We start from the raw sequence: 69,492 nt of genomic DNA, 5'->3' as shown, positions 1-69,492 counted from the left end.
AGACTCCCCTCTAGCTGCCTAGCATGCTCGCCCTCTGGACAGCCCCGGGGTCCTCTCCTTTAGTCCCGCCCCCCACGGCCGGGGAGGCCAGAAGACACCCCACAGCGACACTAGCACAGCGAGGACTCGCAGGCAGCCCCCGGCTGTGCAGCCTCAGGCTAGTTCCTTAACTTTGCACGGCCCGGGTCACCTCATCTTTAAAACAGAGAACAGAGAGTAGGTACGTGGACGCTCTTCCCACTTAAGATGAGGAAAGTGAGAAAGGACCGGGCACAGGGCCCTTCCCAGGAGGCAGCCCCAGGCAGGGAGGGGTTCTGCCTCCCTCTGGACTCCAGCTGCTTTCCAGAGTGGCTTCGGGGGCGGGCAAGCCAGGCAAGCCGGCCCCTAGAAGGCACACACGTGGCGTGAGGCAGGGCATCAGTGGCCCCAGGTCCCCCATCTTTCTTTCGCAGAAAACGCACCGTTTCATTTACTACTCTGACACTGGCTGGGCCGTGGGGGCCGAGGAGTCTGACTTTGAAGGCTGGGCCTTCCCCTTCCCTGGCGTGACGCTGATAGAGGATTTTGTGACCCGGGAGGAGGAAGCCGAGATGGTGCAGCTGATGGACCGGGAGCCTTGGAAGCTCTCCCAGTCTGGACGGAGGAAGCAGGTAGGTCCAGCCCGCAGCTGGGAGGAGGGGAGGGCCGGGCTGGCTGGTCAGAGAGGAGTCACCCTACCAGGCCCCTCCAGACTCCTTGCCCCGCGCCCCTTTGCTCACGTCCCTCCCAGCGCCTCTCTCGGCAGCCACAGCCCCCCAGGGCCGTTAGGGGGGCGAGCTCCCCTGACCCTGGGACTTGGGCAGCCAGGGGAGTGGTGCGTGGTGTGTGGTGGAGGCCGGCCTGTGCCCTGGGCCTGCGCCACTTCCCCACCAGACACCAGACGCGGTGAGGCGGGGCCGTATGACAGACTAATGCTCAGCTCCGAGGGTTTCTAGAAGGCTGCCAGTCGCCTTCCCACTGAAGTCCTCTCCCCATCAGTTTTGAGACACTCGGGCCCCCAAGTCCTGGACCTCCCCTTTGTCGGGGATTGCATCCCCTTCCCTGCAGCACTGTCCGCCATCGGCCACCTTCTGTCCTTCCCTCCCCCTCAGTGACTTCAGTGCTTCGCTGGTGCCCCTCACTGCCCTGCTCCTTCCGCTAAACCCCAGCCCCGGTCAGTCCGGCTCCTCACGGGCTCCTCACGCTTTTCCGAGAAAGCTGTGGCCTTCTCTCCAAGCCCCCCCCACCCCCCCCCGTCCCCGAGGTCCGTTTTACCTCCACTGGAGCTTTCCCCCCAGACTGTCCGTAAGCCCCCTCTCTCACCTCTGCAGCCGGCTCCTCCGAAGAGTCGTTCGTTCTGTCTCCAGTGCCTTTCCTCCCGCTCCTGCTTCGCGCATTCACGCACTGGCCGCGTCCATCCTGGCGTCTGCGCCCCCACCCAGCGGCCAGCCCTCGGGCCTCTCCGTTTCCAGATGCTCCCTTGCTGGTCTCCATGAGTCCCGGCTCTGACGCTGTGCGTGCGTTTGCGACTCCCATGTTCATGGTTCCAGTTGGCTTCCCAGATCTGTCAGACCCTCACTGAGTCTTGGCCCACCCCGGCACCCCTGCGGTGTCCCCGTCTCGGCAAATTCCATCTTCCATCTGCTGGGCCGGAAACCATGCAGCTCTCCAGACTTCTCTCTCTCTCATTGGTCATCCCTGCCCGCTTTCTTCCTTCAAAACATGCCCGGAATCTGAGAACACAGCACCCTGCACCCCCACTGCCCCCACCTAGGTCCCAGTCCCTGGTTCTGCCGCTGGGATTCCTTCTGGAGCTTCCTGTGGCCCCCACCCCTGTTCTGTCAGTTGGCCCTGGAGAGGATCCCTCCTCAGATGGACTCGCTGCTCTGCTAGGCCTCCCGTCTGAACCTTCGCTTTCCCTGCTGCTCTTCGGTGGCCCTGTGAGCCCTCTATGCTCCCGAGACACTGCAGGTCCCACTTCCCTCTGTGCGCTGCACCCCCAGCCTCCTCCCTCGCCTGCTGCTGCCGGGGCTGGTGGAGGGGTGGGGTGCAGCTACGCTGAGACCTGCCGAAGCTGGAAGGAGAAAGACGTTTGCACCAGATAGTGCCACCCTCAACTGGGGGGGTGGGGAGGGGCCGAGGGGGCAGGAGTTGCTGGATAAATGCTCACCCCTTGGGCCACAAGTCTGAGGGCTATTCTGGGAGTCTCCTCTGTAACGATTGTTTTTTTAGATAGAATCCACATACCGTAAAATTCACTCATTTAACATGTACAGTTTTGCTATATTCAGAATGTGCGATCCTCTCCACTGCCTGCTTCTAGAACAGACCCATCACCCCAAAGGGGACCTGTCCCAGGAGCAGTCGCTCCCCATTCTCCCGTCCCCTGGCAACCACTAATCCCCCTTCCATCTCTGGATTTGCCTGTTCCGGACATTTCACGTAAATGGGATTATAGAACATGTGGCCCTTCGTGTGGGCTTGTTCCCCTGACAGCATTGTCAGTGCCGCGTGGCGTTTGTGGCCGGATGGTACTCCGTTGTACGGACCTGCCACCACCGCTTCATCCATCTGTCCCATCGCGACACTGGCCTGTTCCTGCTTTTCGGCTGTCGTGCCCCGGTGCTGCTGTGAACACCCGTGGGCACGTGTCTGCGTGGCCGTGTTTCCAGTCCTGGGCATGTAGCCGGGAGCGGAACTTCGTCGCGGTTCTGAACCCCAGGGATCCCCAGCACTGACCACGTGAGGAGGCTGCCTTGGGCTGGCCCTCCCTCCCTCCTGGCTCCTTCTTCCCGCATCCTGACCCTTTGTCTCCCTCTCTCTCTGCGTTCGGGGGAACACGAGTGAAGACATCCCCCCCTCCCCGGCACATTGTACCCCCTTCCCTGCTTTATTTCTTCCCTCGGCGTTTCCCAGCATCTGAGCATTTGCTGTTTGTCGTTAGGGCCGGCCTCCTCCTGCTGGAGAGCCAGATCCTGATCCAGAGTCAGGCGTTTTTGCTTGTCTTGGTCGTTGCGATCAGATTCTTCACACCTGGCCTGTGATAGCCATTCCTATCAACTCAGACCCTTCTCCACTTCCCCTTTGTCCTCACCCTTCAGGACTACGGCCCCAAAGTCAACTTTCGGAAACAGAAGCTCAAGACCACCGGCTTCAGAGGCCTCCCCAGCTTCAGCCGGGAGGTGGTGCGGAGAATGGGGCTGTACCCCATCCTGGAGGACTTCCGGCCCGTGGAGCAGTGTAACCTGGACTACTGCCCTGAGCGGGGCTCGGCCATCGACCCCCACCTGGACGACGCCTGGCTGTGGGGGGAGCGGCTGGTGAGCCTCAACCTCCTGTCCCCGACTGTGCTGTCCATGTCCCGGGAGGCGCCCGGCAGCCTGCTGCTCTGTCTGGCCCCTTCCGGCTTCCCGGAGGCCTTGGTGGAAGGGGTGATGGCCCCCAGCAGGTCCGTCCTGTGCCAGGAGGTGGAGGTGGCCGTCCCCCTGCCCCGCCGCTCACTGCTCGTGCTCACGGGAGCCGCGCGGCACCAATGGAAGCATGCTGTCCACCGCAGACACATCGAGGCTCGCCGCATCTGCGCCACCTTCAGGGAGCTGTCGGCCGAGTTCTGTCCCGGCGGGAGGCAGCAAGAACTGGGGCAGGAACTCCTGCAGATCTCTCTCTCCTTCCAAGGGAGACCTATGTGAGCCACCTCCCCGGGGACAGGCGCTGGTGCCGGCCCTGGCCAGGGAGCCGGCTCCAGGCTTGACTGTTGCCAGCACTTGAGGCCGGGAGGCCCGGCACAGGGGGCTCTCTCCCCAGCTTGTTAGCTTTTAAGAGAAGACTGCTTGGCATCCTGACACGACGACAGTGTGGGCCCCGCCTGGGGGCCGGTTGTGATGGGAACGTGCCTCAGGTCGGTCCTGTCTGACCTGCCCCGTGGCCACCCGTGTGGCTGGCTTATCACAGCTGGAGGGCAGTGGGATCATTTGAGCTTAAACATGTTGGTACCACCTAAAATCGTTTTCTCCTTTATCTCTTTCTCTTAATGAAGTTCCCTGAAAGCCCATTCTCCATTCCTTTCATTTGGGAGGCGAGTTGGAGAGCAGAATTGACAGAAGATACGAAGTTATTATTTCAGCCTTCAGAGCTGGTGACCGTCTCTGTGTCAGGCTCTGCCTGGGTCAGGCTTGACCCCCGGGGGCTGTGGGGGGCAGTGAGGACAGGGGAATCTCCGGAGAGTCTGGTCCCACCTCCCTCCCTGCCCCATGCTGTGAGAAAGTAGGGGGACTTCTGACACGTGCTGTATGGGGTGCTCACCTGGATGGCGGCCAACCCTCTTCCACGCCTAAGACCAAATATGCTCACCAGCCACATGCTCAGAGCCAAGCCTTGGGACCAGGGCCCCATCAGAGCCCAGAAACGTTCATTGTCCGCACTGGTCTTCAATCATTTTAGAGCCTTCTGTGAGCTGTCAGGTTGGGAGGGGGGCAGTCACTGACCACCACGCACGGTCTCTGAAGTGGCATCACTCTGGAGACCCATGGAGAGGCCGCTGGGTTTCTAGTGGCTGAACTGAGCCCAGCTGCACAGCGGGTGGCTCCGAGTCAGCTCACTTGGAGCAGGAGGCTGGAGGATGGCTTCCTTCCACAGTCGTGACCCTCGCGGACCCTGCTCTCAGTCCCTCCCTGGGCGTTCGGATGTAAGCCTGGCTGGAGCTCCAGCCATCCTGTTGCATGTGAACAGCTCAGTGGGCTCGCAAGCCTGGTGGTCTGCTTCCCAGCGGCCTGTGGGAGCCTCTGCCCTGACAGGCTGGGCCTTAGAGCACCCCGTGTGTAGGGCCCGCGGGATGCTCTGCTGACACGCCCATGTGGGAAATGCTGCACCCCCAGACCTGTGGGGGGAGAGCCACTCAGCAAAGAAGCCCGTTGCCCCCAGAATCACCCAGTGCTCGCCAGACATTTGACAGTGGGCCCTTCCTACAGCCCCGCAGAGGGCCCCTCAGGACACGCTCCATGCCATGGTCCATACGGTCCGTGGAGGACACCTCGGGGCATGCGGCATCATCACGGCCAAGTCGGTGACCCTAAGTTGGGTTTGTCCTTGCAGCTACAACATGAAGACTCAGGTTCAGTGTGCCCACCTCTGCATCCGCTGCTCCTGTCACCAACCAGCGTGGGGCTGGGAGAGGGCCAGGCTGGGGGGCTCAGCCACCGGCTGAAGGGTACGATGGCTGCTCAACCCTGTATTTGAGGTGCTGTTACTGCGCTCGCACGCTCTGCATCAACACCAGACGTACGCTGTGCGGACCGTTCTGTCCCGATGCTCTGGCGGCCTCCGACTACAAGGAGCGATGGGCCTTACGGGAACGTACTAACACGGAAGCCTCCACCCTGAGCTGGCTTCCTGCGCCATCCTCTTCCAGTCAGTCAGGGAGAGCGCAGCCGATAGCCTGTCCTGCTTTGAAAGATGTTAAGGAAACTCAGGCCCATTTATTTTTTGGACCTGGAGGCAGGGAGGCCCAGGCTGGTCCCAACGGGCAGGAGGATGTGGAGCTCAGTCTGAGAAGCATCCTCTGGGTTATTCCTGTTGAGATGCATGTGGAACCTGTCTACACTGTCCCCAGTAACTGTGAGGGCGGGGCGCAGACATCAGGGGTGGAAAGAGGGGTCAGCAGGTTCTAAATGGGCCTAGCGAGGAATCTCGGCTCAGTCCTGTGCCCCTCACCCTATGGCCCCCACCCAGGCTTCTGTGGACCCTACCTCTCCACCTTCTGGGGGCATGTGAGTCAAGACTGAGCCTTCTGTGAGTTGGCTGCACTCACTGGGGAGTGGTCTGTGCAGTGGGCTTGCTGGACCCGAGCTTTGTGCAGAACTCAGCCCTCCTTTAGACCCGGGGGCCTGGGAAGTCCTCCTCCCCAGCTGCAGAGGCAAGTGGGCCCCCGCTGGCTTGGCAGAACTTGTCCATGTTTGCACACCTGACTCCTAGGAGCCTCTAGGTTGAAGTGCCTGCAAGTTAAAAATAATAGAAGGCAGACAATCCTTTCCTAGACGGGCCTCAGTGGGTAACAGTTACAAAACAGAACGTCTGGGAGCTTCTCGTGAGTGTCACTAGGATGTGGGAGGGATTCCCTGTCCCAACACCAGAGCCACAGGTACCTGGGATGGAGAAGGCGCCACCAAAGGACCAGAGCTTCAGTGGCTCCTCACCTGGAGGGTATGGATGGGGACCTTCAAGCTAGCCCTGGTCAGGTGGGCTCTGTTGGCGCTCAGCCCCCCGCGGGGCTGTCCTTTGCTGTGTTTCTGGAAAGGGGGAGCCCCGCTGGGGAAGGGAAGGGAGGCAGCAGGCAGGGACGCCCAGTTCTCTTGGGGCCGCACCTGGAGGGAGCCTCCCAGCACATCTGGGTCCGAGCACCCTGCCTGCCCATTCCAGAAGAGTCACCCCCTCGCCTGGGAAGCCTGTTAAGACACGAGGCCCGTGACTAGCAATTCAGAAGAGGCAGGAGGGACTTCAGGAGAAGTGGTCTGCCCTCCGGGAGTCAGCAAACACCGGGGAAGCGCCAGGGGCTCCCGCCCGTCACCTCCGGCCACTGCGCTCCGCCAAGAGCAGAGAGGGCACGTCACGGATTTACTTGTTTATTCAGTTCAATCCCGGGCAACTGTTTGAAAAACCCACACACAGGACAGGGGTTGCGTTCACCATCTGTGATCTCCGGTGTCATGCACGAGTTAATCAGTGCGCGACAGCCCTGGTGCACTCAGACTCACGCCTCACCAGACTTCCCTAGAAGACACCAGAATACACTCTGGCCTCGCAGTTTCTAAAATAGAATCACTTGAGTTTTGCAACTTCTGGCCAGGTACTAAATGGAGACCGTGCTCCACTTTGGAAAGCGCCTCGGCGTGTCTGCGGACACTCGGGTCGTGAGCACCGGTAAGGCCCCGCTTAGAGGAAACTAGGGCGAGCCCTCGCTGGCTCTGGGCGGCGGGCACGGGGGCTCACCCAGAGCGGCCGCGGCGCCTGGAACACTTCACAGCCGGGTTAAACCTCCAGAAACTGCCTTTCCAGCTCGGCAGCTGTCCTCCCCCTCCCCCACCTGCCCCCTGAGTTGTGTCTGCAGCTCCAAAGAGCAGCCACTCCTCCTTCTCCCCCAAAGCCCTGGGGCTGCCCTGAGACACCCCCCTGGCCACCCATCCCCACACCCATGGTCCTCTCTGTTCCGCAGAAATCCCGCTTGTCCCATGCCTCTGGGAGCCGGGAGAAGACTCTAGATGAAAGAGACCAAGAATTCTTCAATCAGCCACATGGCACTGTCACGAGTCACCCAGCGGCCAGTCCAAGGCGGAGCGGACATTAACAACTGGCCCCCCGCCAGCACTGGGGGGTGCTTTCCAGTCTGGGGGGCTCGGCATGTCTGGCGCACTTGGGGCAGGGCACCAGATGGCCCGGGGAAGTGAGGCCAGCACAGCCCTCCCCGAAGCCTCAGGCTCGAGGAAGGGCCTGCTGTCCGCTCCCAGCTGTGGGGAGGAGCCAGCCCGTCCCGCTCCCGCCAGGACACGGAGTGGCCGTCTTTCAGTGACGCTGACACAAAGCAAACACATACGAAGCCAGACAAGCCTTCTCGACAAAGCTCCAGGAGAGAAGCGACACACACTGGAGAGCAAGCAAGCAATGACAGCTCTGCAGAATGCCAGGACCGCGCCCCATGGAAGGCCCTCGTCTGGCTCCACGGAACCCGATGTCCAGGCTCCCATAATGTCCCGACTTACAACGGCGACTCCTGGTGCGCCTCCCAGACAGCCCCGCAGCATCTTGGCTATGTGTTAAGGTTTCTGTCCTCAACAGCGCGTCCCATCCCCAGCAGCCACCGCTAGGCCAGCCAGGATTTCTTGGCATAGGCACCCCAGACCCCAGACAGAGAGTAAGCTGGCCACAGAGATGCCATCAGAGCATGACGTCCGAGGACAGAAACGAGAAAGGCTCCCTCTCTAGGCTGCCGCTGGCCGATGTGGTAAACATGGGTTTTAAAAGCAGCTTGGGATGCGGCATGCTTGCCCCTAAGCTGAGCCGTAGGATGTATGTGCGTGGCTGTGGAACTGTGTGAGCTGGGCCCCTGCGTGTGGCCGAGAGGATTGGGGGTCTCGCCCTCCCTGCAGCTGCTACTCCACAGGACTTGCATTTGGCCAGGTCAGGCCAACGGGCCTTGTCTGGACAGAAAGTCCCCAGGCCGCGCCCTCCCGCCTCCTGGGGTCACAGGCAGCAGGGAGACAAGAGGCACGCTCTGCTTTCTGGGCAAGTACCTTTGGCAGCCATAGCCTGGAGGGGCAGCCAATGTGGGCTCAGATGCCATTCTGTAGCCCAAAGATTGAGGCCTCTGGACTGTAGGCCCTTTCCCCAAACTGGTGGCTTTGCTGTGTCAACGTGACCAGGGCTCCAGGCTGGCTAGAAATAGAGAACTTGAGCCCAGTGTGCCCCAGAGTACACCCTCGCCCCCTCCATCCCACACGGGATGCCCACAGACGTGCCTCCCTAGCCCTGCCAGGCCTCCATCCTTGGAAGTCTTCCCCAGGGCCAGACCAGTCCGATGCCTGGCTGAGCACCCACCACGCCTGCTAAGCAGACCTGGGACCCCGGCCCCTGCCTCTCCCCTGTCAGCCTGGCCACCTAATCCCCCCAGGGCAGGGGAGGGAAGCACCAGGCCAAGCTGTGGGCCTGCACCCCATCTAGTCACAGAGGATGGCACGTTGAGACCCACTTCAGGTGTCATGGGGCCATCCCTCCTCTGAAACCCTCAGCCCTCCCCCGCCGGCCGCCGGCTCCCCGTCGCTGAGATTGCCCGGGACGCCTGGGGGCTGCTCGGAGCCCCCTCTCCTGCCGCAGGAAATCCCCAGGCCCTAGGACTCAGGCTTTTTTTTTGGTCTCAGCTCTTTGAGCAACAGAGTCTCTCTTTTTACTACAGATTTCCAATTTCTGCGGGAGGACCACCCAGCCAGGTTTTCCAGCGTGAAGACAGGGGTAAGACTTTGGTCTCGAACCACACGGCAGTGTCAGGGCGGCCTCGCCGGCAGCCCACCTCCATGCTGTGCCCCTGGGGCGCTGCGCCCTCACACCACCTGCAGGCTGCGCTCGTGCCCGTCCAGCTGCACCTTGAGCTTGTGCAGCTCCTCGATCTCGCGGTTGTGCCGCTCGGTTTTGTGGCGCACCAGGGAGCGGTAGAAGTGGATGGTGAAGACCACGAAGATGAGGCCCACGGGCACCATGATGATGGTGGACACGAGGGCGGCCTGCCAGCCTGTGTGACCGCCGGGGCCGGGCGGGGGTCCAGGCTGGTGGCGCGCATCCACGGGCAGGAACTTGATCCAGCAAAGCAGCACCACCTCGGCCAGGAAGAGCAGGATGCCCAGCACGGTGGAGAAGCCCCAGGCTAGCTCGATGTAGGGGTGCATGCGCTCGTGCGGCGACTCGCTGATGGAGTTGAGGTTGTGGATGTTGCTCACGGCCTCCACGTTGGGCAGGATGCACGTGCTGATGAGCAGGGCGAAGAGGTGCACGGCCACCAGCACCGTGGTGCAGGCGCTGAAGGCGATGAGCAGCGGCCGGGGGTACTGGTACTGCGTCTCCAGCTGCACCTCCACCATGGCCACCTGTGGGGCAGAGCGGGCAGGGCTGGGTCGGGGCGCCCCCTGTCCTGGGCCCGCAAAGGGCAGGGGGCGCCCGCCTCGCCATTCCCACACTTCAGCACTCCCTGTTTTCTGAGCAGCTAAGGAACATCTCACTGAGGAAGGATCTCGAAGGATTAAAGCACAGGGAGGGGAATGGAGGGCCTCATCCCCACACCCACCCGGGGGGCCTTCCCGGTGCCAACACAGGGGGCTCCTGGGGTGCCAGGCTTTGAGCCAGGGCAGAGGCCACACTTCCCGGGAACCTGTGGGCTTGGCTTAGCCACCAAACAACTGCTGTTTTTCAAAAAAATAAAAAAATGGGGCGCCTGGGTGGCTCAGTTCGTTAAGCAGCTGCCTTCGGCTCAGGTCATGATCCCGGGGTCCTGGGATCGAACCCCACATCGGGCTCCCTGCTCAGCGGGGGGCCTGCTTCTCCCTCTCCTGCTGCTCCCCCTGCTTGTGCTCTCTTGCTGTCAAATAAATAAACAAAATCTACAAAATACTTAAAAAAAATTAAAAACTAACCTTTCAAAGGGTAACAAGAGAAAAGTAGTAACCGGGGGCTCCTGGCGGCCCCCAGACTCAGAGCCGCCCACCTGGACAGCCTCACGCGGACCGCAGGGTGCATCTGGCAGAGGAGTCCAGACGAGACGCCCCAGGGAGAAGCCCGCATGGAACGGTGACAGGAATGAGGGCAGAGGTGAGGGGGGGCTGGGGGGGGTGCTGGGCTGCACAGGGAGCTGAGTCATCACCCACAGTCACACGGAGACAAGGCCAATAGGTAAGGCCTGAAATGGATAAATCTAGAAACCGTAGTCTGGAGAAAGTTACTCAGAGAGGAGGGGCCTGCAGGCGCTGCCGCTGGGCGGAGGCCAGGGCTGCTAACCAGCCTCCAGGCGCTCCTTCCTTTGTAAGCTGCGAGCATGTACTAACCTTGACAAAAACTGTTTTTATTATTATTATTTTATTTATTTATTTTTTTAGATTTTATTTATTTATTTGACACAGAGAGAGAGAGAGCACAAGCAGGGGGAGCAGCAGGCAGAGGGAGAAGCAGGCCTCCCGAGGAGCAGGGAGCCCGATGCGGGGCTCGATCCCAGGACCCTGGGATCATGACCTGAGCTAAAGGCAGATGCTTAACGACTGAGCCACCCAGGCGCCACCGTTTTTATTATTTTTTAACTGAAAAAAATTTTTAACTCACGCCACCGAGATCAAGAGTCACATGCTCTACTGACTGAACCAGCCAGGCGCCCCCCAAACTAGTTTTAAATAAAAGAAAAAGGGGCGCCTGGGTGGCACAGTCGGTTAAGCATCCGACTCTTGGTTTCGGCTCAGGTGGTGATCTCAGGGTCCCGAGATCGAGCCGCGCATCCAGGCTCCACACTCAGGGGAGTCTGCTTGAGATTCTCCCTCTCCCTCCGCTCTTCCCCCCAACGCATGTGAGCCCATGTGTTCTCTCACAAATAAATACATAAATCTTCAAAAATAAATAAATAAGGGGTGCCTGTGTGGCTCAGTCATTAAGCATCTGCCTTCGGCTCGGGTCATGATACCAGGGTCCTGGGATCGAGCCCCGCATCGGGCTCCCTGCTCGGCGGGAAGCCTGCTTCTCCCTCTCCCACTCCCCCTGCTTGTGTTCCCTCTCTCACTGTGTCTCTCTCTGTCAAATAAATAAATAAAATCTTAAAATAAATAAATAAATATCGATAGATCAATGGATGGATCCACAGTGGGAACCAGAAGCCCCAGCCTATCTCTGTGGTAGCGAAGGTCTATAGCCAGCAAGGCAGGACCTGCTTAGCCAAGGCCTAAAGGTAGCATTCAAACTACAGACTAGGAAACGTTCTCCTGCCTTACTTTCCCCAGGGCGGAACACAGTCCAGGCAGAATGGCTCGAATGGCTCCCTCCTGTGGCCCGGCTCCCATCCCTTCCCCCAGGGGATGGTTTAGTCCAGGCCCGGCAAGGACTCCGGGACTCACCACCTTCTTCCAGGTACCCAGAGGTAAGAAAGCAGACCAGTCAAGGAAAGGGGAGGGAAAGCAGAAAGAAGCCAGAGGAAGACTTTTCTACCCACTGTGTTTGCTTCCTAGATCTAAGCCATCCCATTTTTAAAATTTTACAAGAAAGATTTCACAACTTGTAGCAACTTCCACCTCCTAGAGTGAGAGACTCATCCTCTCAGCAGAGATGGAACATTCGGTAGGTAAAAAGAAGATACGGCAGTCCTGGTGGACCACAGCTGAACAGAAACTCGGCAGTGATCACTGCTTCATACAGTTGCCATACCATACGAGTTGAAGGATGGTCTTTTCTCAGTGCTCCCGTGGCCTGGGCAGGCTCTTGTTACCACAAAGGACATGGTTCAACAAAAGGAGGTTGTAAACCACAGAGGGCGCTGAGGTGAGAAACAAAGATAAGTAAAAGGCCTACAGTAAGAAAGTTTTGTTCAGCCTCCAGGAGAGAAAGGGCCAAAAGGCCATTTTTCAATGTGTTTATGCAAAGGTTTTATGAGGGGGCCTCGGATCACTGGTTCTGTGTGTTTGCAGAAGGATAAACATAAAGAAACAGGCTCCAGGCTGGGCCTAAGTGCTTGTTGTTGGACAAAAGAACAGCTTTGCAATTCTAATTAGGGGATACATAACATGAAGGGAGAGACTCCACCTAGCAAACTGTCTGTCTTCATTTGCGCTTATCCCTGCCCCTCAGTCGGCCACGGTGTCTGCGTGCATCTACCTCCTCCCGCACTGAGCCACCGTCTGATGAATCATGACCTGGTCTACCAGCAGCATGTTACGCTGGTCAAGTGGGCACGCTGCTGCTCTCCCTACCCCTGCTCTCTGCGCCACGCTCTTTCTACTGCTTTACAGTCCCCCCCCCCCCCCCCCCCCCCGCCCACTTACGGCGGAATCTCTGGTGCGTATTAGGCTGTGGCAGCCTCCCTGAGAGGAACCTTCTAGAAGGCAAGGCGAGGGCACTGTACGGCTGCTGAAATGTATCCCAGACTGTGTAAGGGAGCACGTGCAGGTAGAGGAGACACTGCGTAAATGCTGAAGAAAGGAATTCTTACTGGCAAGGGTGACCGCCATCGCCAAGCTAGGGATGGACGGCACCCTGTGGGGCACATCCGGGCCCTCCCATGCCTGTCTCTCTGTGGTCACTATTTTCATCTAAGACCACTTCAGGCCCCTGCAGGCTGCCACTCGATCTCACACTAGTCCTCCAGAAACCACTCTTTGTTTTATAACCTGATGAACAGGGCCGGTTTTCCAATTTTAAATGAGTAGTTTTGGAGGCTTCAGTGTGGGTGAGCCCTTTTGTGGGCTGCGGAAAGAGTGAAGCTTCTCTAAGTCTGCAGATCCTAGTGTTTGGAAGGCCAGGGTCTAAACAGACACTGCAGACAGGAACTGAATTCTGAGACCTGGGCCCCCCACACAAAGGAAACCGGCATACTGCACCAGGTCACGCAATACTCCTCACGGTTTTTCCAGAGTCACAAAAATAATAATAAGAGCAGGCCAGACAAACCTAATGCAATCCTATAATTCCGTGGTGGAGAGAAAACAAGCTCTCATTTTCATAGTGATGTTTATACTTCTCACACATACCCTTCAAATTAAGCTTGAGAAAGGATTCTGTCTTTTGTGTGTGACGGAAACCACAAGAAGAAAATCACTATAAGCCCAAGTTGTGCCCCATATGATTGTACCCTTTTGAAGTTATGTTAAAAATAAGTAAATCAATACCACGTGACACTGAACTTAAAGCCTTTGCTTTAAACTACAGATCCAAACCCAAACTTACTGCCTGTAAGCTTGGTGACCTCTGTCACACCCAGACTACGCAGGCTCTCGGTTTTCCAAGGGTGGACTGTACCAATGAGTGAGCAAGCCCCTGCCACAGGACTGGCCATAGTGGCTCACTCTGACAACTTATTTTCTGTACTGCCGACCTGACAACGGAGGCTCTGGGCTTTGGAAAAATAACAACTGTTTTTTACATTAAAGGAAAAAATTGGGGCGCCTGGGTGGCTCAGTCGGTTGGGCATCTGCCTTAGGCTCAGGTCACGATCCTGGGGTCCTGGGATTGAGCCCTACGTTGGGCTCCCTGCTCATTGGGGAGCCTGCTTCTCCCTCTCCCTCTGCTTGTGCTGTCTCTCTCTCAAATAAATAAATAAAATCTTAAAAAAAAAAAGAAAAAAATTATTTCCACTCAAGAGGACCTCTGAGCATACAACAGAGAAAGAGGGGTGGTCACTCGAATCCTGGCATCTTCACCCTCTGGGGCAATTCCCTGAAGGGATGTGGGTCAGGGGCCTTGGAGTCAACAGGTGACACGGCCCTTCTCAGGGCACGTGGTTCTGCCCAAGACCAACTCTTGTCCTGGGGAAGGACTCAGAGGAAAGCTGCAGCCTGCCTGGCAGCCAGGAGTCAGGCTAGAGGCTCTGCTCCGTCACCAAGAGGCCACATCTGGGGGCGGGGGGGGCAATCTGCGTCCCAAGCTGGGTTAACCTGAGCAAAAACCCCCATCAATCCCAGTCCCGCTCAAATCCTTCAGATTTCCACTCTTGGGTGGTACTCGGGATGAGGCAGACATGGTACTCTCCCCCCTGTACATTGAAGCTCTTTCAATTGCTCTTGACTTCCCTGCCAAGTAACTGCTTTGTGGGAATGTCAGAAGGGGGCTTTCTGGGACACCTGGGTGGCTCAGTCGTTAGGTGTCTACCCTCAGCTCGGGTCATGGTCCCAGGGTCCTGGGATCGAGTCCCACATCGGGCTCCTTGCTCAGCGGGGAGTCTGCTTCTCCCTCTGCCTCTCCCCCCTGCTCATTCTCTCTCTCTCAAATAAATAAATAAAATCTTAAAAAAGAAGGGGGCTTTCTGTGGCCTCTGGGGCCTCTGCATCCCCCAGACAACCCCTCCAGTTGACGGAGCAGGCCCCTCAGAGGAGCTGAGACATGGGGAGACTTCCTAAGGGTCTGTCCTGACCGCCAGTAGGGCCCAGAGGGAGCGCTTTGCTCCCTGAAGCGTCACAGGATCTCGACAGCAGAAGCCTGCTTTGCAGGCCGAGGGCCCCGCCATGTGTCTGCACTCACCATGGCGAAGCCCGAGAGGAGGGCAGAGGTCCGGCTGGAGGCCTTCAGCTTGGCTCTGCTCAGGTAGAGTTTCCTCCAGGACAGGGCCTGCACGGAGTGGTGGTTGGAGGTGACCAGCTCCAGGTAGCTGCGGCGGACCCAGTCTCGGTAATCCATGCCCTTGTGGCCCGGTTCAGAGCAGGCAGGAGTGGAGGGGTCCACAGGCACGTTGAGCTCGGCACTCATGGTGGGAGCCAGGCTGGGGGCAGGAGAGAGACACTCTCAGGCATCCCAGAGGGTTCCCGAGACCTGGAAAAGCCAGAAGCCGGGCAAGTTAACCTCCTCTGGGACCTGTTGTACACCAGGTGTTGTGCTGAGTGTGGGTCCCTGATCCCTACACAGGATTGTGGGGACCCTCTGTTGGGGAGGAGGGTCAGGAGTGCATTTCCAGGAACCCCCCCACCCCCGCCCCCTCCAGCATCCATTGTGCCTCCACAAAGCTAATGATCCGGCCTTCCATCCCTACATCAAAAAGGCTCCAAGCACCTGTGGCTTGTGGGTGAATGGAACTCTACGGTTAGCCAAAAGCCCTAAGAAATCCTCCAATTTGTTTCCATCTTCAAGGAGTAGGGAGCTACAGCATGTATAAAGATCCTAGGACCTAGTCACTAAGCCTGGGTTTGCTCCCAGAGTGTGATCCTGAACATGACATCTGAACTTTCTGACCCTGTGCATCTTCCAATGGGGACATCCTTACCCTTACCCTTACAGGGCTTGGAAACAAAATAACCAAAGACTCAAAACCGCTTTTCAATGCCCAGGCGCCAACCACGAAAAACACATTTCCAAGCTGGGGCTCATTTCTCAAATCCAACTTGAATTTTAATCGGCGCAGTTCACCTCCAGAAATGCTTGGTTTCTGGAACTAAAGGAAAGCCACATCCAGGCTCTGATGGAAACCGTGAGCAAAAGGAAGAACTGAATCCACCGACACGAGCACCTTCCACAGAGCAATGGAGGCCAGAGGTGTCTGTAGTCCTCCCAGGTAGGTATCTGGTTTGACAATAACACGGCATGAAGATCAGAAGGGCCAACCTGTCAAGATTTGTGAATTTAAACCCAAATCTCCACTAATCCAAATAGGGGATTGGCGGTCTCGTGCAGCCCAAGGGGCCGGCCCATGCAGCAGCATGCCGGGCTCGGCTCTAATTAATCTGTAGGGCAGACTTCAAGGGCACAGACACCTCACAGCTCCCTTGGCATCAGATATTAACTTGTACGTTCAGGCCCGCATAGGCCCCACCAAAAGCCTACTTAAGGCTATTAAGAACAGATCAGTGTTCCTAGGTCCCAGGGAGCACGGCCGGGGGGTGGGGGTGGGGGCTGTTTACCAGGGTCAGTGGCTGTGGGAACGTGCCAAATTGGATCTATCCACGTCAATCTCTAAAAGGGTTCTATGGGAAGGTCCTGGAGGTGGGGAGGAGCTCTCTCTTTTGGGGTGCTTTCCTCCCTGTTCTCTGCCAGGCTGCAGAAGTGTAGCTTTTACTGGCCAACAGGACCCTGGGGAACAGTTCTGTGCACTTCTATTTCTGCCAGGGGATACCAATTACTAGGTCATTTCTAGGAACGTCGATGTGAGAGCCATGGTCACTCTGCCCCTCGCCCACGTCTGCAGCCAGCGGCGCTGCTTTCGAGCACTTCCATCACCGGAACGTCCCTTCCCGCGGGGAGAATCCAGAGAAACACCGCTAACTAATCCATCAGTTAGCTCCAAATAATTGAGAATGGCATCATTTGAAAATGCACTTTTCCTCTTTTCTTCTTCCATGCGTCACAGAAGTGAGCCGACAGGTATGAGGAGGACAGCATATGGCCGTGTGGATGGGTGAAAGGCACAACCTTTGCCGCCTCAGGGTATCCATCCTCTAAACTCCATCCAATGGATGCTTACTGGGCTCTAAGGTCAGGCTGCATTTGATACTTAGGCATCAAAGATGGAAGTGGTGAGGATCCTGTGAGTTCCTTCTACCTAGTGGGGAAGCAGCATTAGGGGGTGATTCTCACCCAGAGAGCTAACTGCTGCTTTAGTGGAGGGGGTGTGAGGGCCAAGGGAGCAGAGGAGGGGCTAGGCTGCATCGGCCTTGGGGAGAAGGTCCCTACTGGGGAGCAAGAACGTAAGTAGTGAAGGCAGCACTGGCAAAGAGGGGCCCTCCCTCAAAGACGAGATGCTGCCCGCATGGGAGGGTTCTGAGAGGCAAGGGGACATGGCAGGAAGGCTGGCTGCGAAGGGGGTCAGGGAAATGTGGGGGGAAGGCTGGATACGGGGGGGGTGTGGAACCGGAGCCAGCCCAGGCAGTAGGACCGGAGGCGCAGGGCTGCAGGCACTCTGAAGGAACTAGTAAGGGGAGCAGCTTGGGGTCGGTCTGGTCTGGGTGCCCACTGAAACGGCTGGCTGACCGGGAGGGGCAGGAGGGCCTGGGGGCCTCCAAAGGGGTACAGGCATGTGTGGGCTGAAGAAGGGGGAAGCCCAGGGCCATCCATGGGCATGGGCTGGGCTCGAGTTGGAAAGTGGAGATGGAGGGCTTTGTGGGCAGTGAGGGCGGACAGTGGCCTCTGGGTAGTGCCCAGGCAGCCTCAGCCCTGCACATGTCCTCAGGGTGGCAGGGAGTGGAAGGAAGGGTGGGGTGTGCATCTGCTTTGAGCCAGGTCTTGAGGCAGGCCTGTGGGTCCTGGAGATGGAGAGGCCACTTCCTGCTCAGGGAGCAGCCCGGACCGGATTCATATCCATCCTAATCGTCCCAACCCCAATGTCCTACCTTGTGCCAGGCTTCCTCCCCCTACCCGGGGGGGGGGGAGAGGCAGAGTCTGGTCCTCACACTCCCGGATGGGGCAGGGGGTGGGGTGGGGCAAGATGGAACCAGACATTTGTCAGGTGGCAGAGGCTCCAAAAGGTCCTCTCCTGGCTGAACTTTGCAGGCGATTTTTGTTGTTGTTGTTTTTAAATATATAAGGTTAATCAGAGAAAAAAAGCTCTTGTAGAATAACGATGACTCTCTGAAGATGAGCTATTCTCCTTGGCAGGCCTGTCTGATCCAGGGGGCGGGTCTGGGGTTTGGCTGTTTTAATTTCCTTTAAACATCTGGGGCATGAGCAACGGCGAGTCTGTTTCTGACTCAGTCTCTGTCACACCCGCGGGGGGCGGGGGGGCGCAGCCCCCATAGGGCTTTCCCAGAGTCATCCACCTGCATCTCGGTCCCTTCCCCTAGGGAAGCCTCAGGAGCCGCAGGACCCGCATTCGGCCCCCGTCCCCGACCTCCCTCCGAGCCTTCTCAGCGCCGCACCCCGCCCGAGGATCTCATGGGGTTGGGGCCACCTGGCCGCCCTCCAACCCCGAAGCCACCCCATCCCAAGCCTGCCCAGGAGAAAGCCCATCCCCTCCCCCCGTCGGGTCTCCCGGTGCAATTCCGGTCGGTCCCCCAGCAGGGCGGGGTACCCCCCCCCACACCCCGCCAACCCCCCACGGCGAGCACTCACCGAGCTGCTCTGCCTGCCCGCCCGGCTCCGCTCCGGCTAGGGCTTGCGGCAGGCGGCGTGGCCGTGTTGCCCTGTGGCCCCGTGGCCCGGCCGGGGCGCTGAGCACGGCCCCCTCCCTCCTTCCGTGCGTCCTGCAGGGTACCCCCCCAGCCCCGCCCCCGCCGGCTGCCCCGCCCCCGCGGGCTACCGCAGCCGCTGCCGAGGCAACGGCGCGCCGCCGTCACGTGGTTGGCCCATGGGGGGCGCCACGGGCCACGTGACTTGGCAGGCCGGGAGCGGAGGGAAAGGCGGGGACTCGCTGCCCCTCCTGGGGGACCCCCGCGGCGTGGACCCACCAGTCAGGACCACCCGGGCCGGAAGCCGGGGAGCGGAAACCGGCAAAAGGTGCGCATCTCTCCCGTTCCCCGGGCGCGCCGTGGGCTACAGTGAACACGGGTCGGCTCGGCGGCGAAGGGGGCCGGAAGCCTGGGCATCCCTCGCTCTCACCACCCCCTTCCTTCTCCCTCAGCAGCGCTGGCGAACGATGCGGCTGCACTTTCTCTGGTCCCTGGGTCTGGACAACAGGTCCAGGGCAGGGTGAGCCCTGCTCGACCCGTGTGTGGGTCTGACTACCCGAAGAGAGCACGGAGTCCCCAGGGTGAGCCCCAAAGGATGCCCAGGCTTGGCCATGGGCCGTGTGGAAGGGTGGGGAGAGGCCAGGAGGGCACGCCCTGCGGGGAGAGGGAACAGGTATCCCATTGTCAGCCGACAGGGCCGGCGGGGTGAGGTGGCTAGAGTGGGGAAAGGGGCACCGTTTGGGAAGGGTTCCGGCAGCCACACCCGTTTGCCAGGGTGGACCGTGGCACTGCGCACAGCGCGCAGGAACTGGTCAGGTGGTGGCCCGGACTGTAGCCGACCACCGCCCCACCCCCCGCCCCCAGGCCCAGCCAGACACACGGGGTTCTAACCCGGGTGCAGCTCGCTTGGCCCCTGATGGGCGTCCGCTGAGCTGTTCTACTAAGCTATTCAAACAGAACATTCTTTTCAGGAAGTGCATACGAATAATTAACCAAGAGGCGAGATGGGTTCATATCAAGCCCCCGTGCCAAACGGCCCCTCACAGTCCTTCCTGCGTGCCCTACATAGGATTTTTCCATCTGTCACAACACTATCCAACAGTGACACATTTATCCAAATGAAAGAAAAATTCCACTCATGTCAACCAGTCCAAGTTTTCTGACAACTGTAAGAAGAGAAGTGAACGGATGTCAGGTCAAATCCATTTCTCTCTCAAGACGTATTCTAGAGGCCAATGCTGAGAGCCGGAATGACACCTTTTAAATTCAGGAAGACACTTAAAAACAAACCACAGCCTAGGAAAATCCCAGGGTCTGATTACTGACCCTCCGCCCAACACACATGCACACACATTACAGATGACTATAGGAAAGGGGATCATTTGAATTTTAGGGGGCGGAACCCTCAAAAACCAACAGCTCTTTGTAAAATGATCTGGAAAACAGGAAGAAGAAACGCTTTGTAAACTAGAGTCATTGCATCATAGATGACCATTCTTTCCACAACAGAGTCACTTGCTTAAATTTTCACCCTTGGTGTCTGACTGCACATCCTTTAGAAAGCTTCCGGTACCAGTGATGGCGCTCCCACCCCCTAGCACACCTACCCAGCGTGCCCAGACAGAAGCAAAACCTAAGTCATCACCACCAGTGCTTTTCCGAGCCAGTTTCCTAACCAAACACAGAAAATGGCTTTCTCCCCAGCCCCTAGAAGATTAAGGAAGGTGCCAGCACCATGCTGAACGGAGAGGAACAGTTAGAATACTAATAGTTGGAAGGCCCCTTAGGTGCACCACTACCCAGAGGAGGAGGGTCAGGGCAAGGCCCATGGGTGCCAGCCACGCAGCTGGCACACCCAGGGGAGAGTCTGGGCTGTGATTTCCCGAGTAGTTTGGCCACAGCAAGTTGCTCCTTCTCCTCGGGTCTCAGCTTGAAAAAGACCAAGTCCCTTGGGCGCCTGGGTGGCTCAGTTGGTTAAGCGACTGCCTTCGGCTCAGGTCATGATCCTGGAGTCCCGGGATCGAGTCCTGCATCGGGCTCTCTGCTCGGCAGGGAGTCTGCTTCTCCCTCTGACCCTCCTCCCTCTCATGCTCTCTGTCTCTCATTCTGTCTCAAATAAATAAATAAAATCTTTAAAAAAAAAAAAAGAAAAGAAAAAGACCAAGTCTCTGAGGCACATCCCAGGAGCTGATCACGTTCTGGTCTTCCCCATCAATGCACACCCTCATTCCATGAGGACCGCGGCCCCTGCTTTCCTCTTCCCTGGGTCTTCTCATCTGGATGGCCGCTCAGCTGCTCTGGACAATGTATCCAGTCCCTTGACAGTTCTGTCCCCTTGGCCATTGACTCCCATGGTTAGGCCTTGTCACTACCCTTTAGATCTTAAGTTCACACCTCCCACTTCCTGACCCTTTCTCACCCAGTTCTCAGCCTGTACCGCCTTGCTTCCTAGCCTGTGTTGATACCAGCTCCCCGCCCCCCTCCCTTCCCACTCAGCCTGACCCCTTCTGACCTCTCCTGCCACCACCTTCCCCCACTTCTCGCCACACTTCTCAAGAGAGCTGTCATTACCACTTCCTTCCCAGCCCTCTGCAGCCCACTGCCACTGTGACGTGAACTCCAGGACAGATTGCAGCCGTGCCTTCCTCCCTTCTAGAAACAACTCTCTCCTTCTTCTGGTGCCCTCACCTCTTTTTTTTTTTTTAAGATTTTTTTATTTATTTGACAGAGAGAGACACAGCAAGAGAGGGAACACAAGCAGGGCAAGTGGGGGAGGGAGAAGCAGGCTTCCCGCTGAGCAAGGAGCCCGATGCGGGGCTTGATCCCAGGACCCTGGGACCATGACCCGGGCTGAAGGCAGACGCTTAATGACTGAGCCACCCAGGCGCCCCATTCTCACCTCTTTTTTTAACCTGTGCAGGCTCCCCCTCTGCTGTCCCCTAGATGTGGGTGTTTCCCCACTTCCCTCCCGACAGGTCCCACCCACTCCCGTTTTGAGGAGCCTGTTGACTCCAAATGGTCACTTCCAGCCCAGATCACCCCCAGCCTGGCAGGGCGTGACCCAAGCCCCCCACCCCCACCCCCACCCCCGCCACGCTTACAGCTGAATACCTCCTCTTTCCTCACCTGCCTGCCCTACCTCCTGGGTCACCTGTCTCAAGAATTCCACCAGCCACCCAGCTGGTGACATTACAGATCTGCTGTCATTCCTGATTCCTCCATCCCCATCCAGTCCTGGGAACTCTCCCGTTTCTCCCTGGTCCCGCTGGTCTCACACTAATTCAGGCCCTCATCACCTCTGCTCTGCATTTCTGCAAGAGCCTTCCACCTGTTCCCTTCCCATCTACTCGCCACACTGTGAAGTGGAAAAATTCCTGTCTCTCCAGCCCCCTCCAACCCTTCAGTTTTCCCTGTGGCCTTAGATCAACTCCAGTCCCCTTAACCTAGTGACTCAGGCCATAACAGGGCATCTACTACTAATCTCTACTCGGCTTTCTTTCTTTTTTTTTAAAGATTTTATTTATTTATTTGAGACAGAGAGAATGAGAGAGAGAGAGCACATGAGAGGGGGGGAGGGTCAGAGGGAGAAGCAGGCTCCCTGCCGAGCAGAGAGCCCGATGCGGGACTCGATCCAGGGACTCCAGGATCATGACCTGAGCTGAAGGCAGTCGCTTAACCAACTGAGCCACCCAGGCGCCCTACTCGGCTTGCTTTCTTAAAACTGCTGTGAGCTACCTAGGAGCTCAGTTCAGTCCTGCCCGCATCCCGGAGGCCTGGGTCACATGCCACTCTGTGGTACGCGCCACTGCACTGACCTTTCTCTTGTCTGTGTCTCTTTATCAGACCTGGAGATCCTTCAAGCCAAGGCCTACATCTTGCTCACCATCATCCCCACTGCTGAGCCAAGTACACTTAGGAATCCTTCAGATTAAGCTTTTGGTCCTGTTCAACAAACATTTGCTATGTGCTGTGGAATAAGAAAACTGAAAACTGCCTCAGGACCTGCCCCACGATGTTCTCTTTATAGAAATATATTAAAATATGGTAACTGTAGCTCACTTTAGTCAAGTATGTGCCAAACAGTAGACATAAATGAGCTTCCACAGGGGAGAGAGAAGGCGCACCTGTTTCCAGAAACACTGCCGAAGGAAATGGTGCTCTCCCCACTCTCCTTCTAGGCAGCCTGGAGACGGATTGAGTTATATTCCTATTTCCGGAAGTCAACAAAACGTTACTCATCTAACTCACCTGAATAACTGGCTTTTTCCAAAAGATCCATGTCGAAAAAAAAAGAAAGGAAACTTGAAGTAGTAACAGTCCTCGACAGGTTCCAAACCAGTGTTTCTGAAGGTATGGGAGGGGGCGCCTGCGGCAGAAGCCGCAGGGGCGGGGCGGGGCGGGGGGGGGGGGGGGGGTGTCTGAAATGCCTGAGCTGCGAGGAGTCGGCCTCCTCGGCCTGGAGGCCGGGCCAGGCAGTCTGGATGTCTGAAGTGGGCTCTCCTGTTGCCTGGGGCATCACATCCACGTCTCCAGCACACACAACTGTGTGCACCTGCTCAGGCTCTTCCTGCCACAGAGGCCGTTTTTCAGGTATGAACAACTTCCCTGCTCGCTTTCAGGCACTGAGATTTGCTCAGTCACCTCACGGGACATCACTGAGCACCTGTGATGTCCCAGGCCCTGTCCTGGCACTAGAGGTACAGCAAAGAACAGGACAGGCAGGTCCTCACGCTCTGGCGGCGCTCAGAGTTGAGTGCGGGATGTGAGGGCTGCTGGTGTGGCAGGGGGCTGCTGACCAGTACACAAGGGATGGATGCTAGGAAGACAAGGCAACGGAACAGGGTGGGTGGAAAGCTGAGGCCTGACGGCACAGGAAGGGGCAGAGCAGGAGTGAGGGGAGTGGGGCACCGACCCGGGCTGAGTCTGTGAAGCCACAGACTCCGAAGACAGCAGTCAGGGTGGTATTTAAAGCCACGGGTCAGATTAAGATCTCCTGGGGCCTGAGTGTTAACCATAAAAGGCAGTGCACTGGGTCACCCTAACTTTAGGATTTGAGCAGAGAAGCAAGCCAGGGAAAGGTGGAAAGAAAGGCAGGAGGCAGTACGGTCGGGGTGCTAGGGGTTTTGGCTTCTAAATGATAGATGCCCCCGGGGGCTCGATGTGGCAACACTGAAGGCTTTCAGTGGCATGATGGGGATGAAGACTTGGGAGAGGTGGAAGCAAACAGAGAACTCTCTGGAAGCTGGGCTGAGAAGGGAGGAGATAAATGGGGTGGTGGTCTGCAGGAGAGCCTGGAGCCGGGGCTTTGCTGCTGTTGCTCGTGGAGCTGCTTGTGGTTGGGGGGGCGGGGCGTGCACCAGGCACTGTACCTGGAGGGCAAGCCGGGCTGGGGGATGGTGGTGGGGCAGGAGGACTCAGCCTGAACCTCTGCTTTCCCTCTGCTCTGGGGGACGGTTACCCGCTGTGGGGGAGGGCCAAGAAAGGACACCTTTTAGAAATGCACCTTTTAGATGGTGGGAGATGAACACAGTAGGGAAGACGTAAAGGATAGGTGGGGAGTGCTGGTTCCCTCCCATGTGACTTCTCTGGTCCTACATTCAAAGTGGGACTGCGGAGTTCAGCTCCTGATCCCCCAGGTGAGATAAAGCACCGTTCGCACAGGGAAGACAGCAGGGAGGCACAATCCTTGCTTTAGGAAACGCCGCTCTCCAGAAGGCCAGGCTTGCTCATGCACGTTCCCTCACTCTCCGAACACGCCCTGGTGCTCATTATTCATAGCAGTTATGTTCCCTAAAGTCACTGTGGACGCTGAGTGTTGATTAGTGAATACTGAACCACTGCTGCTTGGGGAAACGGGGGTGTTTCTGTTCCCCCCACACACACCTGTCACATCAACTGCCTGGCTGGTGCAGTTGGGGAAGCATGTGACTTTTTTTTTTTTTTTAAGTTTATTCTATTTTATTGGGAGGGGCGGCAGAGGGAGAGGGAGAATCTCAAGCAGGCTCTGCGCCAGGGGCTCAATCCCACAACCCTGAAATCATGACCTCAGCTGAAATCCAGAGTCAGAAGCTTAACCGACTGTCTGAGCCACCCAGGTGCCCTGAGCGTGTGACCCTTGATCTAGGGGTTATGAGTTCAAGCCCCATGTTGGGTGTAGAGATTACTTAAAATAAAACCTTAAGAAATAAAAATTAAAAAAAAAATAAAGTAAAAACACTTGCATTAATATGTATGGATTCATTAAAGATGAAGTTGCAGCCAAGGGCACTGTAACTCATGCCTGAACAAAGCTTATCTAAGGCACATCCGGCCTTCTTTTGTTTAGGACACTAGACAGTACTTCAAGTACTATGCTTCAGGGCCATTTAAAAAATGGCAAAATCATCAAGGAAAAGCAAAAAATGCAAAAAAACTGCCATTAAATGGACACGTTTGAGCTGGACAGGAAGGCAGAGCACTGCCTTGTTTGAACTCAGCTGGAAACACAGCATTAGGCAACTTGAATTTTTCACCGGTCTGTGCATGTCTGCAAGTGACCACAAAAGCACCACGAGTACTCATCTTGGGGTTAGAAGTGTTAGTGAACAGGTGGATTCACGAACATAGAACTTGTGAACAATAAGGGACAACTACACTTAAAACCATTATATACCTTATCATACGTGCACGCATGCACACGCGCCAGGAGCTTATTGAAGGAGCAGCCTTCAGCCTACGGCCCTGGCACCGAGAGAGCTGCACTGGGCCTCCCTCCCAGCGTGTCTGGGCCACACACAGCTTCTCCCTGGAGCAGCATAGCACTACGGTGCAGGGGATGGTGGATTCTGGGAGTCACACTGCTGGGGTTCAAATCCCAGCTCTACCACTTACTTGCTGGGTGACCTGGGCAAGTTTCCAGACCTCTCTGTGTTTATAAATCTCGTTGGGTAAACCTATAAGGGACACCTAATCGAAGGACAGAGTATTCCAATACAAGTAACTGTGGCTGGCACAGGGCTGTCTCATGAAGTGCTCAACAGAAGTGTGGGGAGCGAGTAACTGAATGAAGTAAATGAGAATTCTTATAACGCGAGGCTTCCTGAGACAACCAAGTTATGCACACCTTTGTGGATCAAGTCCTGATTTTCCCCACCCACAAGCCAATTAATGACGGCGTAACTGAATGATTTTCTCCCCATCATGGCTTTTTTTGGGGGGAGAGGGGGGTCTCTCTGTATCTCCCACTCCCTTCTCAATGATGACACCTAACTGTTCCCTTTTCTCAAACAACAATACCCTGAAGACCATCATTCAACCTAAGGTATTGACAGCCCCTTAAAAATTGCCAGAAATTGCTAGACATTTCCTACCTAAACATCCTCTTCTGAAAACCTAGTAAACGTGTAGAACATAAACCTCCAGCCTGGCATCCTGTTATCTGTTCTGGCATTCGCCCCCCCCATTCCAACACATGTCTGCTTGGTGTCATTAATAAGCTCTTGGCCAGATGCACCAGAGGCAGCGTCAGTACTGCATACCCAGGGGGCACCTGGGTGGCTCAGTTGGTCAAGTGTCTGACTTTGGCTCAGGTCATGATCTCAGGGGTCCTGGGATCGGGCCCCACTTTGGGATCTGTGCTCAGTGGGGAGTCCGCTTGTCCTTCTCCCTCTGCCATTTGTGTTCTTTCTCTCAAATAAAATCTTTAAAAAAAGAACTGGAATACCTAGATCTTCAGACTCCAAGTTCTAGCACCGCTGACAAGCCTCCAGGGCAAGAGAACACCCACAAGATGCAGGCTGCAGATTCAAAGCAAGAGTTGTGACACACATCTTGTGGAGAGATTAAGAAACCAACAGTACAAAGATAGTAGAACAAAAAATAAACACAAAACTAACCAGCCAGTCCCTGACGAGAGAAACACAGGTTCCAAAATGTACAGCCATGGGTGTGCTAATTTATTAGGGCTGAATTTTCCATTTCAGTTTCCTGGGAAAGAAAAATTCCTGTGGCTTGAATTGTTTAAAGGAAAGAAGTGATCACAGATGTCGCCTGGCTCAGGGTGGGGGCCAGGAAAATCCATACTGCAAAAATGAAAAACAAGTAAAATGTTTCTTAGTTTCCCTTCGCTCAAAACCACTATTTCCTTAATTCTATCAAACTCCATAAAAGGCACAAAATGCACTTAGAAACTTGGAACTGGAGATAAATAGCCCCAAAAGTGAGCAAAGGCTCCAATTCAAACCATCTCTGTCCCTCCCACTGGCCAGAGAGACCGCCCCAGCTCACCTCGCACCTGGTTCAGATCCCCTACTGCAGGTCTAAAATGCGGCTTTTGGCCAATTCACTCCCTCCCTTCGAGTTGGGCCAGGACTCCCCACACTCTGCTCTGGTCCAGAAGAGCTGGGATTCTCTGTTTATTTTTCTGAAAGCTTTCTTCACACCCCAAGTTGCCCTTCCTATGACTCGGCTTCCTGGCTGAGCCCCACATCTCCCTGTGCACATGTTCGGGGCTTCTCAATTCACACTTGGGGGCTGGGGGCTGCTGGGCGACAGCATGTATCATGGGGTACAGTCTGCCCCTGAGCGGGAGGAAGTGGGGGTCCTGCACCATGCAGTGCGGGCTGGCCCCAGAGCCTGGGCCATTTCCTTCAGCAAGCCTGGAAACAGGCCCACTCCTGTCACATTGCTTCCGAGCCTTCCCTACAGCTTCGGAACAACATTACACAGGTCTGAACAAAACCTAAAGTGTTTCTGTTCTTTACTAAATAAACATTTCTTTCACAGAAACCAGTCCAAACTCATCACTGTCCAAACAGAAGAACAGGCACCAGGAGCAGAAAGTAATACGTGTTCGCTATCAGTGGGAACCTGAATGAACTTTGCTCAGCGGTGCCCCAAGTGTCCAAGACCCGGTTCTCTCTGTCCCACAGGCATGGAGGCCTGCCCACAGGTGGGGTCATCAACGGTCAGGATGGGTTCCCACTTGCTTCTCTCCAGCAAGGCGCTGGGAGGGGAACTGAGTTGAAACAGAGCCTCCTCCTTTTCCCTCGGGTTGTGTGGAGGGTTTCCTGAGGCCCTGGTCACAGAACGGGCCAGGCTCCAGAGAGCCCACCAGAGCAAACACTGTCATCGCCCCATGATGAAGCTGGGCTGCTCCTCCTCCTCCTCTGTTCCAGACGCTTCCTCAGAGCTACTGGATGGCTGCTCCTGGGACTGACTGGATCCTGTAATCACATGACATCTGATTAGAGACATACAAATTCACCCAGAGAACCAAGGGACACTTTAAAAATGGAGGAGCACTGAGGAGAGATTATGAACAGTGCAGAGGTTAGGGGCACCAACTCCCCACGCTGCGTGGTCAAAAATCCACGTATAATTTTTATTTTTTTAATTTTTTATTATTTATTTATTTATTTTGATTTTTTAATTTATTTGACAGAGACAGAGCAGGAACACAAGCAGGGGGAGTGGGAGAGGGAGAAGCAGGCTTCCCGCAGGGCAGGGAGCCCAATGCCGGGCTTGATTCCAGGACCCTGGGACTATGACCTGAGCCGAAGGCAGACGCTTAGCGACTGAGCCACCCAGGCGCCCAATTTTTTTTTTTTTTTTTTTTTAATTTTAAAGTAGGCTCCATGCCCAGCGTGGCATGAACTCATGATCCTGAGATCAAGACCTGAGCTGAGATCAAGTTGGATGCTTAACCAACTGAGCCACCTCGGCGCCCCTTCATGTCTAACTCCTGACTCGCCCAAAATGGAACTACTAATAGCCTACTGTTGACCAGAAGCCTTACCCATTACATAAACAGTCCATTAACACATTTTCTATGTAATATGTATTGCATAGTGCATTCCTACAATAAAGTATGCTTCAAGAAAAGTAAGCCAGATAGAAGAAAATGTTATTAAGAAAATCAGGAAAATACATTTACAGTGCTGTACTGTAAAAAAAAATCCACATATATGCAGACCCACGCAGTTCAAAGCCATGTTGTCTAAGGGTCAGCTGTAGCTGTGCCCACACAGCATGAGGAGCCAGAGGAGGTCCTCACGTCCATCAGTCCCTTGTGCCACCTCTCGGATATAAAGGGTGGGTCACAGAACTGATCTACCACTGCTGGCAGCTGAATCTCATCTCTGTGAAGAAGGTCCAACAGCATCCATAAAGGGAGCCCAACACCCCATCAACTGGGCCTCACTGCTTTTTATTTTATTTTTTAAAAATATTTATTTATTTGACAGAGCCAGCGAGAGAGCAAGCACACAATTAGGGACAGCAGCAGAGAGAAGCGGACTCACCGCTGAGCAGGGAGCCCAATGCAAGACTCGATCCCAGGACCCTGGGATCATGACCTGAGCTGAAGGCAGACGCTTAACTGACTGAGCCACCCAGGCACCCACCCCACTGCTTTTTAGATGCTGCCCCCCCATGTGGGGCCATGTCCCCAGCCAGCCCTTTAACACTTAACATTAGGCCAACAACGCTCCTACCCAAGTCTCAAGCTCTCACGACAGTTTGCAAAAGGATTCAAAAACTATGTAGCAGAGGGCCCTGCCCACAACAAATATGCCAGCTTCCCAGCTCTTCCCACAGACCCAGAAACCTTCTCTGTTGACACTCTACATGCAGCTCTGAATTCCAGTGTTTCCCCAGCATGACTGTCGGTACCCACAGTGCAGCTGAGCTGGCCAAAAGCTGAGCAGAAAGACAACTTGTTCCCAGCTCCTCCTCCACCTCCTCCTCCCCTCTCCTTAGGAGCAGGGCAGTGGGCGAGAGTTGCAACAGGAGAGCCAGAGCCCACAGAGGCAGCCCTGTCCTCCAGCCCCTTGCAGGCACCGTGGGCTCCCTAGGCCCACCAACAGGCCTCCTCCCTGCAGATGTGCAGGAACTCGCTCCAGCACCCCCAGGGACCCAGAGCTTTGCTACTGCTGTCGTCACAGGGTCAGACAGCTTCAAGGTGGGGGGCCTGGGGTGCCCAGGGCACAGCACAGTCTACAATCACCCTCACACCCCAGGGTGGGCCACTAAAGAACACTCATGGCAATGGCTGGAAACCATCTCTCAGATTTAGTTTCATTACTTTAGGATATTCCTCCTTCTCAACCTCATGCCAAAAGGAATGAGAAGTTTCGAAAGTGCAAACACTGAGCATATTTTATTTTTTCAGGTTTACTTATTTTAGAGGAGGGGAAGGGGCAGAGAAAGAATCTCAAGCAGCCTCTGCACTGAGCGGGGAGCCCGACGTGGGACTCAGTCTCACAACCCTGAGATCATGACCTGAGCCAAAACCAAGAGTCAAACACTCAACCGACTGAGCCAGCCAGCCGCCCCAAGCATGTTTTAATAACTAATATTTGTAGAAAACCTCTTATGTTGGGGCGCCTGGGTGGCTCAGATGGTTAAGCCTCTGCCTTCAGCTCAGGTCATGATCTCCAGGTCCTGGGATCGAGCCCCGAATTGGGCTCCCAGCTCAGCAGGGAGTCTGCTTCTCCCTCTCCCCTGTTTGTGCTCTCTCTCAAATGAATAAATAAAATCTTAAAAAAAAAAAAAACAACAAAACCCTCTTATGTGCCAGGCACATGCTGTCTTTCCATATACCACCTTGTTTCACTCTAACAGAAATCTATGCGATAGGGCCGCCTGGCTGGCTCAGTCAGTGGAGTGTGCAACTCTTGATCACGGGTTTGTGAGTTCAAGCCCCACGTTGGGTGTGGAGATTACTTAACAAGAGAAGTCTAAGAGACAAGTACCATTACTACAGATCCATTTTACAGATAAGGAATGGAGTTCACAATAACTTGTTACTCAAGGTCTCATAACCACTAAGAAACAGGACTCTGACATGGACTGACTCTCTAGGCCTCTGCCAAACCATGCCTGCAGAAGTGCACAAGGAAACTGAGGCAAAAGGAAAACAAGGTAGAGACGGGGGTGAGGTGAGCACACTGAACGGATAAGCAAAGTGTAGTCTGTGCACACAGCGCAATATTACTCAGCATTAAAAAGGAAGGACATTCTGGGCGCCTGGGTGGCTAAGTCGTTGGGCGTCTGCCTTTGGCTCAGGTCATGATCCCGGGGTCCTGGGATGGAGCCCCGCATCGGGCTCCCTGCTCCACGGGAAGCCTGCTTCTCCCTCTCCCACTCCCCCTGCTTGTGTTCCCTCTCTCGCTGTGTGTCAAATAAATAAATAAAATCTCAAAAAAAAAAGGGGAGGGGGAAGGACATTCTGACACCTGCCACAACATGGATGAACCTTGAGGACATAATATTCAGTCAAATAAGCCAGCCACAGAGAGACAGATACCTATGATTCCAATGCACAGAGACAGAAAGTAACCTGGTGGTTGCTAAGGGCTGGGGGTAGGGGGAAGGGGGAGTTAGTGTTTATTCAGGTACAGTTTCCATTTTATAAGATGAAAAGTTCTGGGGATGGACAGTGGTGATGGCTACACAACAGTGTGAATGCACTTAACACCACTGAGCTGTCACTTAAAAATGGTTAAGATGGTAAATGTTATGTATATTTTACCACAATACAAAAAAAAAAGAAAAGAAAAGAAAAACCATGCATGCCATGGAAAGATGGAGTGAAAAACTAGAGATGCATCAAAAACCTGGCTCTGAGCCCCTGGATGCTAGGGCAGTACCCCCCAGCTCCCTGAGTGCAGCACTCCCAGAAGAGGATGCTATTTCTATGGCATGCGGTGTGACCGGTCCAAGGCCTGGGCCCTCAGTCTCCACCCCAAAGGCCAAGGGGAACACAGTCGTTGCCACTTGTAACCCATTCCCCATATACCAGCCAGGGGCCCTGCTCTAGAACTCGGGCTCCAAGGTGGAAACTGCTGATGATTTGCTTTGTTCCATAACTTAGTCATACTCTGCCTCAAGGTTCTCTAAGAACTGCCAACCCCTGCAGAGGTCTGAACAGAGCAGGATGGGTGCACAGGATTTGATCTTCAACTCAGATCTTAAAGAAAGAGTAAAACACTAACTTGGATGCTTGTGCAATGGGTGTTCTGGATGCCCGAGATGCTGGCTACAAGAGGAAGGCGCAAATCATCCCCTGTGATTGAAAAGCCCTTGGAAATGGGGTACCTCATCTAATAGCAAATACAACAGATGCCTATGTTTGGGAAACATGATGTCAGGGCCTAGAAGCATTACTCTCGAAGAGAAGTCTAGGAATCTGGTGCACACCCAAATCCTTTGGTAACTTGACAAAGTTATTTCACTTGCTCATTCTTACAACATAATAAAAAAATAAAGTGTTTATCACTACTATGTTTAGTATCAAGGACACAAGAATCAAAAAGAGGCTGTCCCAAATTAAAACAACAGTGAGATACCACAACACGCAGACTAGACTGGCTAAAATGAAACAAACTGACGCTGCCACTTGCTGGTGAGGATGAGGAGGACAGCAGCTCCCGTTTACTGCTGGTGGGAGTGCAAGATGGTCCAGCTGCTCTGGAAGCTAGTCTGTCAGTTTCTTACACAGCAAAACACACTCTTATCACAGGACCCGGCAATCACCCTCCTAGGTGTACACTCAGCTGATCCGAAAACACACCCACACGAAAGTCATCACACAGATGTTTGCAGCAGCTTTCTTCATCATCACCAGAAACAGGACGCAACCAAAATGTCCTTCAACAGGTGAATGGATAAATAAACCATGGCATAGCCATATACGATGGAATACCATCCCACAATAAAAAGGAATGAGCTATAAAGCCAGGCAAAAGCATGGATGGATCTTAAATGCATTTTTCTAAGTGAAAGAAGCCAGCTGAAAAGGCTACATGTTGTAGGACTCCAACTATATGGCATTATGGAAAACGGTGAACAGACGGGTGGTTGCCAGGGATTGTGGGTGGGAGGAGGCTGGAGGTGAAGCACAGGATTCTTTTTAAGGCAATGAAACAATTCCGTAGGATACTGTAATAGTGGCTACAGGATGTCATGCATTTGTCAAAACTTATAGCACAGAGAATACATCTTAGTGTATGCAAATTTAAAAAGTTATTTAGGATCCCAGGACGAATGCAAAAGGTGACATATGAATTCAACCCTATAACAAACGGATGAAACAACTTCCGTGAAGGGGGTGGGGGAAAGTGCTGCCCTAAGCAATTTTGGAAACAGCGGAGTCTGTAAGACCAAAGGCAAAGGAACTGTACAGAACACTGGACTCTAGCTGATGGAAGTGTTTCGCACAGGTTAACAGGTTAACAATCCTGAAGCCACTATCCACATGCACTGGAACTGGACAACTGAATAAATGAACGGTGGAGGGTACAGGCCAGGTTCCTCATTATCAGAGCGGGAGGTTATGGGCAAACAAGCTGGAATGAGGCTGGAGGCTCATGATGGAAGGCTGGAATGATCCATGTGGCAATGGATCAGAGTTGGAGACATCAGTATAAACTCAGGTTAGCATAATAGAAATCAATACAAACAATTATATATAGATATATCTATAAATATGCGTACACACACTGGTTAGTACACATGCATATTTCCTTGTTCTATCAGTTAAGGGGGCCTACAAACAACAACACCCCAGCAGCAAAGAACATGCCTAACCCCCAGATCTTGGTTTCTAAACAAATCAAGACTCCTTGGAGAAATGGCTGGTTCTGGGTCTGGGTCTGGGTCAGGAAATATAAAAGGTAAGTCTAGAATAACTTATAGTGCCAGAAAGTAAGGATGTGCTTAAAAAAAAAAGAACAAGAAAAAAAAATCCAAATCCAATAATGATGGGAGTATGTAAAAGGGACACAGAATCCAAAGGAAAGAGCCTCCCATGGCCAAAGCTGGAACAAGATCAGTAACAAAATAAATAAGGTGATACTGGATTCAACCTGAAGTATAAAATAAATGTCCAAAAGTCCATATTGATATAAATAAATAGGGGAAAAGAGATCAATCCTGTGTAAAAGGATTTCAAATAATTCATGTAGCTACTCCACCCTCACAGAGAGGGTACATAACTCCTCACTCTTTACATGTGGGCTGCATGCAGTGCCTTCTTTCCAAAAAGTACAGCGTGGGAAGGGGGACAAAAGGAGTGAATTTACAGTAGACAGTACTGACAGGCACGGCCTCAACCAGGTGATCAAGGTCAAAACATCAACAGTGCAAGTCATCCTAACAGCACAGAGACTTGATATAATGTGATTAAGAATGGAACTTTATCTGTGTGGCCTTCCTCCCCCAAATAAATAACTCTAGTCTAATCAGGAGAAAAATATCAGACAAATCCCAATTGAGGGATATTCTACAGGACACCCAACCCTCCAAACCCTCAAAGGCATCAAAACAAGAAAGTCTGAGAAACAATCACAGCTAACAGAAGCCTAAGGTTACATGGTGATTAAATGTAATGTGATATCCTGGATGGGATTCTGGAACAAGAAAAAGGCATTAGGTAAAAACTAAGGAAATCTGAATAAAGCAGAGAGTTCAGCTAATACATCTATCAATACTGGTTCATTAATTGTGATAAAACGGTTAACTTCAGATGTTAATAAAAGGGGAAGCTGGATATGGGAATCCTTTGAACTATACTATCTCTGGACTTTTCCTGTAAATCTAAAACCATTCTAAAAGTTTTTTATTAAAAAAAAAAAAAAAAGACACTGCCTTACACTCATGGAATTGGGATTTTACAGCTGAATAGTGTTGGGGAAGAAGATTTCCTATGCCCTTTCAGGTCCTTCTAGCTGGACTAAGAATCAAACTGACATGAGACAGTAATAGGAGAAAGTCAAATTTAATTTTTTATGTATGGGGAATCCAGACAGACACAAAATTCCAAAAACAGGCAATAGGAAGGCTTAAGTGACATCCTGAGCATAGGAGAGGGGTAGGAGTCTGAGGATACAAAGAGGCGGAAGACCATTAGCAGGAAGGTAACAAGATGTTTGGAAAACAAAGGTTGCCCTATTGTGCAGATAATTTCTTAGGTAAAGAGGAATCTCTATTAATAGCTCTCTTCCTGGTACAGCAGGCAGTTGAGGGGGAGGTATAAGAGCTTTTCCTGAATCTGCTGGGTTTTGACTGCTTCTAACTCGTGAAAATTAGTAACAGGAAACCTTACCAAAAATAGAGTTGAGGGGTGTTGGCACTCTACCCCTCACCATCAGTTGCAGATCCAACAAGAAGAAATGGACTCCATCTTTTATGTGGATACTACTCTACTATCCCAGGTGGAGAAAGAAATGCTTTCCATGTACCCACCCCAAAAGCTTAGCCAATGAGAAGCCACCGTACTTTGAATTCCCAGTTTACTCCACTGAACTTTTAGTTTGTAACAGCCTTCCCAACTTACCCCTTTTCTCCTTAAAAAAGCATTACCTCAGGGCGCCTGGGTGGCTCAGTTGGTTAAGTGTCTGCCTTCAGCTCAGGTCATGATCCCAGGGTTCTAGGACTGAGCCTCACACTGGGCTCATTGCTCAGCAGGGAGTCTGCTTCTCCCTTTCCCTACCCCCACCCCTGCTCGTGCTTGCCCTCTTTCTCTCTCTCACACAAACAAACAAATAAATAAATAAAATCTAAAAAAAAAAAAAAAAAAAAAGCACTACCTCTCCTTTGTTCTCTAGATTTGCCTGAGGTTTGGCCATGGCTTGTTTGTCCAAAACTGCAATTCTTTTATTCCTGAATAACCCCCTTTTTGCTGGTAAAATAACTGGCAATTCTTATTTTTAAGGTTAACAAACTCAAAAATAATGTTCATGCCAACGTGGCCTATCTTGGAGCAGCCTGCCCTTGGCTCCTTCAAGAGATAACTGCGTTATGTGATTTAGCAGATTCTCTAAACCAAGTAGGTGAGTGCAGAGCTCTGGGAGCAAGGTGGAGGGAAAGGCTAGAATGGTTAGGTTGGGGGGGGGGAGGGTAGGAAAGGTTTTACAAAGAGAGAAAACATTGCAAGAGGAAGGTACAGGATGACTAGAAGCTCTTCAGGCAGATAGGGAGTCAGGTAGCATGAAAAAGGAAAGAGCACAGAGCCCTGAGCATGCGAAGCAAGGTGGAAGAACAGAGGTGTACACCTGGCAGGGGGCAGAGAACCCGTGGAAGAGAGCAGCCAGACCAAACTGGTGGAGAGACTGGAAAGGTGGAGAGACTGTGACTAGATTCCAAGCAGGGTCACCCTGTGGATAGGTGCACTGGACAGTGGAGACACATTACCTGGGTTCCAATCGTGCCCCATCACTCCCTCCCTCTAGCTCTGTTTGGTGCCTACAGTCCCTCAACTCTAAAATGGGAATAAAACCACTGCCTACCTACCTCTCAGGGCCACTGGGAGGATAATATTAATATCTGCAAAGCACTTACAGCTGTGTGTACGTAATAAATGTTCAATAAACGTTAGCTATTATTATATAATTTTCTTTAAAGTAAACTGCACCCCCAACGTAGGGCTTGAACTCACAACCCTGAGATCAAGAGTCGCAAGCTCCACCAACTGAGCCAACCAGGTGCCCCTCTTATTATATAAAGTTAAAAAAGAAAAAACAAGTCAAAAATTGAGTCATTTGCCCCCATCCCCAACAGCAAACCAAGACTTATAGTTACAATCTATCCCAGGAATGTGACTTTTTTTTTTTTTTAAGATTTTATTTATTTGACAGAGAGAGACACAGTGAAAGAGGGAACACAAGCAGGGGAGCGGAGGGAGAAGCAGGCTTCCCGCTGAGCAGAGAGCCCGATGTGGGGCTCGATCCCAGGACCCTGGGATCATGACCTGACCTGAAGGCAGACACTTAACGACTGAGCCACCCAGGCGCCCCAGGAATGTGACTTTTTAACACTTGACCTGAAATTTCGTGATCAACACTAGAGAGGTCATATGCATGATAAAAACCCTGCCCTTCCCTTTTCCCCAAAAAAGATTTCCCGGCCTGAAACAATCCTTTCTTTTCTTTTGCTTATAACTTCTTGCCCCACCCTCCTTCCAATAAAAACCTTCCTTCTTTACACCTCCTGGGGGCATCTCTCTACTTGCTAGATGGGATGCTGTCAGACTCATGAATTGCTTAATAAAACCAATTAGATCCTTAAATTTACTTGGATGAATTTTATTTTTTTAACAATAAGCAAAAGAACAAAGGACTGTCTAATCTCTGTTTTAAAAAGAACTTTGGAGGTTGTACAAAGGTGGGAGAAGTGGGGGCTGGGCTGGGAAGAGAGCGGAGGCTGCTACCCTGGTCCTGCCGGATCTGGATCTTTGTACAGTTTTTACTAAATCCCCAATGAGACCCTGAATGCTTTTGAAGTCATATTCTTATCCACATGGAGGATTAATTTTTAAAAGCCAGTGCCGGCAAGGAGAGGTGGAAGTGGACACTTGCACATTGTCGATGGCAGTAATAACTGGTACAACTCCTCTGGAAAGAAATGTATTTCAAGAGCCATGAAATCTTTTTATACTCTGTGATCTAGTAATTCCCACTACTAGAAATTTGTCTTAGGGAAATAAACCATAAAGGGGGAAGGGAGGTAGGTACATAATATTCACTAAGCAGTGTCTTCGGAAGGAAAACAAAAACGAATCAATCTAGTATCTAACGAAAGGGAAAGAGGCGTATCGCAGCAGGACAACTGCTGGATATCATCAGTCACTGAACAAATTATGAAGGACTGGAAATGCTTACAGTATGAAATAAGCAAAACGGAAACCTGTTCGTACACTACACAAATGACATGCACATGCAGGGAGAGACAAAACAAATGGACAGAAAGAAAGGGGATTTATTAGGATAATATATGAGTTGTTTCCACTACTGTTACACTATTGTTTATACAATATTTTAAAATCCAGGAATCTGAGATTTTATTCACGTATTTTAGGAATACCAGCTAAATGCAACTGAGTGTAACTGAAACTGATATTAACTTATTTATTTACTTTTTAAAGTTTACTTGTTTTTGTAATCTCTACACCAACATGGGGCTTGAACTCATGATCTCGAGATCAAGAGTCACATGCTCTTCTGACTGAGTCAGCCAGGTGCCCTAAAACAGATATTAACTTTTAAAGAAAACAGATGAAAGAACAGACTAGGAAAAAATCCTTCCTTGTACTATGGAATTGTAAGGACATGGGAAAATATTTATGAGACAATGTTATATGATAAAATTAGAACTATAAATACAGTATTTACAAAAAGGCTTATGTGATATATATTTAAAAACTGAAATAAAAGAATTGTCATCAAAGTGTTAAAATTACTGTTTTTAGTAACGATTATAGATAACTTAAATTTTTGACTTTATTCTTTTATGCATATTCCAAAAACTTCTAGAGTGATCATATATTATCTTTCTCTCTTTTTTAAAAGATTTTATTTATTTAGAGACAGAGGGAGAGGGAGCACAAAGAGGGGGAGGGGGAAGGGCAGAGGGAGAAGCAGACTCCCTGCTGAACAGGAGTCAGGGGTGTGGGGGCCGATGTGAGGCTTGATCCCAGGCCCTTGGGATCATGACCTGAGCCAAAGGCAGCCACTTAAACCGACTGAGCCACTCAGGCGCCCCTATTATCTTTATTCTCAAGAGGCACAAAGGATATAGATAGTTTTCCAACAGAGCATATGTAATAAGAATTTTGGCACTGAAACAACAGTTCAATCTAAACCATTATTTTGAGTACCTTCTGAACCAGATACCAGTTGAGACAGGAGTCTTAATTGGGGCAATTTTGTCGTGTGTCCCCCCCCCCGCCAAGAACATTTGGCAAAGTCTGGAGACATTTTTGACTGTCAATAACCAGGGGGTGGTGGGCACCACTAGCATCTAGTGGGCAGAGTTAAAAATCCCACCGTGAACAGGACACAGCCCCTCACAACAAAGAATTCTTCAGCCCAAAATGCTGATAGCGCTGAGCATGAGAAACTGCTCCAGGTTTCTTCGGTAGGCAGACCTGTTAGGATAAGTAACACTGGTTTGGGGAGTTCAAGGCTTCAAAATAATCCACCACATTGGCTTAAAGCCATCCCATGGTGTCATTCAGACTACACTACTGGGCGTCTTCACTGAATTACTGGACCAGTGTGGACAACCAACAGGGATATTTCCTCTCCGACAATGGAACGGAACGCCTAGTCAGCTGTGCCTCACCACTTTTTAGAAGGGCCTCAAAAGCTGGAGCGATTTTCCGCCCTTTTCCTCAAGAACCCAGTGGTGCGCTGAAGCCTCCTTGTGGCCCAGCTCAGTATCACCACACTAAGTTTCTCTTCATTTCAACCAGATAGCAAAAAAATCTATTTTCTCTTTGACAAAGTGAAAAACGAGGAAGGAAACAGAGAAGACACACACATCACCTTCACGCCCAGCACCATCTATCCTGCTCACTGGTACAAGGTGTACCTGGCCATGTAGTTTTACTAATCACCGTTTAGTCTGCCCAGGTGCTAACCTCACAATTAAGCCTAAGAGCAGGGCCCATATACTACAACAACAATTTTCAAATTTGTTGGACGGCAGCCCACAGCCGACACATAAACTGAAAGAAAATTTCACAAATCACTGTATCCAGAGGTGTGACGCACTCTGACAATTTCTAGTCTGCTCTATTCAAGTTGGGAAAAATGACAGCTGCAACCTGGAAACTGACTGCAGGATCCAGAGAGCAAAATCACAACCTTAGTGTGAGAAAACACCGTGTTACCAAGGTGCACAAACATCTTTTTTTTTTTTTTTAGATTGATTGATTGATTGATTGATTTGTTTGTTTATTCGTAAGAGACAGAGAGAGAGAGAGAAAGAGAGAGAGGGGGCAGAGGGAGAAGCAGGCTCCCCGCTGAGCAGGGAGCCCGATGCGGGACTCGATCCCAGGACCCTGGGATCATGACCTGAGCTGAAGGCAGACGCCCAACCATCTGAGCCACCCAGGCGCCCCAAACATCATCTTTTTGACAGAACTGAAGCTCAAGACATGGGGAGGCGTAAGGGGTGGGGGCAGTGAGAGGGCACAAGGCCACGTAAAAAAGCTGGAGGCCTGGATGTAAGCTCCCAGAGAATACTAAAGCCTGCGCTATGATCTCAGATACGCTTTATAGCCTCGGGCAAATTAAAGAAAGGTGCCAGAAAACAGCACGGTCCGTGCACCTATGTCTAAGAGATTAGAGGAGGAGGATTCTAGAGGCCCCAACTCTGTGATGGTGCCACTGGTCTCCTTCGATTATAGAACCCATTACTAACAAGTTAAAATGTGACCCCAAAGACCCAATATAGGTTCATTAAGTACAAATTCAGAGCAAACTAACCTCACTCAGTTTCCTCAGAGTCTAAAAAAAAGAGTTTTTTTAGACTCACTGCTCAGGGAACGCCCCCAAAATATGGTGTATCTTAACTACAGCAAGATGTTTGGTTAAGTTATCAAACTGCAGAATTTTAGATCTAGAAAGAGCTTATCAGTTATAAGCTAAAAAAGAAATCTGCTCGAATAAGAGAAGCCAGGGGCGCCTGGGTGGCTCAGTCGTTAGGCGTCTGCCTTCGGCTCAGGTCATGGTCCCAGGGTCCTGGGATCGAGCCCCGCATCAGGCTCCATGCTCCGCGGGAAGCCTGCTTCTCTCTCTCCCACTCCCCCTGCTTGTGTTCCCTCTCTCACTGTGTCTCTCTCTGTCAAATAAATAAATAAAATCTTTAAAAAAAAAAAAAAATAAGAGAAGCCAGATGCTTGAGGTCAGGGTGAGCTGGAGGGAGAGCTAAGCCTAGAACTTACGTCTACTGCACTCACTCCATAACCTCAAATTAACCTCTTAATTTCTTATGACACGTCTGTGAGTAAGGAAAGAAGAGGGAGTCTGGCTGATTCTTAGCTGAAGAATTAACTCCACCCTAAGGGTTTTAGTGAACAGGTCCCTGCCAGCCTACACAGAGCTCTCCCTAGAGGGCTTGGGCTCTGGCCCTGGCCCAGTCTGGCTCAACATTTTCATTAATGACAAAGGAGTTACGTTTATCAACTCTGCCCATGACAGCCCCAGAAAGACATGGTAACATGGTGAATTTCAGAATCAGAATTCAAAAGGATTTTGGAACCTGAATCAACAGAGCCAATAGCACCAGGTTGAAATGCAAAAGAGCTGCAGTCCTGTGTTTAGATTTAAAAACAAAACAAAAAGGGGCGCCTGGGTGGCTCAGTCATTAAGTGTCTGCCTTCGGCTCAGGTCATGATCCCAGGGTCCTGGGATGGAGCCCCGCATAGGGCTCCCTGCTCCGCGGGAAGCCTGCTTCTCCCTCTCCCACCACCCCCCTCTTGTGTTCCCTCTCTCCCTGTGTCTCTGTCAAATAAATAAATAAAATCTTAAAAAAACAAAAACAAAAACAGAAAGCTCTAGGTAAGACAGAGCAAGCACATTTGACTCTCTCCACTGAATACAGGACCTGGACAGAATGATGGACTCTTGAGAAGCAAGCAGACTGGGGAAAAGACCAGCACACAAAGTGCCACTGGAACAGCTCTGAATTCCTGAGGTCTTTTTCCCCCTCGGTACCCCCAGCCTGGAGTCGGGATGATCTGATATGCAGAAGTGGAGCCCGGGGACAGACGGAACTCCACGAGAAACCCTCCGGTTCTGGTCTGAAGGGGTAAGAAAAGGACTCCCAATGCTGAGAGTAAGGGAAGTTGTGGTGTTTCTTCTTTTTTCTCCATTCTCTCACACCCTAGCTCCTAGGCAATCCTGCGGGAGTCACCGTGGCCACAGCACCTGTGGTGGCAATGGGGGCTTGCGGGCACAAACACTTCAGAAGAGGGGAGCCCTTCTTGCTGACTAGAGGAGCTGTGGTCCTAAGATGGCCAGGTAAGCCCTGCTGCTTTTCTTCTCTGTCCTCCCACTGCACGGCCCTGGAGGCAGGTGCAGCTGAAGGCAGCGTGTGCCAGAGTGTAACTAAAGCTCAGTTTTCTGGCTAGAGTCTAAGAAGGGGAGTCCCAGGAAACCAGAAAGTACAGGAGAGCTCATGGAGAAAAAGGAGATTAGAAAAGACATCGTAAGTCATTTATGAACTTCCGGGCTCAGCCTGACAGCGCAAGCATGGGTGTGGCCCGAATCATCATACCAAACACTCTGAGACCTGAACGCAAAGAACTAAACCCTGCCTGGCCACCGCGCAGTGCATGCAGGACACACCTGGAGAGCACGGCAAAACTTGGAAAACCGAACTGACGCTAGAACCACAACCTGCAGGAGGCTAGGGAGAATCCATGTTCTGAAACACAGCCAGGCTGACTGCCTACTAAAACAAATACCACCAAGACCAAAGCCTCATGATATAATACTCAAAATGCCCAGGGGGTGGCCTGGGTGGCTCAGTCGGTTAAGCATCTGACTCTTGGTTTCAGCTCAGGTCATGATCTCAGGGTCCTGAGATCGGGCCGTGTAAGGCTCCCTGCCCCCGGCCAGGTTTGTGCAGTCTCGCTCTCTCTCTCTCCAATAAATAAAACATTTAAAAAGTCAAAATTTTAGAACTTTTCTGAAAAAAACACAGTAATTGAGATAAAAAATTCACTGGGTAGGATCAATAGCAGAGTAGAAAGGGCACAGGAAAGAGACAGCTTGAAAGCAGATCTGTAGAATTATCCAACAGGAAGAACAGAAACAAAAATGATAAAAAAAAATTTCCAAATTCGACAAAAGACATATATAGCCTACAGATTCGAGCAGCTCCATGAACTCCAAACAGGATAAACCCAAGGAAATCCACGTGTAGACACGTCATAATCAAACTGCTGACATCTAAAGACAGAAATCTTAAAAGTAGCCAGAAAAAAACAATGATAGAACAATTTGAATGATTACAAAATTTTCATCAGAAACCGTGGAGGCCAGACAAAGTGGAATGGCATTTCTAAAGTGCTAAGAAAAAACTTAGAATTTTAGATCTAGTGAGAATGTCTGTCAGGAACAAAGGTGGTATGAAGACAGCCTCATATGAAGAAAAGCTAAGAAAATTATAGCCAGCAGACCTCTTCTGAGTGACTAAAAAAAAGTTCTTCAGACAGAGGGGAAATGATGCCACCGAAAAGCCTAGACCAAGTACTTCTGGGTTCCCCTACATGTAGGGAGGGAGAAGAGGGCTGGGAAAGTAATGAGGTGGTTTATTTGAGGGATGAGGTCCTAACAATCACATTTTAGTGTTGTAAAATAAATTATTCTAAGAAATGGTAAGAAATAGCCTAAAACTATGCCATACATAGAATGTCACACAGCATATTTACAACTTAGAAGGAAATCGATTCTGGAGGGGACCAATCATATTTAGTGTATCAGTGAAAGTCTGACTTTATCTGAAGACCAAAATCAAAACTGTCCAACCAGGAGCCATGGCTGGTCAATCAGGGAAGAGCCATCAATTCAGCAATGTGGTCTGCTGCTGTCATGTGTTTGGTCTCTTAGCATCCTTGGTCCTTTCCATTGGACACCTCTCTTTCCCTCTCAGCCCAGGGGCTCTCAGGGGAGTGGCTCGTACCTCTGGCTGTGTGATGGGTTCAGAGGTGGACAGGACTGGTAGCACTACGGGACGGTGATACATGACTCGGCCCCTATTCCTCCTTGTTAACAAAATCTCATCTCAGTCTAGGGTGGCAATGTACCCAGCTCCCAGGGATGAATCCTGACAGGTTAAAAAGATAGTCACAACAATTCTGTTTTCTATTCATCTAGCTTAACAGCAGCAAGGGATGGCAAAGTCACCCAGTATTAACCAATGAAATATAAAATGACATCTGTTGGGCACTTTGGGGGGATCTTTTGCTCTTCTGTTAAAAAAAGAAAAAAAAAAAAACAAGTACCACTTCTTTCCCCTTTCTTTCTTCCTTGAACATAGGTATGATGCCAGGAGCTGCAGCAGCCATCTCATGCCCACAAAATAAAGGCCAAGAGAACTGTCAGGATACTGGGCCTGACACTACTGTGCTGCTGAACCACATCAGGCTGCCACCGACCACCAAATTTCTTGTTATGTGAGAGAACTGACCTCCTCTTTGTTTAACTACTACTAGTTGAGTTTTCTGTTTCTTAGAGCCCAAAGCATTCTTTTTTTTCTTTTAAAGATTTTATTTGACAGAGAGCATAAGCAGGAGGAGTGGCAGGCAGAGGGAGAGGGAGGTTCCCCACTGATCAGGGAGCCCGATGTGGAGCTCAATCCCAGGACCCTGGGATCATGACCTGAGCCAAAAGCAGACCCTTAACCGACTGAGCCACCCAGACGCCCGAAGCCCAAAGCGTTCTTAAGTGACTTGCCAAGTGACTCAATCAGAGCCAAAAAGACACAAAAACACTTTTGCTAGAGACATCCCCTCAGTCTTTCCTTCAAAAAAAAAAAAAAAGATTTTATTTATTTATTTGAGAGAGAGCAAGCTAGAGAGAGAGAAAGAGAGCATGAGCACGAGCCAGGGGGAGGGGCAGAGGGAGAAGCAGACTCCCTGCTGAGCAGGGAGCCCGACTCAGGGCTGGATCCCAGGACCCTGAGATCATGACCTGTGCCAAAAACAGATGCTTAACTGACTGAGCCACCCAGGTGCCCCACAACCACAGGGAGGACATGTACCTGCCTGAGGACAAGGAGCCAGGGGACAGAGGAAGACAAAGAATGCCAGTAACATCATTGAGCTCTTTTACTAGCCATCCCTGAAGGGAGGTCTGTCCTGACTTAATGTAAGCCAGTATCTTTCCTTCACTTCACTTCCTGACACTTGCAATTAAACGAGTCCTAACTAATAGAAATAAGTTCTCATTTCTTCAGTGGCCAGCCAACCAGCTCCAAACTCTAAATCTCATTCTTGACAGGTCAGCCGTGGTGATCAACACTGAGAAAGATCACAACCAAGAAAAGTAAGTTCCACTCACCTTCTTTTTGTTTCTTCTGTTCAAGTTTCATCTTCTTTGCCAATAATTTCTTCTCTTTTAACTTCTGGCTATAAATATAAAATACATTAATTCCTTCACTACCTTACTGTATATTTTAGAAAATAAATATCTACTTATAGAATGTTTAAAGACCTTATAATCACACAAACGCTATAATAATGAAAGGGAAGAAATACTTTCTCGTGATTCTGCTACTCCAACACCATCAGCATTATCAAGCTATTTTCTTCTTGAATCAAAATGAAATCCCGGGGAGTCCTGAGGTGATTAAAGCAATCTCAGGAATACTGGAGATGTTTTTCATTCTAAAATATTTAGGAACTATTTTTATTTATTTATTTTAATTTATTTTCTTGAATTATAATACTTTATTGCAGCATCAGCAAAGGTGAGATTTCTGAAGCTGGTGAAGACTGGGCAGCATTTCCATGTGAAATGTTACAGCTTTGTTTCTTATTTAATTCCACACGCAGAAACTGAAACATGGTAAAAGAAAAAAATGCAAAGTAGCTAGAAAAAAAGATGTAATCAAGTTGTAGCATACAGACGTGCTCTTTAACTAAATTTACCAAGCATATCAGAAAGCAAACGAAAGATGACTATCCCAATAAATCAACAGATTGCCAGAAACAGACTAAGAATTAGGGACCGTTTTTAGAATCCTGCTTAGCTCTCTAAAGGGCGAGGGAGCATTTATTAAAACACACACACACATACCCAGTCTACATACTGACGTAATGTCACTGAGGGAAATCACACACCCTAATTTAAGGAAGAAGCTAAAGAAAGTTGGCTCACAGCATAGTTGAAACTTGATGTTAAAATACAGAAGTGGAGGAGACCTAGAAATCTACCTGATCACCCAAGCGCTGACCTGAGCTGTGGACAATCTGTAACGGGTGGGTGGGGGAAGCATCAGCAGTAAGTGACTTAATCTCTCCTCAGATACTGGAAGAAAGGCCATCCCTCTACTGGGTAACACCCAAGACCTCGACAGGTCATACACTGAACTTCTGACCAAAATGACTATTCAGTCACCTGCTCTCACATTTCCTGCCTTTAAATTTCATTGGTTATGAGAAGCCACAAAGCCCTCACCGCTTTTTCCGCCGTTTTGCTGTCTGCTCCTCTGCAGCAGTTTTATTCCTCTCCAATCTCTTCTGAAACTCTGCATCCAATTTTTGCTGTGAAAAAAGACATCATTTAGACACACTCTGGGCCGTGCAGGAGAGCTCTAGAAGTCACACCACTGAGGGTGCTGGAGGCACACTGAGGTCTCCAGGGCCACTTTAACTGGAAGAGGTTGCCCAACAGGTGGGGCGGGAATCAATATATGGCTTTCTGATGGCGACTATTACTTCTTCAGTTCAGTAAGATACCACGACTGCACAATGAAGCATGAGAGCATGAGAAGGGGCACAACTACTGGTTACATAGCCAGGGCCTTGGCTAGTGCGCTATTGTCATTTATAGTAAGAAATCTACACAGCTGACCTTTGAACACAGGTTTGCACGGTACAGGTTCACCTACACGTGGATCTTTTTTGATAAATACAGGACACTACTGTAAATGTATTTTCTCTTCCTTATGATTTTCTTAACATTCTTTTTTCTCCAGCTTACTTTATCATAAGAATACAGTATATAATATGTATACAAAATATGTGTTAATCGACTGTTCTTATCATCAGTAAGGCTTCTGGTCCATAGTAGAATATTAGAAGTTTTAGGGGAGTCAAAAGCTTCATGCAGATTTTTTTACTACATGGTAGGGGGCTTGGTGCCCCTAATCACCTTGTTTGTTCAAGTCAACTGTATTTGATCTTCACCCACTATTTCTGGCACAGAGGCCCTAAAACTCTTGTAAATTTCCTATACAAGAGCCACAGAGGCATCCTTTATTTTAAAGATTTTACTTACTTGACAGAGAGAGAGAGCACACGTGCGCGCACAGCAGGGGGAGCAGGAGAGAGAGATGCAGGCTCCCCGCCAAGCAGGGAGCCTGATGTGGGGCTCGATCCCAGAAGCCTGGGATCGTGACCTGAGCCAAAGGCAGCCGCTCAACTGACTAAGCCACACAGGTGCCCCAAGGCATCTTTTATTATTATAATATTTAATTATGTTCCTGGTTCCTGAAATAGCTCCAGAAGTAAAGGTGAAGTGGTGTCTTTTTCATAACAAGTCCCTTTCAACCACAGGAGTTTATGTTAATGAGTGACTTCAGAAAGCCCCTAAGGAAGAGGGCTGATCATCAGGGTAACTTTCAGTCCCACCGCCTATGCTCCAAAGAGGGAAATGGGGCTGCAGGTTGAACAAATTACCAATGGCCAGTGATTTAATCAGTTTGTAGTGACGCCCCCAAAATCCCAAAAAGAGGGGCACCTGGGTGGCTCAGTGGGTTAAATGTCTGCCTTCAGCTCAAGTCATAATCCCAGGGTCCTGGGATCGAGAACCATGTCTGGCTCCCTGCTCAGCAGGGAGTCTGCTTCTCCCTCTCACTCTCCCTCTGTGCTCTCTCTCTCAAATAAATAAAATCTTAAAAAAAAAAAAAATCCCAAAAAGATGGGGTTCAGGGGCGCCTGGGTGGCTCAGTCGTTAAGCGTCTGCCTTCGGCTCAGGTCATGGTCCCAGGGTCCTGGGATCGAGTCCCGCATCGGGCTCCCTGCTCTGCGGGAAGCCTGCTTCTCCCTCTCCCACACCCCCTGCTTGTGTTCCTGTTCTCGCTATCTCTGTCTCTGTCAAATAAATAAATAAAAATCTTAAAAAAAAAAAAAAAAAGATGGGGTTCAGATGGCTTCTGAGTTGGGTGAACATGTGGAGGTGCTGGGAGGGGAGGAAACTCTGTGTCCCCTTCTTCCACCTGGCTGTTCCTGAGTTCTGTGAGCCCCTGTAAGCAAATTAACTGAGCCTGAGGAGAGAGTCATGGGAAACCTCGAAGTCACAGCCAGTCAGTCAGAAGCCCAAGTGACAACCTGGGCCTGGGATTGGCCATTGAGGTGGTCAGGGGCGGGGAGGCAGTCTCGTGGGACTGAGCCCTGAACCTGTGACATCCAATGTTATCACCAGGTGAACAGCATCAAAACTGAGTTAAACTGTGGGACACTCAGCTGGTGTCCCAGAACTGCCTGGTGTGGGTGTAATCCCCACACATTTGGTGACCAGAAGTGTTAGAAGAGTAGCAGAGAACTGAGAGTAGAGGACACGCACAGGAGTGCATTTTCACCTTACAGGGACCTGAGCTCATCAGATGAACGGCCAGAGCTGGAACTGTGGGATTTTCAGGTCCTAACTGATGACGGTTATAATGACAGATTCCACAGCAGCGTTCACACCCACTGCCATCACCACCCCTAGGCACACACACGTGTACAGAGGCACAAGTGAGTGTGCACACATACACACAGACCCATCCCTTGTATTGGTCCTTCCTAGCAGCTCCCTGTCTCTAAGCCTCTGTTTTCTCACCAGGAAAACAGGAAAAAGATGAATTCCTCTCTCCCAGAGTCTTCAGGAAGAATAACATTTGACGACCTGCAGGAAAGCACTTGTAAACCATTGATGCAATTGCCACAGAGTACCATCGCTTTCTCCTAGTCATAGCCAGAAAGGTCAACAGGGAAGTAAGGAGCCTGCAGAGGACAAGCTGGCTTCAACGGCGCTGCCAGGGCCGTGCGGATCTGCTCACAGTGGCACGGAAACTCTGAGAGCAAAACTCATGAGACACAACAGGCGCTGGGGTACCTGGCTGGCTCAGCTGGAAGAGCATGCGACTCTTATCTCAGGGTGAAGTTCCGGACCCACGTTGGGTGTAGAGATTACTAAAGAAATAAACTTAAAAAAAAAAGGTCTCCTTTCAAGAAAATCAGCTGATTAGAGGACAAGTCGAAAGTAAACAACTTGGGGCACCTGGTGGCTCAGTCATTGGGCGTCTGCCTTCGGCTCGGGTCATGATCCTGGGGTCCTGGGATCGAGCCCCGCATCGGGCTCCCTGCTCGGCGGGAAGCCTGCTTCTCCCTCTCCCACTCCCCCTGCTTGTGTTCCTGCTCTCACTCTCTCTCTCTCTCTGTCAAATAAATAAATAAAATCTTAAAAAAAAAAAAAAAGTAAACGACTTGAGGGACATCTGGGTAGCTCAAGTAAGTGTCTGCCTTCGGCTCAGGTCATGATCTCAGGGTCCTGGGACTGGATACCCCCCTCAGGCTCCCTGCTCAGCGGGGAGCCTGCTCCTCCCTCTCCCTGCCCCAGCTCCAGATCATGTGCACTCTCACTCTAATAAGTAAAATCTGAAAGAAAGAGAAAGTAAACGACTTAAAGCTAAAAGCACATGATCTGTTTAGAAGCTGAGCCATACCCGTCTCACTCTGCTGCTGGAGCAGCTGCCCCCTGCGGGCTGAGAACCTGCCACAAGGAGTTGAGGAGCACCATGCGCTCTTTCAGTGATGACATCCTGTTAGTCACTGTGAAAGGTGAGGACACTCTTGCCTCTTTGTTTCTTCTAACCTCAGAGCCTGTCTTTCGCCGTGTGAAATAAAATCCTTCACTGTGTGAAATAAGAACCTGGGTGTCTCTGGGGACTCAAGGTTTGTGAAACATTTTTCTGTATTTTCTCTGGGTCTTTAATCAATATATAAAAGGTTCAGACTAACTGATGGTAGCTAAGCCAACTGCCTGCTCTAGTTCCTTCCCTCTAAAGTAGTTTAAAAATTTTTTAAAGTGCTTCTGATAGTTTTTACGTAGTTTTCTTTATTCTTGACAGTGGAAACCCCACCATGGTTAACAGGTATAGCTGTGTGACAAGCCACCAGAAACTCTCCACCAGAATTGAAAATGTCACAAGTGGAGGATGGTAGTAGCTGGAGAAGAAACACCAACAGCTGGGGGCCAAGACAGGCTGCAGGACAAGCAAACGCCAGGTGAAAACCACCACAGCAACGATTCCATTCTGTTTCCAAATCATAAAGATATTTTTCAAACTCAATTTTGGCCATTCCGGTGAATTTTTACTTTTACGTATTTTCTTCTGTATCATGTCTATCTCTTTAATATTTTCCCTTGTGTTTTATGTTGGAAAATTTCAAACATAGAAAAGTTGAAGGAATTATACAGTCCATATACCCGCCACCAAGATCCTACAATTGACATTTTGCTACTTGCTTGATCATGTCTGTCCACCTATCTATACCCCTATCCATCCATCAATCCATCTTATTTTTTTAAAGATTTTATTTATTTATTTGAGAGAGAGAATGAAATACAGCATGAGAGGGGGGAGGGCCAGAGGGAGAAGCAGACTCCCTGCCGAGCAGGGAGCCCGATGTGGGACTCAATCCCGGGACTCCGGGATCACGACCTGAGCCGAAGGCAGTCGCTTAACCAACTGAGCCACCCAGGCGCCCCCATCTTATTTTTTTTAACACATTTCAAGATACCAGAACATTTCACTTCTAAAGATTTAACCATGCACAGCATTAACTAGAGTTTAATATTTGTTAAGTTTTTCCATTTTTTTTCCATTTAAGGTAACACATACAACAAAACACTCAAATCTTGTGTACAATTTGATCATACCAGAAAGTTCTCTCATACCCCTTCCTATCCAACTCACAGAGACAATTATTGTTCTGATACACATATAGGTTTAACACAGATTAGTCCTGCTCTTATAGAACTTCATTATAAATGGAATCATACGATATGCTCTCTTTTATGTGAGGCTTCTTTCACTCAGAATGTTTTAAGAATCATCCATGTTGTCGGATGTACCATTAGTTTCTTCCTTTTTATTGCTAAATAGTATTCTAATGAATGATTTTTTAATTTTTAAAAACATTTAATCCCCTTATATAGGAGGAAATTCTACAGTGAGTCTTTTTTAAGTCAAATTACTGGAAAATCAAATGTTATTGGATAAAGTGGTTTCCTCCTTTATAAAAAGCAAACAATTATCATTGTAAAAGTATGTGAAGCTCTCTAAAACGCACAGATGTATTCAATGAAATAACAGGCATCATGGTTAGACTGAGGAAAAGGTCTTTTCCAGTGCATGCTGTAAGATTAGGAACAAGGGGCAATCTCTCATGCATGTTAGGAAGAGAAATCAGATTTGGAAAATCACAAAGAATTAGCCAAATAATATCTGTGGGTTTTTTGTTCTTTTTTTTTTTTTTTAAGATTTTATTTACTTTGACAGAGAGAGAGAATAAGTGTGGGGAGTCGCAGAGGGAGAGGGAGAAGCAGGCTCCCCAGTGAGCAGGGAGCCCAATGCGGGGCTCGATTTCAGGTCTCTGGGATCACGACCTGAGCCAAAGGCAAATGCTTAACCAACTGAGCCACCCAGGTGCCCCTGATTTTTATTAATAGTCAGGTGGGAAAATATAGAAGCACAAAAATGTATTTTTTCCCTGATTTTTACTAATAGCCAGTAGTAAAATATAAAGGAGCACCTAGCACCACTGCAATAAAAAAACCAAAATCTTTGAACACATGTGAGATATATACCGAATCTCTATAAATCATTAAGAGATGCAGGAAAAAAAAAGACAACATTTCCAGAGGGGATGACTAAACACTGTAACATCCATTCTCATTCAATTTAAGTTACGGATTCAACTCAATTCTAGTAAAACAAAACAAAACAAAACAAAACAAAAAACAAGATTTTTGGTGTGGGTAAAATAAGTCCAAAATTCTATTTGAAAAATAAATGAAATGTCCAAAGAGTATTTTTAAGAACAACGAGAGGTTTTTGGGTCTTCTAGTCAGGTAATAAAAAGCTTAATAGTTCTCATAATACTGCGGCGCCTGTCAGGTCATGATCCCAGGGTCCTGGGATCAAGCCCCGCATCGGGCTCCTCACTCTGCGGGAAGCCTGCTTCTCCCTCTCCCACTCCCCCTGCTTGTGTTCCCTCTCTCGCTGTATCTATCTCTGTCAAATTAATAAATAAAATCTTAAAAAAAAAAAATACTGGGGCGCCTGGGTGGCTCAGTCGTTACGCGTCTGCTTTCAGCTCAGGTCATAATTCCAGGGTCCTGGGATCGAGCCCCACATCGGGCTCCCTGCTCGGCAGGAAGCCTGCTTCTCCCTCTCCCACTCCCTCTGCTTGTCTTCCCTCTCTCGCTGTCTCTCTGTCAAATAAATAAATAAAATCTGGGGCGCCTGGGTGGCCTAGTCATTAAGTGTCTGCTTTCGGCTCAGGTCATGATCCCAGGGTCCTGGGATCGAGCGCCGCATCGGGCTCTCTGCTCCGCGGGAAGCCTGCTTCTCCCTCTCCCACTCCCCTGCTTGTGTTCCCTCTCTCGGTGTCTATCAAATAAATAAATAAAATTCTTAAAAAAAAAAATAGTTCTCATAATACGTTTTCTAAGGCTATTCCCAATTCTTTATTATTTATACCTGTCATGAAGAAATGCCAACCTCTAACTAGAACACTCAAAGCAGACACATGAAAGCACAGTACTATTCACACCAAACACACAGCTACATGGAATTTAACCAGGAATTCAGCCAAAAAGAGAACCGTTAGAAATAATAGCCCAATAACTGATGTGGGAGATCCTGCTTTCTGTTCCATTTCAAGGCAAATGGCCTGGAGGCGAGAGGGGACTCTGCTGTCCCTTCTACACACACGGAAGTCTCCCTTCTCTCATTCATGTACTAGTGGGAGCATCTTGATGTGCGGAGTCCGACCAAGAAATAACCTGGATTTGATGTCTGTTTCCCGTGCTGACTTTAGAACGCAGCTTCACACAGGCCAAGAACCAGGTGTTATTTCCTCCTCTTTAAATGCTTTTTCCTAAAAGTCCTAAGTGCACATTGCCCAAACCCAAGGGCTCGGCCAGCCTCTTTGCTCACTGACCTTCTCGGCCATCGCATCCATGTAGTCCTGTCGCTGGTACTCTCTCCGGCGCAGATGCCTGTAGACATGGAACTCTCCACTGCCAGCCCCAGCGCTTGAACCTGTAGTCAGGAGAGTCCAGAGTTCTTAATGAAATCCAGTTACCAAACAGGCTACCCTTAATCAAAAGGGACCAAAAAAAAAAGAAACTGAAGTAATGGAATGGACCATTCCCCATTGTACTCCAGAACCTGGCACAGTGACTTGCATAGAATAGTCATCATTAAATAATTATTGCATGAATGCTGAATGCGAAGTCACTAAAAATTCCACTCTAACATAGTAAGAGGAGGAACAAACTGTGGTTGAGAGACCAGAAACCCAGAAGATAGCTTAAGACCTTTCCCTCCCCTGCCAGTTGATTTCACATTTGACATGCTAAATTTCTACTGAGCTGAAAAGATGTCCATGTATATTAAGTTTTAAAAAAAAAGTTTACTAAGTAGTATGTGTTGAACAACCACATTTTTATAAAATCATTTTTTCTTAAACCTGAGTGGTTTTGACTATAGGAGTTTGAAAGGCTATTATCAGAATGTTACAAGTGGGGGGCACCCGGGTGGCTCAGTTGGATTGGGCAGCCGACTCTTGATTTAGGATCAGGTCATGATCTCAGGCTCCTGAGATCGAGCTCCGTGCTCAGTGGGGAGTCTGCTTGGGATTCTCTCTCTCCTTCTCCCTGCTGTGCTCACTCGCTCATGGGCACGCTCTCTCTCAAATAAATAAATCCAATCTTAAAAAAAAAAAAAATGTTACAAGGGGAATGGTGGAATTATGGGGGTTCAAAATTTTTCATACCTGTTATTTATTCTTCTTTATAATTAGTACGTTATTTTACAACCCCAAAATAAAACTATTTCCAGTTAGAAAAAAACCAATACAACACATTATTTAAAACAATGCAGAAGAAAATTCTCTAGTGCCAAGCTATAAGCAACAACACCCCTTCTTTGTAAGTACAAAATTACTGAACCAGTAAACTTTTTTTTTCCTGTTAGAGATCTAATTAACAAATACTAACTGCAGGGTTTTTATATCTACACTTCAAAAATTGTATTCACTGACACATATACACAAAAGCCATTACCCATTACATCTCGAACAAATTCTGGGGGAGGCCGAGGTGCCCATTCGCTCATTTTTTCTGGAATTGGAACTGCTTTGTCCTGCAACATTTAAACACAGAAGCATCTTTTAAGTACAAACCTGCTGACAAATTCACATCTCTTAAAACCAAGACGTTTTAACTGGATGGGTGAAATAAGGTTGCTTTGCTCCTTGGAGCTAAAACTGATTTTCTTCCCTGCTTTAGATTTACTTCAATCCCATATACTTTGGGGTCTATCACAGCCCATAGCCTTGCCAGGGCTACACCTAACTTTCCAAAGCAGAATTCTGAAACGTAAGTCACCATTTATGGCCGGAAACCTCTAACCTTAACTCTACGACATCCGGAGTCAACCCTTTCTAGCCAAAGGTGTTAGAAGAGACCTCATCCAATTCTTTTTATGACTTAAGGGACCGAGACCCTGACGGGAGAGTGACCTGCCCCAGGTATGTCGGCCAATGCCCCTCTAACAATCGGTGCTGTTTAGAAGAAAATAAACCCTTGTGCCGACCCACAGATTCTTTCTGTGAACTTTCTGTGAACGCTTCAGTTCACAGAAAGTTAAACTAGAAGTGTCTGAGAGCACGGGAAGCCGCTCCACAGCGCCCTCATCCCGCCGGGGCTCCCACATAAGGCCAGGGGAAGCTCACTATCTCCGAGGTAGCCTACTCCTTCCTAAGGGCTGACCCTGGGGTTCGGGTACTGAGTTCCTAAGTGTGGAGGCAGGGGAGGTGGGCCCGCGGGTCCCCAGAAGCGCTGGAACGGAAGGGCGCTGGGAGGAGCCGTCGAACCAGCGCCTCGTCTCACCGGGTTCTTCATGAGCCGCTCCAGCTTGAGCTTCTGCTCTTCTGCCGCATTTTTGGGGATGACGAGCGCTTGTGGTTCTTTCTTGGGCCTCGGCGGTCGCACGGAGGAGGCAGCCGAACTCGCCATCACAGCTTCCCTTCTCTCTCGGCGAGCGGCAGCGGCGGCGCGCACGTATGACGACAGAGCCGCGCGCCAGCAGCGCAAGCGCACTCCGCTAGCAGGGCGGGGCTGGAGCGGAGTCGCAAGCCGGAAGCAGGCTGCTGAATATTCATGAGCTCGTGGCGGGGTGGGTTATCGTGATCAAAGCCGCTTGAATTCATTTCCTGTGTCTGAGCAAATCAGGGCAGCCGAGCGCCCACGTTCCAATGGGAGAGGTGGCCTTGCACGCCCGAGGGTTCGACCCCAGCCGGCCTTTCCAGTTCGCGTGCTCGTCGTGGCTCCGCCGGCAGCCCTGCTCTCAGCATCCCCTCCCGCCCCCGGGTCTTTGTCCTGGCCGTTCCTTGGGTCTGGTCCACTCTCCCTCCCATTTCTGACAATCTATTTAAGATAGCGCAGACTTGTCACTGAGCTCCCTGAGGACTGGGGCCATGTCTCTTTTGTCCTCGAATTATTCTGCACCTGACACCCAGAAAATCTACAAGGGTCGAATGAATGAGAGCCTTTCTTATGAGAAAGAGAAAAGGGCCCCTCCCATTTGGGAGCTAGCCTGGCCGCACAGCTAGGCCTTGATGTCCTCCTCCTGGACATAAACAATTTCCCAGAACACCAACAGCGCACAAGGCCATTCTGTCACCGTGATGGAGTGAGGCATAAACCAGACTGCTCTGTAATCATGTTTGAATATAGATGAAAACAGGAATATTGTTGGGACCACAAAAAGACCAAACGTTTTCCTCATTCTGGCTCTTAGGAGTAACTGCTATCTTCTTTAAAGCATTAGCTTCAGTTCACTTTACTTTTTTTTTTTTTTTAAAGATTTTATTTATTTATTTCACAGAAAGAGACACAGCGAGAGAGGGGTAGGGGAAGAAGGAGAAGCAGGCTCCCTGCTGAGCAGGGAGCTTGATGCGGGGCTGGATCCCAGGACCCTGGGATCATCACCTGAGCCCAGCGCAGTCGCTTAACAACTGAGCCACCCAGGCGCCCCTCACTTTAAATATTTATGAAGAGAGCCAGTCATGGAATTGTGTCGCTTCTAATCCAGAATTAAACCCACTTGCTTGAACCCTCCCCCAGGTCACTTCACGCAAACCCAAATCCTATAATAAGTCCCCTTTCATACCCCCTTCTTGAAGTAAGTGCAGGCTTCCTCCTCGAAAGAGGCAACAGAAGCAATTTTTCAACTACAGGTGTATTTCTGGTGGTCTTCACACTTGCTTGTTTTCTCATTTATTATTTGTCACCCACTAAAGAGTGGACATTCTGTTCACTGCTGTATTCTGATATCTACGGCAAGGCCTGGCTCGCAGCAAAGTACCCAATTAGCTTTTGCTGGATGACGATGGGATGTTGGGGGCCAGGCACCTCAGGTACGACTGTTGCTGTTGCCTGCACGCCTGCTCAGCCCAGGACAGCTCTCCCACTGAATGTCCCCTGCCAGCCAGGTGACCCCTGTGACAGGGTGTTGTGTTAGTGTCCTAACGCCATTCCTGGCCCCCTGATGGTAGGTGATTTTCCAGTGACCAAGGGCAATGAATTAGGAGAAGTCTTCGACTGGCCCAGGTCTGTGACTGGAACCTCTGGAGGGCTTGGCTTGGGTGTGGTCATGGACACATGACCCTACATCATACACTCCAACCACCCAGGTGCCTCACTTTCCCCCCAATGTGCCACACACACACACAAAGACTTTACCTGGAGTCTCTTTCCTTTTCTGGAGAACTCCCACACACCCTTCTTAGCTTTGCTTAAATGCTACCTCCTCCATGAAGCCTTCTCTGATTACCCTCTTCCCCTGTCCCCATTCCCTTCTCCAGGCAGTCGGTTGCTCTCTTCTTGGTGCTCTCCCTGCTCTGGGTCCCGATGGTTGGCATATGGTAGTTAGCAGAGCGTGTCCTCACCATCTGCCTACCCACAAGTCTGGGAGGAGGGTTGAGCTGGAATCCCAGCATCTAATCCTGGCCTAGAGTAGAGTGGTGCTTCCAGAATGCTTGCAAAACAGAGGAATTGGGGAAGGAGGAAAGAAGGAAGTCAACAACTGCCCCCAAAAAAGAAAGAATGAATGAATGAATGTGGAAACGCAATAACCAGGGGACAGATGAATGAATGAACATGCGAGATAGTGGATCAGCAGAGAGTAAAGAGCCGGAGAGCAGCCATCTCCCCATCACCCCCCACCTCCGGGTCTGGCATAGAGCTGGTGTTTGGCACACAGCTGCTGGACGGAAGTGAAATGAATGAATGAAGTGACTGAGCGCACAAGGGTGGGGGGCATGTGGGTGCGATGGAGCTGGTAATAACAACCTTAGTGTCCAAGCCTAGTCTAAGTGTGTCGACATGTTTATCATCCTGATTTACAGGTAAGGAACTGAGGCCCAGAGGTGTGAGGGACTGGCTCAGGGTCACACAGACTCAAACCCAGCCCTCTGGGCCCAGGTCTGTGAGGGTCTAATTGATCACGAGTCTTAAGAATTGGAAGACCATGGGCGCCTGGGTGGCTCAGTTGGTTAAGCAACTGCCTTCGGCTCAGGTCATGATCCTGGAGTCCCGGGATCGAGTCCCGCATCGGGCTCCCTGCTCAGCAGGGAGTCTGCTTCTCCCTCTCCCGCTCCCCCCTCTTCTGCTCTCTCTCTCTCTCAAATAAATAAATAAAATCTTAAAAAAAAAAAAAAAAAGAATTGGAAGACCATGGCTCCCAGCAGGCCTTGGTGGGGTCCCTCCATGTGGCCCCCTTCTAGGGCTGAGGCCAGTATTGAGGTTCTGCTCCGCGGCTCCCACTGATGGGTGCCCCAAGTGTGGACTCAGACCCAGAGCACCACCTCCTCTGCCACCAGAGGGCAGCAGCGCTCCACCCAGGTGCCCCTGCTGGCCTGTGCCCTGGGGGCCCAGGACCACGGTGCTTTGGAGTCTGGCAGACCTGGTGCCAAAGATTGGCTCCACCAATTCTGGACTGTGGGCTGGGGAAGCAACTCAACCTCTTGAAGGCTGTTTCTTTATGCATAAGTAGGGGGCAAACAAACCCACCTTGACACTTGCTTGTGAATAAAATAAAGTGACCGCTGTTTAGTGCCCTGATACTCAACAGTAGGGTGACCACATATCCCAGTTTGGGCCCAGGACTGAGGAGTTTCTCAGGATGCAGGACTTTCAGTGTTAAAAGCAGGAGAATCTTGGGCAAACTGGAACAGCTAGTCACCCTAGAAGGGTGGGCACTCCTCCTTTAATCCTTTGAGTTGTGGTTGCTGCATAAAGAACTAAAACAGCAAAAGTGTTTACAACTATTCCATAATTTAAGTTTCTCACGGAATTAGTGAGTCAGTGGTCTTGCCACGATGGTCCTGCTGTCGATGACAAAAGAACAGTTTCAACAAGGAAAATCAAAACTGAGATGAAATACATCCACTTGGCAAAAGAGTTTGTCAATTTCCTATAAAGATAAACATACAGGGGTGCCTGGGTGGCTCAGTCGGTTGAGCGACTGCCTTCGGCTCAGGTCATGATCCTGGAGTCCCGGGATCGAGTCCCGCATCGGGCTCTCTGCTCAGCAGGGAGTCTGCTTCTCCCTCTGACCCTCTTCCCTCTCGTGCTCTCTGTCTCTCATTCTCTCTCAAATAAATAAATAAAAATCTTAAAAAAAAAAAAAAAGATAAACATACAGGGGTGCCTGGGTGACTCAGTCGGTTGAGTGTCCGACTCTTGGTTTCGGGTCAGATCATGATCTTGGGGTCGGAGATCGAGCCCCACGTTGGGCTCCATGCTCAGCTAATGAAGAGTCTACTTGAGGATTCTCTCTCTCTCCCTCTGCCCCGCCCCCAGCTCACGCATGTTCACTCTCTCTCTCTAAAATAAATAAAGAAATCTTTAAAAAAAAAGATAAGGGGCGCCTGGGTGGCTCAGTTGGTTAAGCGACTGCCTTCGGCTCAGGTCATGATCCTGGAGTCCCAGGATCGAGTCCTGCATCGGGCTCCCGGCTCAGCGGGGAGCCTGCTTCTCCCTCTGACCCTCTCCCCTCTCATGCTGTTTCTCTCTCGCTTGCTCTCTAAAAAATAAATAAAATCTTAAAAAAAAAAAGGGTGAATTTAATGGCATGAAAATGATACTTCAATACATAATAAACAAAAGTCACCTTGCCAGGTTGCCAAGGTGCCAACCTCCTATTGTCCGGGAGGCTTTGGGGAGCATTACCAGCTTTGAGCCCACTTTGACCACCTGAGGCAGCACATACCCTATAAATCTGCCCTGCTCTGCCTCGTCCAGTAGGGCACTAAGGGGTTGGGTGGCAGAAATAGTCTTTCCGAAGCCCAGAGGCCAATGTGGATGAAGCCCATATGCTTCTGTCTCTGGGCCCCACACACCCACAGGCAGGTCAGCACCACAGGTAGGGGCTCCTTCTGACCCAGGTCATGCTGAGCAATGGTAGGAGGTGCTTAGAGCTGCCTCTGGTACAACCCCGTTCTCCAGACCTCCCAGTCTGACTTACTAAAATATCTTCCTATTCCTGAACTTGCCCCCCCCCCCAGGTTAGGGGACATCACCCGATAGGAGATACATTGCCCTGTTGAGGCTGACCCATGATCTCTCAATTCCTGACATGGTCTACCCCTCCTGTGCCCCACACTCCTTCCCTGGGTGGCCGCCCATGAATATGTGGACCACCCACAAATCTTCTGTTGAGTTCCACACGCAAGGGTAGGTCACATTCAAAATCTCCCCAATCCGATGATAATTAGAGTCGCTCACCTTGGTAGACACTTGCCCATATGCCAGGCTCTTTGGGATGGGGTCCTATGCACTATCTCATTTAATTCTCACAAAAACCTTCTGAGATAGACACTCTTTTTAAACTTCTATATCATGAAATGAAACATACACACAGAAAAAAAATGTACAAAGACAAAACACAGCTCAATGGACAATCACAAAGCAAACACCCGTGTGACTCCATTCCCATCAAGATCTAGAACATGGACCGCAAGCCACTCCTGCTCCTCCAAATCACGACTCCCCCACCACCCCGAGGTAATCACTCTCCTGGCTTGAATGGTAATTGCTTTCTGCCCTTTCTTTATATTTTTATATTTTCACCACCTAACTATACATCTCTAAAACTCATGTGGTTGGTCCTGTTTCTGGAACTCTGCACACTTGGAATCAATCAGAATGCATCCTCCTGCCCCCCGTGCTCACCTGTTTTCTTGCTTACTAGCATCAGTTGTAAAAAGGACCTCTTCATTCGAATATAGTCAAGTTTATCACCATTTCCTCTGTTTAGGCTTTTTGTGCCTATTTGTAAAAATCTGTTCTTACCGCAAGGTTACGAAGAAACTGCCCTATGTTATCTATTAGCACTCTATGGGCTTGTCTTTCCCATTTGGATCTGCCATTTACCTAAAACTGTTTTGGGGGGTTGATGTAAAGTCAAGAGCTAATTTCATTTTTTTCCACATACCAATATCCAGTTTCCCCAGAATCACTAACTGAAAGAATTGCCTTTCTTCACTGCTCTTGTTCCTCGTTGCAGATCTTCCCAACCTTTTATTCGGGGCCTTGCCCCCCACCCCCCCTTACCCTCCCAGGGCACAGCACAGCTCTTGCTTCAAGCCCTTGAGCCCACTGGGTACTCTCACAGATCCAGAGCCGGACTTGCAAGGGGAGTTAACGTTCCATGTGGAATGCTTGACCAATGGGGACAGGAACTGGTGATTAATGCTTCTCTCTTCCACTCCCTGGGTGGAAAGTTCTGAACTGTGCTCTATATGGCTTCTCAGAGGGTCCAAGTTGGCTTGAGCTCTGGAACGCCCACAGCAGGGAGCAGCTCTCTTGGATTGGCTTTTTCTCTTCTCTGTTTCCATTTTCCTTGTCTCCTATGTTCTGTCACCCTGGGATCGCTTCCCAAAATAAATGACTCACACTTCTGAAGGGAACCCAGGCTAAGACAGTTGGTACTAGAAGTGACTCAAGAAAGCAGCACCTCAGGATGGGATTATGGGATTGGATTGTGCACTGGGCAGGCTGCAGTAGGGATCCCCGTGCTAGGGGTCAGTGGGATGGTGATCACCCCTGGCAGGCAATTGCAGCGTGATCACTCATGCTTTCTCCTGTGACAGATGGAGCTGAGATTCAGGTAGAAGGCGCTGCATTAGCTTATCTGCCCTGATGGCCATTGAGAGACCTAGGAGCAATGGAAAGTAAGAATTGTGCTGTTGCCTGTTTTCTGTGACCTGCTTCAGAAGGGTTGAAAGAAGAAAACGCAGGCTCGGGTTAGCCAACCATGAACTCAGGACATGGTATGAAAGTCAGAAGGCAACCAAGGTGGTCAGCAACACCAGGTAGACAAGATGGCTTGTCTAATGCAGGTCATTCAGCCTCTGTCTTAAGCCACTCCAGTGATGGTGCAATTGGCCCAGAAACGGGCCTCTACTCAGGGGCAGGTCAGAACTACACAGAAAATAGAAGTTCAAGTGCGATGGTGAAGTTCAGAGCATGGTGACATGCAGGTGGCCTCCCATGTCCTGGGAGGCCTCCCCTTCCTGGCGCTCTTGGTTGCAGCTGCATTTGCATGAGTTTTACTTGGAAGACTTCCACCCTTTGCTGACTCATATGCAGCTCAGGTCAACTCACACTTTGTATTTACACCCATGTCTCTTGAAGCTGCTGCAGAAGGGGAGGGGGACACATGAGGCACCTGATAATTCTCCCTGCTGAATTTCCTTCTGGGGACACCTCTGTCTCACTGGCTGGCCCAGATCATCTTGGACCAGGGGCGTGACTCACTGCTCTTTAGCTCCCTGGCAGCCCCAGGGTGATCAGCAGGGCCGGGCACCCTGTCCTTAACAGCTTCCATCCAGCTTTGCAAGGAAGGGAGGCCACCAGTCACAAAGCCTGCCTCTGCTGTCCCCCCTCCACCTTCATTCATCCCGTCTCACAGCGACAAGCTTTGGAAGCCCAGCAACTTTGGTTTCAACGCAGGATCTGCCATGAGCAGGTTATCTGACCCTCAGGGAGTCACTAATCTTTCTGAGCCTCAATTCCTGACCTCTAAAATGGGCATAATGACACTACCTCATGGGATGGTTGTAAGGGTCAATTAAGATCGAATGTGTGGCTAGGACACTAGCTGGAATTCAGGTAATGGAGGCTGGAATATAACTGCCACCCTTGTCAAGTTCAGGTCTGCCACCTGGGCTTGGCATCCTATTTCCCATGACCCTCCAGAACTGGCTGCACCAGGGAGTTCTTCTGTTATTCTTAGTCTGTTCATCAGCAAATAAACATGCTCCCTCTCCCCAGACTCGATGTCCCTCTGCAAGTGTTCTTCTCTTCATTATCAAACTTGTGTCTTTTTAAAAAGTTGAATTGTGGGGGCGGCTGGGTGGCTCAGTCGGTTGAGTATCTCTTGATTTCAGCTCAGGTCCTGATCTCAGGGTTGTGAGATCAAGCCCCACGTTGGGCTCTGCGCTCAGTGCGGAGTCTGCTTGAGATTCTCTCTCTCCCTCTACCCTGCCCCCATTGTGCCCTCAAAATAAACAAAATCTTTTTTTTAAAGTTTAATTGTGGATATAAAAAATAGTCCTGAGAGGCGCCTGGGTGGCTCAGTCATTAAGCGTCTGCTTTCGGCTCAGGTTATGATTCCTGGGATCGAGCCCCACATCGGGCTCCTTGCTCGGCGGGAAGCCTGCTTCTCCCTCTCCCACTCCCCCTGCTTGTGCTCTCTCTCGCTGTGTCTCTCTCTGTCAAATAAATAAATAAAATCTTTTAAAAAAATAGTCCTGAGAAGACAGAATACAAAGTGATTCCCACATACTTATCACCTAGCTTCAGCACCTATCCATACTTTGATTTCTGCCCCTGGTGCACCCCAGGGTATATTGTAAAGCAAATTTCATACCATGTTGTTTTATCTGTAAATACTTCTGGATGTATCCCTAACAAATAAGAACCTTTAAAAAATCCATAATACCACTATCACACCTAACAAAATTAACAGTAATTCCTTTATATCATTTAATACCCAATGTTTTAATATTCCCAATTGTCTCAAAAATGTTTTTTTTTAACAGTTGGATGATTACATTTAATTTCTACATCTTATCTATGTCAGTTCCCCTCCCTTCTTTCTTTCCCACTACAATTACTTGTTGAAGAAACAGAGTATTTTTTCCTACAGAATTTCTCAGTTCTAGATTAGGCTAAATGCATTTTTTTAAAGCGCCCTTTGATATGTTCATCTATCCCCTTATTAATAATATAATTTATTTTATAAACTTGTAGTTAGATCTAGAGACTTGATTGAATTCAGGGGTTTTTTTTTTGGTTTTTTTTTTTGCTTCTTTGTTTGATTCATGATAAGTTCTGTGTTCTTTCCACCATCTCACCTCAGGATCCCTGTTGAGACTGGTTGTTTTGCTTTTAGTCATGATAGGATTGATTGGGGGTTAGAAGTTGGCAGGCTAATCTGTCTATAATAAAGTTCCAAAAACCGATCTAATGGTTTTCACAGCCTGTAGTGGTTGTTCCTGGATCCATTATTTCACTGGGTGCTACAAGACGTTGAATTTCTAATTGTATCATTCCTTATGCATTTATTAGCTGGTCTTTTTCTCTATAGAGCTTCCTTCATTGCCCATCTGGTTATCCTGTAGAGATAAGCCTGCTGAAGCTACAACCCACATCTCTTTGGCCTACCTTTGGGTTTACCATATACCCCCAATTGCCCGCGACTCTCTGCTCCTCTGGATGTAGCATGACAGTTGCTAAGAATCTCACCTGTGGTGTATTGGTAAGAACCCACGTATGTTGCACCCTTAGATCCTGAAGGATGTGGGGTCAATGGCAATCATATGGATTGTGGAGTTGGCTGGCTTTTCTTCACTGCCCTAGAAAACTTGAAAGAACAAAATAACAAGCTCAGGACAGCCAATGGAACCAGCACAGGGAGAGTATCTACATGGCAATGCTAAAAGAGACTCTCATCGCCAATGCTGAAAATCAGAGCCAGCAGGAGAAGATTGACAAAAGACACCAGAGTCCTAATTGAAGAGTTATTGGCTGAGAACTTTCTAAAATTGATGAAAGATATGAATCCATGTATTCGAGAAGCTCAGTAAACCCTAGCAGGATAAATACAGAGAAAACCATCCCAAGCAGACCAGAGTCAAACTTCACTACACTAAAGATATAAAGGGAAAATTCTTAAACAGCCAGAGGAAGAAAGACACTTTAAATTCAGAGGAACAATAAGAATAATGGCTTACTTCTTAAGAGTAATTATATAAACCAGAGGAAATGGCATGATATCTTGAAAGTACCCAAAGGAGAAAGTCCTGCTAATCTAGTGATCTACGCCCAGTGAAGGAAAATAATCCCAAATGCTAGCTTGTGTCTGCAGGAAGGAAAGAAGAAATATAGAATGGGTAAATAGATGGAAACAATTAAAAAGATATGGAAAATAGCATGGCAGATGCTCAAAAAAAAATTAAACATAGAATTACCAAATGATCCAGCAATTCGACTTCTGGGTATACACCTTAAAAAATTGAAAGCAGGGACTTGGACAGATATTTGAACATCAATGTTCATAGCAGCTATTACTCACAATAACCCAAAGGTGGAAATGATGGAAATGTCCACCGGCAGATGAATACATAAGCAAATGTGGTATATCCGCACCCAGTGGAATATTATTCAGGCTTAAGAAAGAGGGAATTTTTTTTTTTTTTTTTAGATTTGGTTTACTTATTTATATGAGAGAGAGAGAGAATGCCTGCGTGTGAGAGCAGGCAGGGGAGAAGCAGAAGGTGGGGGAGAGCATCCCAAGCAGGCCCGTGTGCTGAGCACAGAGCTCGATGGGGGACTCAATCCCCTGACCCCGGGATCATGACCCGAGCCGAAACCAAGAGCCGGATGCTTACCTGACCGAGCCACCCAGGTGCCCCAAGAAGGAAAGAAATTCAGACACATGGGTAAACCTTAAAGAAACTATGCTAAGTGAAATGAGGTAGACACAAAAGACAAGTGCTGCATGATTCTCCTTGTATGAGGTCCTAAGAGTAGTCAAATTTAGAGAAACAGAGTAGAATCACCTTTCAGGGGCTGGGGGAAGGCAATGGGGAGCTAGTGTTTAATGGGGACAGAGTTTCAATTTGCAAAGATGAGCAAGTTCTGGATACTGCCCATACCTTCCAACAAAGGTGAACACAAAGCAGTGTAATGCACCAGAAGAGAAGTAAGCCTCCTATTTGCTTCTTTTCCTTGTGTCCTCTGGACCTGATCAAATCCGATCCCAAATGCACCATTTCCACCTTTCAACGATTGCATTGTGTCCACCCAGCCTCATGACCCGGTGGATCTAAGGCTATGCAGCTCAAGATGGCCACTCCAGTCGCACAGACCATGATTCCCACGGATAGCACTCAGTTTCTTCTGGTAACTAGTGCCTGGACCATACTCCACAAAGGAAGGACTCTCGCCCAAGAGTTCAAACGCTAGAGACAAGGTTCTCTGAGATGGGCAGTAGGGGTGGTTGTTGGAGTTCCAGAGAACTTAGTCTCAGCCCAAACACAATGTTGAATCAAAATTATTGTGCAAAACAGAAAACAAAACTCCCGTGCTTCATGTGAGCAAAACACACTTGCTGAAACATTTAACATCATTTTTATATTTCAAAGGGGACATCTAGTCGATCTGAGAGCAGAGATGGGGAATGATTAGAAAAAAAAAACACCTTAGCCAGTGGGTAATCGTTGCCTTGTCATGGCCAGAAACTTGGGCTGGTGCTATTGGTCCCTTCTGCTTGCTCCTCAAAGGTCCTCTGGTCACTGTAAGTCACAAAACACTGTACCAGTTCAGGCCAAGTTATGACTCAACCTCAAACTCACTGAGGGGTATCAAGCAGGGCTGACAGATTGGGCCAGTAAAGAAACAACAAGACCTTTTTAGATTCGGAGAGTTGATCATTTACATAGAGAGCAAAAGCAAGATCCGTGAAGGTGTCAAAAACCCGTGTCCTTGTTCAGGATGACATCAAGAACAAAGATGACAGTGTAACATGAGCGATCAGGTTGTCTCCACCTCATTTTTTGCCCATTTGCCTGATTAGTCTTTTGTCCTTGGGCTGCTTTTAGGATTTTCTCTTTATTACGGATTTACCCAATTTTTAAAATTTTTTTTGAGATTTTATTTATTTATCTGAGAGAGCGAGCGAGAGAGAGCATAAACGGGGGAGGGGCAGAGGCAGAGGGAGAAGCAGGCTCCCTGATGAGCAGGGAGCCTGACATGGGACACGATCCCAGGACCCTGAGATCATGACCCAAGTCGAAGGCAGCCGCTTAACCATCTGAGCCACCCAGGCGCCCACGAATTCACTATTTTGTATAGCTTTTAGAACATGTAGAATCTCATTTTAAGAACCGTTTTAATGTCCTTGTCTCCTAATCTACCATTGGTGTCATTTCTGGGTCACTTTTGGTTGATTTTCTTCCTCGTTGTGGGTTATATTTTCTTTTTTCTTCACATGCCTGGTAATTTTTACTTGGATGCCAGACCTTGGGGCTCAGTCTCACAACCCTGAGATCATGACCTGAGCCTTGTTGGATGCTGGGTATTTTTATGTTCTTCTAAATATCCTTGAGTTTGGTTCTGGGACACAGTTCAGTTACTTGGAGACCGTTTATTCCTCTCAGGTCTTGCTTTGAATTAATTTCTTTCTTTCTTTTTTTTTTTTTTTTTTAAGATTTTTATTTATTTATTCATGAGAGACAGAGAGAGAGAGAGGCAGAGGGAGAAGCAGGCTCCCAAGGAGCAGAGAGCCCGATGCGGGGCTCGATCCCAGGACCCTGGGATCATGACCTGAGCCGAAGGCAGACGCTTAACCATCTGAGCCACCCAGGCGCCCTGAATTAATTTATTTCTTTAAAAGATTTTATTTTGGGGCGCCTGGGTGGCTCAGTCGGTTAAGCGTCTGCCTTCGGCTCAGGTCATGATCCCAGGGTCCTGGGATCGAGCCCCGCATCGGGCTCTCTGCTCCTTGGGAGCCTGCTTCTCCCTCTCCCACTCCCCCTGCTTGTGTTCCCTCTCTTGCTGTGTCTCTCTCTATCAAATAAATAAAATCTTTAAAAAAAAAAAGATTTTATTTTTAAGCAATCTGTACACCCAAAGTGGGGCTCACATCCATGACCCCAAGACAAAGAATCGCATGCTCCACCCACTGAGCCAGCCAGGCTCCCCTCGGTTCTTGCTTTTAAACTTGAAGTGGAAGCAGAGCTGTTTTTTCCAGGGTTAATTCTTTCCTTGAGCAAGACCCTTCCTTGTGCTCCAGTGTTCTCTGGAGCTGGAGGTTTCCCACTCTGGCTGTTGGAATCACGCCCTGTTGTTGGCCTATCTGGACATGGGGCACTGTTCCCTCTGATCCTTGCAGGTGGTTCTCTTCTTGGCCTTTGGTAGTTTCTTCACATCACGTGCTGAATGTGCATTCAGTATTCTCAACTGAATACACAGGAAGGGTCCTCCAGAGGTCTCCACAATTCTCTCACCAGGTAGCTCACTCTGCTACTTGCCCTGCAGACTTGAACTAGTCTCACTTCCCAGATTTCTGCCTCTGAGCACTCAGCTTGGAGTGACTGCTGGGCTCTTCCTGGCTTCCCCGTCCCTGCACCACAGCCTGGAAACTTTTTCCAGTAAGCTGGGACCATTGCAGGGCTCAGCTCATTGGCCTCCCATCTTCCAGATATTACTGTTCACTGCCCAACGTCCAATGTTTTGAGTGGTATTGTTTGACGATGGAGAGTGTTTTTGGTCCATGCTACCCCATCCTGACTGAGGCAGAAGACTAGAACCTCAGCTTTGCCCTTCCATTAATCACCATTTCATTATAAACTTTAGAAGAACTAAAGCAATCTAATATGTGGGTTGAATACAGCCGATGCATGTGTGTGTATGGATGGATTTTATTTTTAGCCTAAATACTCTGGAACAAGGTTTACAGCATTTAAGTCTATAGGTTTGTTATTTGAAAAGAAAAAGGAGTCTAGTTTTCCAATGTCACTGGGACATTGGAAGGTATAGGGCACCTAATTAGATGCCCAAATAATAAAGTAGAATGTACTTGCTTTAGTAATAAAGTAACAAAAGCAAGAATAATGATTAAGAACAAAGTGTAAATTTTTGAGGTATGTTTAAATCATCCTTTCTTTCTGTTTTTGCCTTTTTTTAGAGAGAGACAGCACATGAGCAGGGGAGGGGAGAGGGAGAGAATCTTTTTTTTTTTCTTAAATTAACATATAATACATTATTTGTTTCACAGGTACAGATTTGTGATTCATCAATCTTACACAATTCACAGTGCTCACCATAGCACATACAGAGGGAGAGAATCTTAAGCAGGCTCCACGCCCAGCATGGAACCTGATGTGGGGCTCAGCCTCACAACCCTGAGATCATGACCTGAGCCAAAACCAAGAGTTGGACACTTAACTGACTGAGCCATCCAGGCGCCCCCATCCTTTTTTTTTTTTTTTTTTAATTTCCATTTTGCTGTGTGTTTTTTTTTTTTAATTTTTTTAATCACAGGTACTTTGATTGTTTACAGGTAATGTTTTCATGGCCTTAGTTAAATGCAGATACAAATTTACAAAAGCTTAAACAGCAGTCAGAAAATTCAATTGCTCTAATGTTGAGTAAAATTAATAGTAAGTACCAGAGAAACATGTCAAATACGACATTTAAAAAACTATGTCAAGGCTGGGGCAAGGGGAGAATAGGGGATTGCTGTTTACTGGGTGTAGAGTTTGAGTTTGGGGGGATGGACAAGTTCACTGAACTATATCCTCAAAAAGGGTTAAAATGGTAAATTTTGTTATACATATCTTATCAAAAAATAAAAAACTGTATCGAGAAAGTTTACTTGAAACAACTTACATAAGTCCATGAAATGTTTACACTGTCAACTGAGTTCCTCAAGAAGATTTATAAAAAGATTCTACCAGCACACTTGGATTATTATACATTTTAGTTGTCAATCCATCCTTATATTTTATTTATAAACTCTCTAATATCAATTTGGTTGGTAGTATACTTTAGAGTTTATTAAGACATAGCAGAGAAAAATGAGAGTTACAGCCATGGACACTATCTTCCAACGATGTTATGAGAATATCTTCCAACTTGGGGCGCCCAGCTGGCTCTGTCAGTTGAGTGTCTGAATCTTGGTTTCAGCTTAGGTCATGATCTCCAGGTCCTGAGGCTGAGCCCCGCGTCTGCTTGAGATTCTGTCCCTCTGCCCCTCCCCCCACTTACCTACTCTCTCTAAAATAAATAAATCTTAAAAAAAAAATCTTAAAAAAATATCTCCCATCTCATACGCTCTTTGAGAAGTTTACCACTTTTACTACTAAGAGATGCTTCTGAGTCCCTTCCCTTTGAATTCTGGGTAGGCTCGTAACCAACTGTGCAGAAGCATGATTTTCAAGCTTAGGTCATAAAATGCAGTTCAGTTTCTTTCTTGCTAGAATACTTCCTCTTGAGGCCCTCAGCCACTGTGGAAGCAATCTAACAGCCCCTAAGGCCGCCATGTTGGAAGGAAGCCCGAGGCTACTCGAAGAGTGGGAAATGGCCGGCCAGTCCTAATTGCCCTGCACCAAACACAATTTGCTTGCAGCTGTGTAAGATACCTGAGCCAGAACCTCCCAGCCAAGCCCTTCCTGAATTTCTGACCCACAGCAACCATGAGAGATAATGAAATGATTGCTGTTGCTTTAAGCCGGTAAGTTTTGAGGTGATTTATTATATGGCAACAGTCATGAGAACAGACATCATAGGCTATCTTAACTTTGTTGCAAAAATCTAAATCTAAATGCATGACCTCCAGGCAGGATTTTGAAGTAACTCGAAAAGAAACCTTCCCACTCCCCATCTGACCTCAGCTGTAGAGGAGAACTTGCTGCTGATCATTGTTTTGGGGATCTTGTACTTCTCGTTTATCTCAGTGTAACCCCACCTCAGTAAGGCTGTCTCTTTCCACAAATAAATCATTCCTGACACATAAAGATTAGCAATTGATAAACCAACCCAAGGTATGGTTATACTTTATTGGGGTCTTACAAAGCCTTACTAATTTTGAATATTGGGATCTATGGATTATCTTAGAAATGATGAACGCTTTTAACTTTTTACATATTTACATATTAATATTTAAATATTTTGCCTTGACAGGGCACCATCACACACTTATTTTTTAAGATTTATTTATTCATTCATTCGAGAGAGAGAGAAAGGGAGAGCATGGGGGCGAGGGGTAGAGGGAGAGAGAGAATCCCAAGCAGACTCCCCATTGAGCGCCGAGCCTGACCCCT

At 49.7% G+C, this 69,492-nt stretch overlaps 3 protein-coding genes and 1 long non-coding RNA gene across 10 annotated transcripts in view; 2 read left to right on the top strand and 2 right to left on the bottom strand.

Moving 5' to 3' along the window:
• ALKBH4 (alkB homolog 4, lysine demethylase) overlaps positions 1–4,069 on the top strand; it is a 6,005-nt gene extending 1,936 nt beyond the window's left edge. The window contains exons 2-3 of the mRNA XM_034988580.1: positions 453–650; positions 3,120–4,069. Coding sequence (XP_034844471.1) covers positions 453–650; positions 3,120–3,707 — 786 coding nt within the window. The 3' untranslated portion in view covers positions 3,708–4,069. The remainder of the gene's footprint in view (positions 1–452; positions 651–3,119) is intronic.
• A 4,838-nt stretch (positions 4,070–8,907) lies between these two features.
• On the bottom strand, positions 8,908–22,596 carry ORAI2 (ORAI calcium release-activated calcium modulator 2). Of its 7 annotated transcripts, none has more exons than XM_034988576.1 (3): positions 22,575–22,596; positions 14,758–15,045; positions 8,908–9,644 (listed from the first exon to the last, which is right to left on the bottom strand). In XM_034988576.1, exons 2-3 carry the CDS (start codon positions 14,980–14,982, stop codon positions 9,105–9,107), a joined length of 765 nt encoding a protein of 254 aa, XP_034844467.1. In that variant the 5' UTR covers positions 14,983–15,045; positions 22,575–22,596; the 3' UTR covers positions 8,908–9,104. The 7 variants fall into 7 exon arrangements, with proteins under 7 accessions (XP_034844467.1, XP_034844464.1, XP_034844465.1 ...); XM_034988573.1 differs by lacking the exon at positions 22,575–22,596 and adding an exon at positions 20,488–20,908; XM_034988574.1 differs by lacking the exon at positions 22,575–22,596 and adding an exon at positions 20,549–20,908.
• On the top strand, positions 18,454–22,668 carry LOC117999456. The gene is made up of 3 exons (XR_004676269.1): positions 18,454–18,654; positions 18,779–18,907; positions 22,170–22,668. It is a non-coding gene; the product is annotated as an uncharacterized LOC117999456 (long non-coding RNA).
• A 3,448-nt stretch (positions 22,669–26,116) lies between these two features.
• Positions 26,117–54,151, bottom strand: PRKRIP1 (PRKR interacting protein 1). The gene is made up of 6 exons (XM_034988571.1): positions 53,987–54,151; positions 53,159–53,237; positions 52,033–52,133; positions 45,275–45,360; positions 44,156–44,223; positions 26,117–27,529 (listed from the first exon to the last, which is right to left on the bottom strand). The coding sequence occupies exons 1-6, from the start codon at positions 54,110–54,112 to the stop codon at positions 27,432–27,434; spliced, it is 558 nt and encodes a 185-aa protein (XP_034844462.1). The 5' UTR covers positions 54,113–54,151; the 3' UTR covers positions 26,117–27,431.
• Between the last annotated feature and the right edge of the window lie 15,341 nt (positions 54,152–69,492).

The sequence above is a fragment of the Mirounga leonina genome, unplaced genomic scaffold (assembly GCF_011800145.1).
Source record: "Mirounga leonina isolate KUSES-001 unplaced genomic scaffold, KU_Mleo_1.0 Mir_454, whole genome shotgun sequence".
Classification (NCBI taxonomy): domain Eukaryota; kingdom Metazoa; phylum Chordata; class Mammalia; order Carnivora; family Phocidae; genus Mirounga; species Mirounga leonina.
Note: the sequence above shows the minus strand (reverse complement) of the source record. Positions and strands in the feature narration are given on the sequence as shown.

Excerpts from the sequence above, each read along its gene's own strand:
- ORAI2 (XM_034988576.1), bottom strand. The coding sequence starts at position 14,982 with ATGAGTGCCGAGCTCAACGTGCCTGTGGACCCCTCCACTCCTGCCTGC. Across the intron at positions 9,645-14,757 it reads TCCTCTCGGGCTTCGCCATG|GTGGCCATGGTGGAGGTGCA; the intron begins GTGAGTGCAGAC and ends TCTGCCCCACAG.
- PRKRIP1 (XM_034988571.1), bottom strand. The coding sequence starts at position 54,112 with ATGGCGAGTTCGGCTGCCTCCTCCGTGCGACCGCCGAGGCCCAAGAAA. Across the intron at positions 45,361-52,032 it reads TGGATGCGATGGCCGAGAAG|CAAAAATTGGATGCAGAGTT; the intron begins GTCAGTGAGCAA and ends CTTTTTTCACAG. Across the intron at positions 27,530-44,155 it reads ACAGAAGAAACAAAAAGAAG|GATCCAGTCAGTCCCAGGAG; the intron begins GTGAGTGGAACT and ends ATGTGATTACAG.